The 60,948-nt window shown below is 29.0% G+C and overlaps 7 protein-coding genes across 11 annotated transcripts in view; 2 read left to right on the top strand and 5 right to left on the bottom strand.

Annotated features, from left to right (window-relative positions):
• Positions 1-9,898: 9,898 nt before the first annotated feature.
• LOC145755093 (mirror-image polydactyly gene 1 protein-like) lies at positions 9,899-14,075 on the bottom strand. Its single transcript, XM_082571295.1, has 13 exons — positions 13,891-14,075; positions 13,761-13,806; positions 13,026-13,322; positions 12,606-12,702; positions 12,340-12,462; positions 11,949-12,054; positions 11,651-11,777; positions 11,493-11,535; positions 11,169-11,342; positions 11,034-11,111; positions 10,861-10,958; positions 10,473-10,652; positions 9,899-10,388 (listed from the first exon to the last, which is right to left on the bottom strand). Exons 1-13 carry the CDS (start codon positions 14,039-14,041, stop codon positions 10,277-10,279), a joined length of 1,632 nt encoding a protein of 543 aa, XP_082427421.1. The 5' UTR covers positions 14,042-14,075; the 3' UTR covers positions 9,899-10,276.
• Positions 14,076-16,437: 2,362 nt separating this feature from the next.
• On the bottom strand, positions 16,438-19,899 carry LOC145755672 (6-hydroxyhexanoate dehydrogenase-like). The gene is made up of 8 exons (XM_082571925.1): positions 19,790-19,899; positions 18,260-18,428; positions 17,836-17,965; positions 17,484-17,650; positions 17,197-17,300; positions 16,881-17,066; positions 16,644-16,793; positions 16,438-16,560 (listed from the first exon to the last, which is right to left on the bottom strand). Exons 1-8 carry the CDS (start codon positions 19,880-19,882, stop codon positions 16,438-16,440), a joined length of 1,122 nt encoding a protein of 373 aa, XP_082428051.1. The 5' UTR covers positions 19,883-19,899.
• A 593-nt stretch (positions 19,900-20,492) lies between these two features.
• LOC145755175 (uncharacterized) lies at positions 20,493-24,083 on the bottom strand. Its single transcript, XM_082571402.1, has 6 exons — positions 23,216-24,083; positions 22,973-23,053; positions 22,413-22,448; positions 21,390-22,194; positions 21,073-21,275; positions 20,493-20,864 (listed from the first exon to the last, which is right to left on the bottom strand). The coding sequence occupies exons 1-6, from the start codon at positions 24,027-24,029 to the stop codon at positions 20,755-20,757; spliced, it is 2,049 nt and encodes a 682-aa protein (XP_082427528.1). The 5' UTR covers positions 24,030-24,083; the 3' UTR covers positions 20,493-20,754.
• Positions 24,084-33,857: 9,774 nt separating this feature from the next.
• On the top strand, positions 33,858-38,790 carry LOC145754544 (uncharacterized). Its single transcript, XM_082570616.1, has 7 exons — positions 33,858-34,058; positions 34,716-34,952; positions 35,181-35,536; positions 35,932-36,120; positions 36,382-36,605; positions 36,816-36,989; positions 37,073-38,790. Exons 1-7 carry the CDS (start codon positions 33,905-33,907, stop codon positions 37,209-37,211), a joined length of 1,473 nt encoding a protein of 490 aa, XP_082426742.1. The 5' UTR covers positions 33,858-33,904; the 3' UTR covers positions 37,212-38,790.
• LOC145754542 (alpha-actinin-2-like) lies at positions 37,632-51,339 on the bottom strand. 5 transcript variants are annotated; one of them, XM_082570612.1, is made up of 22 exons: positions 51,195-51,339; positions 49,177-49,281; positions 48,907-49,036; positions 48,545-48,631; positions 47,771-47,858; positions 47,494-47,572; positions 47,266-47,347; positions 46,136-46,221; positions 44,626-44,718; positions 44,359-44,484; positions 44,039-44,220; positions 43,525-43,654; positions 43,349-43,440; positions 43,055-43,163; positions 42,812-42,952; positions 42,166-42,324; positions 41,795-41,953; positions 41,590-41,715; positions 41,058-41,258; positions 40,573-40,656; positions 39,164-39,322; positions 37,632-39,029 (listed from the first exon to the last, which is right to left on the bottom strand). In XM_082570612.1, the coding sequence occupies exons 1-22, from the start codon at positions 51,279-51,281 to the stop codon at positions 38,871-38,873; spliced, it is 2,664 nt and encodes an 887-aa protein (XP_082426738.1). In that variant the 5' UTR covers positions 51,282-51,339; the 3' UTR covers positions 37,632-38,870. The 5 variants fall into 5 exon arrangements, with proteins under 5 accessions (XP_082426738.1, XP_082426740.1, XP_082426741.1 ...); XM_082570614.1 differs by lacking the exons at positions 40,573-40,656; positions 46,136-46,221 and adding exons at positions 40,145-40,228; positions 46,478-46,563 and having other exon boundaries at positions 37,633-39,029; positions 51,195-51,287; XM_082570615.1 differs by lacking the exons at positions 40,573-40,656; positions 46,136-46,221 and adding exons at positions 39,737-39,802; positions 46,478-46,563 and having other exon boundaries at positions 37,633-39,029; positions 51,195-51,287.
• A 3,271-nt stretch (positions 51,340-54,610) lies between these two features.
• On the bottom strand, positions 54,611-59,692 carry LOC145755671 (soluble guanylate cyclase 88E-like). The gene is made up of 17 exons (XM_082571924.1): positions 59,573-59,692; positions 59,346-59,429; positions 59,021-59,169; positions 58,723-58,914; positions 58,398-58,536; positions 58,045-58,167; positions 57,750-57,837; positions 57,402-57,528; positions 56,862-56,991; positions 56,504-56,650; positions 56,178-56,308; positions 55,840-56,012; positions 55,558-55,760; positions 55,377-55,444; positions 55,141-55,210; positions 54,962-55,037; positions 54,611-54,804 (listed from the first exon to the last, which is right to left on the bottom strand). Exons 1-17 carry the CDS (start codon positions 59,690-59,692, stop codon positions 54,611-54,613), a joined length of 2,214 nt encoding a protein of 737 aa, XP_082428050.1.
• A 521-nt stretch (positions 59,693-60,213) lies between these two features.
• Positions 60,214-60,948, top strand: part of LOC145754708 (charged multivesicular body protein 2b-like) — a 1,483-nt gene continuing 748 nt past the window's right edge. Inside the window, exons 1-2 of the mRNA XM_082570811.1 lie at positions 60,214-60,326; positions 60,491-60,948. The exon at positions 60,491-60,948 is cut by the window's right edge and continues 748 nt beyond it. Of these exons, the coding sequence (XP_082426937.1) occupies positions 60,519-60,948 (430 nt within the window). The 5' untranslated portion in view covers positions 60,214-60,326; positions 60,491-60,518. The remainder of the gene's footprint in view (positions 60,327-60,490) is intronic.

Below are 60,948 nucleotides of genomic sequence, written 5' to 3'. Positions count from 1 at the left end.
TTTAAATTTTTCAATTTTTTTGAAATTTTTATTGGCCCACTTCATATAGTACCAATTTATGGGGGGGGGGGGCAATAATTATTTGCCCTAACTTTTTTATTTTTGGATTTTTTCGCAAATTTCTTTATCTCTTATGTTAGTTAGGGCAATGCGTATCAAATAAGATGTTTAATTTCGGGATTTGAAATTTTGCGAAAATTTAGTAAATATGTCATAACTTTATTAATATTAAATATTTTTTCATAATTTTTTTGAAATAGGATATTTAGACCAGTGCGGTTCTATTGGTTTGGTTTAAATTCGATTTAATATTTTCAATTTTTTTGAAATTTTTATTGGCCCACTTTATATAATACCAATTTATGGGGGGGGGACAATAATTATTTGCCCTAACTTTTTTTTAATTTCTGGATTTGAAATTTTGCGAAAATTTAATAAATATGTCATAACTTTATTAATATTGAATAATTTTTCATAATTTTTTTGAAATAGGATATTTGGACCAGTGCGGTTCTATTGGTTTGGTTTAAATTCGATTTAAATATTTTAATTTTTTTGAAATTTTTATTGGCCCACTTTATATAGTACCAATATATGGGGGGGGGGGGGGGGGCAATAATTTTTTGCCCTAACTTTTTTATTTTTGGCTTTTTTCGTAAATTTCTTTATCTCTTATGTTAGTTTGGGCAATGCGCATCAAATAAGATGTTTAGTTTCGGGATTTGAAATTTTACGAAAATTTAGTAAATATGTCATAACTTTATTAATATTAAATATTTTTTCATAATTTTTTTGAAATAGGATATTTAGACCAGTGCGATTCTATTAGTTTCGTTTAATTTTGATTTAAAATATTTAATTTTTTTGGTAAGTTAAGTACACGTCGAAAATTTTCGGCCCAAATTTCCAAAATTTATTTACCCCAAATTGGCCCAAACTTTGGCAAAATGTGAAACAGGGTGCGCTGAATCGAATAAAAGTAGTCACACCGCTCTATCTTGTGTCGTTTTAAAGTAATTTAACAATTTGTGCAAAAAAAGCGAAAAAAGTTGCCAAATTTGCAGATTTTTAGCGATTTCTGGCCATTTTTTTAAAATTTTCATAAAAATCGCGATTTCTGAAAATCGATTTTTAAAAAAGATTTTGTTTGAATTTCTGATTTAATTTTTATAACTTTTGTATTTCTGATTTAACTGACTAACTAACTAATTTTACTTCTGCCTAGATTCGAACCTAACAACTACAAGTCTACAACTACCGCAACATAACCACTCGGCCACTAAAGAACTTGAAAAAATGTTGCGAAAACTTCAATGTAAGTGCGCAACTCGAAATACTTATAAAAAAAATTAAAATTTTTTTTTTTTTTGCAAATTTATTTATCTCTTATGTTAGTTAGGGCAATGCGCATCAAATAAGATGTTTAATTTCGGGATTTGAAATTTTGCGAAAATTTAGTAAATATGTCATAACTTTATTAATATTAAATATTTTTTCATAATTTTTTTGAAATAGGATATTTAGACCAGTGCGGTTCTATTGGTTTGGTTTAAATTCGATTTAAATTTTTTAATTTTTTTGAAATTTTTATTGGCCCACTTTATATAGTACCAATTTATGGGGGGGGGGCAATAATTTTTTGCCCTAACTTTTTTATTTTTGGATTTTTTCGCAAATTTCTTTATCTCTTATGTTAGTTAAGGCAATGCGCATCAAATAAGATGTTTAATTTCGGGATTTGAAATTTTGCAAAAATTTAGTAAATATGTCATAACTTTATTAATATTAAATATTTTTTCATAATTTTTTTAAAATAGGATATTTAGACCAGTGCGGTTCTATTGGTTTGGTTTAAATTCGATTTAAATTTTTTTGAAATTTTTATTGGCCCACTTTATATAGTACAAATTTATGGGGGGGGGGGGGGGGCAATAATTTTTTGCCCTAACTTTTTTATTTTTGGATTTTTTCGCAAATTTCTTTATCTCTTATGTTAGTTAAGGCAATGCGCATCAAATAAGAAGTTTAATTTCGGGATTTAAAATTTTGCAAAAATTTAATAAATATGTCATAACTTTATTAATATTAAATATTTTTTCATAATTTTTTTGAAATAGGATATTTAGACCAGTGCGGTTCTATTGGTTTGGTTTAAATTTTTCAATTTTTTTGAAATTTTTATTGGCCCACTTTATATAGTACCAATTTATGGGGGGGGGGCAATAATTTTTTGCCCTAACTTTTTTATTTTTGGATTTTTTCGCAAATTTATTTATCTCTTATGTTAGTTAGGGCAATGCGCATCAAATAAGATGTTTAATTTCGGGATTTGAAATTTTGCGAAAATTTAGTAAATATGTCATAACTTTATTAATATTAAATATTTTTTCATAATTTTTTTGAAATAGGATATTTAGACCAGTGCGGTTCTATTGGTTTGGTTTAAATTCGATTTAAATTTTTTAATTTTTTTGAAATTTTTATTGGCCCACTTTATATAGTACCAATTTATGGGGGGGGGCAATAATTTTTTGCCCTAATTTTTTTATTTTTGGATTTTTTCGCAAATTTCTTTATCTCTTATTTTAGTTAGGGCAATGCGCATCAAATAAGAAGTTTAATTTCGGGATTTAAAATTTTGCAAAAATTTAATAAATATGTCATAACTTTATTAATATCAAATATTTTTTCATAATTTTTTTGAAATAGGATATTTAGACCAGTGCGGTTCTATTGGTTTGGTTTAAATTCGATTTAAATTTTTCAATTTTTTTGAAATTTTTATTGGCCCACTTCATATAGTACCAATTTATGGGGGGGGGGGCAATAATTATTTGCCCTAACTTTTTTATTTTTGGATTTTTTCGCAAATTTCTTTATCTCTTATGTTAGTTAAGGCAATGCGCATCAAATAAGAAGTTTAATTTCGGGATTTAAAATTTTGCAAAAATTTAATAAATATGTCATAACTTTATTAATATTAAATATTTTTTCATAATTTTTTTGAAATAGGATATTTAGACCAGTGCGGTTCTATTGGTTTGGTTTAAATTCGATTTAAATTTTTTTGAAATTTTTATTGGCCCATTTTATATAGTACCAATTTATGGGGGGGGGGGGGGGCAATAATTTTTTGCCCTAACTTTTTTATTTTTGGATTTTTTCGCAAATTTCTTTATCTCTTATGTTAGTTAAGGCAATGCGCATCAAATAAGAAGTTTAATTTCGGGATTTAAAATTTTGCAAAAATTTAATAAATATGTCATAACTTTATTAATATTAAATATTTTTTCATAATTTTTTTGAAATAGGATATTTAGACCAGTGCGGTTCTATTGGTTTGGTTTAAAATTTTCAATTTTTTTGAAATTTTTATTGGCCCACTTTATATAGTACCAATTTATGGGGGGGGGGCAATAATTTTTTGCCCTAACTTTTTTATTTTTGGATTTTTTCGCAAATTTATTTATCTCTTATGTTAGTTAGGGCAATGCGCATCAAATAAGATGTTTAATTTCGGGATTTGAAATTTTGCGAAAATTTAGTAAATATGTCATAACTTTATTAATATAAAATATTTTTTCATAATTTTTTTGAAATAGGATATTTAGACCAGTGCGGTTTTATTGGTTTGGTTTAAATTCGATTTAAATTTTTTAATTTTTTTGAAATTTTTATTGGCCCACTTTATATAGTACCAATTTATGGGGGGGGGCAATAATTTTTTGCCCTAACTTTTTTATTTTTGGATTTTTTCGCAAATTTCTTTATCTCTTATTTTAGTTAGGGCAATGCGCATCAAATAAGAAGTTTAATTTCGGGATTTAAAATTTTGCAAAAATTTAATAAATATGTCATAACTTTATTAATATTAAATATTTTTTCATAATTTTTTTGAAATAGGATATTTAGACCAGTGCGGTTCTATTGGTTTGGTTTAAATTCGATTTAAATTTTTCAATTTTTTTGAAATTTTTATTGGCCCACTTCATATAGTACCAATTTATGGGGGGGGGGGGGCAATAATTATTTGCCCTAACTTTTTTATTTTTGGATTTTTTCGCAAATTTCTTTATCTCTTATGTTAGTTAGGGCAATGCGTATCAAATAAGATGTTTAATTTCGGGATTTGAAATTTTGCGAAAATTTAGTAAATATGTCATAACTTTATTAATATTAAATATTTTTTCATAATTTTTTTGAAATAGGATATTCAGACTTATGCGGTTCTATTGGTTTGGTTTAAATTCGATTTAAATTTTTCAATTTTTTTGAAATTTTTATTGGCCCACTTTATATAGTACCAATTTATGGGGGGAGGGGGACAATAATTATTTGCCCTAACTTTTTTATTTTTGGATTTTTTCGCAAATTTCTTTATCTCTTATGTTATTTAGGGCAATGCGCATCAAATAAGATGTTTAATTTCGGGATTTGAAATTTTGCAAAAATTTAGTAAATATGTCATAACTTTATTAATATTAAATATTTTTTCATAATTTTTTTGAAATAGGATATTTAGACTAGTGCGGTTCTATTGTTTTGGTTTAAATTCGATTTAAATTTTTCAATTTTTTTGAAATATTTATTGGCCCACTTTATATAGTACCAATTTATGGGGGGGGGGGGGACAATAATTTTTTGCCCTAACTTTTTTATTTTTGGATTTTTTCGCAAATTTCTTTATCTCTTATGTTATTTAGGGCAATGCGCATCAAATAAGATGTTTAATTTCGGGATTTGAAATTTTGCGAAAATTTAGTAAATATGTCATAACTTTATTAATATTAAATATTTTTTTATAATTTTTTTGAAATAGGATATTTAGACCAGTGCGGTTCTATTGGTATGGTTTAAATTCGATTTAAAGTTTTCAATTTTTTTGAAATTTTTATTGGCCCACTTTATTTAGTACCAATATATGTGGGGGGCAATAATTTTTTGCCCTAACTTTTTTATTTTTGGATTTTTTCGCAAATTTCTTTATATTTTATGTAAGTTAGGGCAATGCGCATCAAATAAGATGTTTAATTTCGGGATTTGAAATTTTGCGAAAATTTAGTAAATATGTCATAACTTTATTAATATTAAATATTTTTTCATATTTTTTTTGAAATAGGATATTTAGACCAGTGCAGTTCTATTGGTTTGGTTTAAATTCGATTTAATATTTTCAATTTTTTTGAAATTTTTATTGGCCCACTTTATATAACACCAATTTATGGGGGGGGACAATAATTATTTGCCCTAACTTTTTTTTAATTTCGGGATTTGAAATTTTGCGAAAATTTAGTAAATATGTCATAACTTTATTAATATTGAATAATTTTTCATAATTTTTTTGAAATAGGATATTTGGACCAGTGCGGTTCTATTGGTTTGGTTTAAATTCGATTTAAATATTTTAATTTTTTTGAAATTTTTATTGGCCCACTTTATATAGTACCAATATATGGGGGGGGGGGCAATAATTTTTTGCCCTAACTTTTTTATTTTTGGCTTTTTTCGTAAATTTCTTTATCTCTTATGTTAGTTAGGGCAATGCGCATCAAATAAGATGTTTAGTTTCGGGATTTGAAATTTTACGAAAATTTAGTAAATATGTCATAACTTTATTAATATTAAATATTTTTTCATAATTTTTTTGAAATAGGATATTTAGACCAGTGCGATTCTATTAGTTTCGTTTAAATTCGATTTAAATTTTTTTGAAATTTTTATTGGCCCACTTTATATAGTACCAATTTATGGGGGGGGGGGGGGGGCAATAATTTTTTGCCCTAACTTTTTTATTTTTGGATTTTTTCGCAAATTTCTTTATCTCTTATGTTAGTTAAGGCAATGCGCATCAAATAAGAAGTTTAATTTCGGGATTTAAAATTTTGCAAAAATTTAATAAATATGTCATAACTTTATTAATATTAAATATTTTTTCATAATTTTTTTGAAATAGGATATTTAGACCAGTGCGGTTCTATTGGTTTGGTTTAAAATTTTCAATTTTTTTGAAATTTTTATTGGCCCACTTTATATAGTACCAATTTATGGGGGGGGGGCAATAATTTTTTGCCCTAACTTTTTTATTTTTGGATTTTTTCGCAAATTTATTTATCTCTTATGTTAGTTAGGGCAATGCGCATCAAATAAGATGTTTAATTTCGGGATTTGAAATTTTGCGAAAATTTAGTAAATATGTCATAACTTTATTAATATAAAATATTTTTTCATAATTTTTTTGAAATAGGATATTTAGACCAGTGCGGTTCTATTGGTTTGGTTTAAATTCGATTTAAATTTTTTAATTTTTTTGAAATTTTTATTGGCCCACTTTATATAGTACCAATTTATGGGGGGGGGGCAATAATTTTTTGCCCTAACTTTTTTATTTTTGGATTTTTTCGCAAATTTCTTTATCTCTTATTTTAGTTAGGGCAATGCGCATCAAATAAGAAGTTTAATTTCGGGATTTAAAATTTTGCAAAAATTTAATAAATATGTCATAACTTTATTAATATTAAATATTTTTTCATAATTTTTTTGAAATAGGATATTTAGACCAGTGCGGTTCTATTGGTTTGGTTTAAATTCGATTTAAATTTTTCAATTTTTTTGAAATTTTTATTGGCCCACTTCATATAGTACCAATTTATGGGGGGGGGGGGGCAATAATTATTTGCCCTAACTTTTTTATTTTTGGATTTTTTCGCAAATTTCTTTATCTCTTATGTTAGTTAGGGCAATGCGTATCAAATAAGATGTTTAATTTCGGGATTTGAAATTTTGCGAAAATTTAGTAAATATGTCATAACTTTATTAATATTAAATATTTTTTCATAATTTTTTTGAAATAGGATATTCAGACTTATGCGGTTCTATTGGTTTGGTTTAAATTCGATTTAAATTTTTCAATTTTTTTGAAATTTTTATTGGCCCACTTTATATAGTACCAATTTATGGGGGGAGGGGGACAATAATTATTTGCCCTAACTTTTTTATTTTTGGATTTTTTCGCAAATTTCTTTATCTCTTATGTTATTTAGGGCAATGCGCATCAAATAAGATGTTTAATTTCGGGATTTGAAATTTTGCAAAAATTTAGTAAATATGTCATAACTTTATTAATATTAAATATTTTTTCATAATTTTTTTGAAATAGGATATTTAGACTAGTGCGGTTCTATTGTTTTGGTTTAAATTCGATTTAAATTTTTCAATTTTTTTGAAATATTTATTGGCCCACTTTATATAGTACCAATTTATGGGGGGGGGGGGGACAATAATTTTTTGCCCTAACTTTTTTATTTTTGGATTTTTTCGCAAATTTCTTTATCTCTTATGTTATTTAGGGCAATGCGCATCAAATAAGATGTTTAATTTCGGGATTTGAAATTTTGCGAAAATTTAGTAAATATGTCATAACTTTATTAATATTAAATATTTTTTTATAATTTTTTTGAAATAGGATATTTAGACCAGTGCGGTTCTATTGGTATGGTTTAAATTCGATTTAAAGTTTTCAATTTTTTTGAAATTTTTATTGGCCCACTTTATTTAGTACCAATATATGTGGGGGGCAATAATTTTTTGCCCTAACTTTTTTATTTTTGGATTTTTTCGCAAATTTCTTTATATTTTATGTAAGTTAGGGCAATGCGCATCAAATAAGATGTTTAATTTCGGGATTTGAAATTTTGCGAAAATTTAGTAAATATGTCATAACTTTATTAATATTAAATATTTTTTCATAATTTTTTTGAAATAGGATATTTAGACCAGTGCAGTTCTATTGGTTTGGTTTAAATTCGATTTAATATTTTCAATTTTTTTGAAATTTTTATTGGCCCACTTTATATAACACCAATTTATGGGGGGGGACAATAATTATTTGCCCTAACTTTTTTTTAATTTCGGGATTTGAAATTTTGCGAAAATTTAGTAAATATGTCATAACTTTATTAATATTGAATAATTTTTCATAATTTTTTTGAAATAGGATATTTGGACCAGTGCGGTTCTATTGGTTTGGTTTAAATTCGATTTAAATATTTTAATTTTTTTGAAATTTTTATTGGCCCACTTTATATAGTACCAATATATGGGGGGGGGGGCAATAATTTTTTGCCCTAACTTTTTTATTTTTGGCTTTTTTCGTAAATTTCTTTATCTCTTATGTTAGTTAGGGCAATGCGCATCAAATAAGATGTTTAGTTTCGGGATTTGAAATTTTACGAAAATTTAGTAAATATGTCATAACTTTATTAATATTAAATATTTTTTCATAATTTTTTTGAAATAGGATATTTAGACCAGTGCGATTCTATTAGTTTCGTTTAATTTCGATTTAAAATATTTCATTTTTTTGGTAAGTTAAGTACACGTCGAAAATTTTCGGCCCAAATTTCCAAAATTTATTTACCCCAAATTGGCCCAAACTTTGGCAAAATGTGAAACAGGGTGCGCTGAATCGAATAAAAGTAGTCACACCGCTCTATCTTGTGTCGTTTTAAAGTAATTTAACAATTTGTGCAAAAAAAGCGAAAAAAGTTGCCAAATTTGCAGATTTTTAGCGATTTCTGGCCATTTTTTCAAAATTTTCATAAAAATCGCGATTTTTGAAAATCGATTTTAAAAAAAAAAAGTTTTTTTTGTAATTCTGATTTAATTTGTTATATCTTTTGTATTTCTGATTTAACTGTCTTACTAACTAACTAATTTTTACCTAATTTTACCTAACTAACTAATTTTACCTAGAATCGAACCTGACAAATATAAGTCTCCAACTACCTCAATATAACCACTCGGCCACGAGAGAACTTGAAATTATGCTGCGAAAACTTCAATGTAAGTGCGCAACTCGAAATACTTAAAAAAAAATTTTAAATTTTAAATCGAATTTAAACCAAACCAATAGAACCGCACTGAGTATAAATATCCTATATCGAAAAAAATATTTAATATTTAATAAAGTTATGACATATTTACAAAATTTTCGCAAAATTTCAAATCCTGAAATTAAACATCTTATTTGATGCGCATTGCCCTAACTAACATAAGAGATAAAGAAATTTGCGAAAAAATCCAAAAATAAAAAAGTTAGGGCAAAAAATTATTGCCCCCCCCCCCCCATATATTGGTACTATATAAAGTGGGCCAATAAAAATTTCAAAAAAATTGAAAAATTCAAATCGAATTTAAACAAAACCAATAGAACCGCACTGGTCTAAATATCCTATTTCAAAAAAATTATGAAAAAATATTTAATATTAATAAAGTTATGACATATTTACTAAATTTTCGCAAAATTTCAAATCCCGAAATTAAACATTTTATTTGATGCGCATTGTGTCATAACTTTATCAATTACTAATATTTTTGGGTAATTTTTTTTTTGTAATTGCGTTATTTAGACCAATGCGGTCCTAATGATGTAATTAAAATTTAGTTTAAAAACTTTAACTTTTTTGGGAATTTTTTTGGCCAATATAGTATGTTGGCGATATTAGGTCAACTCGGGTCAAATCAGGCCAACGTGAAAAAGCTGTAACTTTTGTTCTACTTACAATTTCGGATATTTTCATTATTTGGTATGTTAGATAGGGGTATATGCATCTAACGAATTATTTTATTTTGGATTTGAGCGTTTAGCAAAAAATTAGTAAAAGTGTCATAACTTTATCAATTATTAATATTTTTGGGTAATTTTTTTGTAATTACGTTATTTTTTAGACCAATGCGGTTCTAAAAGAAAAATTGATTTAAAAACTTTTTTTGGATTTTTTTTGCCAATATAATGAGCTACCATTGGTCAATCAGGCCAACGAAAAATTATTCTAATTTTTGTTCTACTTACAATTTTGGATACTTTTCTTATCTGGTATGTTAGTTAAGTTAATACGCATCTAACAAAATATTTTATTTTGGGTTTAGCAAAAATTTAGTAAATGTGCAATTACTCATTATACATATTTTGCAACAGTGTAACTAAAAAGGCAAGAAAAAAAATAAAACAGTGAAATAAAATGTAATACTGAAAAATACAGCAATGCACCTTTAAAACTTGAACAAAATTATTAAATAGGTAAACATGCGTTGTGTATACACTCTGTGAAAAATATTATTACATAACAAATTAACAAAAGTTTTTTTAACTTAATGAAAATTTACAGCAAAGTAAATCATGTAAAAATAAATGGAAAAAATCAAAGTAAAATAAAACAGTGCATTGATAAAAGTATATAAAAACAGTGCAGTTTGTTATAAATGTGAACCCCCTTTTTTAGGCTTGATTTCCAGCAGTTAGGTAACCACTTGACTCTGCTACTTGCTGGGCTGACTTTTGAGCCAAAATCGAAACCTTTTTCCGTAAAACAGCAACCAGTCTTTCTAGTCTGTGAATGCAGGCATTTTATTGTTATTATTATTACTATAAAAAAGGCTACATTCATCTACTAGTTTATTTTGGTAACACTTACTTTTCGTTCCGTTCCTTTAGTCGTCGAATATTCACATCTTGCCTACGGGCATTGGTCTCTTGGATGCTGTTATGTTCTTGAGCAATTCGTAATGCATGAGCTAGTCTATCAGCATCACCTTTTTCTTGTAAATCTCTCATTGTAAGGACTTCATTTCTATCAATGTGGGATTTATGAAGGCTAAAAAGGCATATTTTTTAGTAAACAAAATTTACGGTAATATACGTTATCAAGGATCATAAATGAATTGTTTTATATTTTATGGAAAATATTAATATCTACCAAAATGGAAACAAATATTTCTTGCTTTATTTTTTTTTGACAGTATATATATTATTTAAAACAAAATTTATACTATTTTAGAAAAATAAATTATTTAATTAATTACTTGTAATAAGTTCTTAAAGTTTCCAATTCCTGCTGAGTTTTTAAAAGTTTTTCATTAATTTTGTCTTGGTGTAACTGCATTGAGTCATCAGGGTAGATCTAACAATTGATGCATGGTATTAAATATATTGAATAACTATTTAATTTTCATAACATTTTTTAAAAATTTTGTACCATTTCATTTTTGCTTTGTATATTTTCTCTTTTTGTTGCATCTTTTATTTCTTCTAACTTAATGTAGGCAGCTCGGCTCTACATCAAACAATTTAATTTAGTAAAAAAATTAGGTTTTAACTTAATAATGAAAACCTTATGTAGAGCTGCATCTCTTTCTTTAATAACTGTGCTCATTTCTTCATTTGTGATTCGGTCCTTTTCGACTTTTAACTGGGAAATGTGAGAAATAATATCCTTTCCATACTTTTCTGCTGCTCTGCCACTTTCTGCAGTACATACAGCATCCAGGAGTTCTCTTAAATTTTTCTAAGTTGTAATATTGTTATCGTTAAGGGTTATCTAGTTAATCTAAGTTAGAGTTATTATTATTTACAAAAATGCTGCAATAATGTATCACATTTAAAATTAAAATACATTATATTTTAGTTTAAAGTAAAGTTTTAAACACAAACTTACTGAATCATAGAATTCGTTGTTATTTTCTTTTGTTTGATAGTATCTAAAGTTATACACAAAAAACATAAAGTTATAAAAACCATTTTTTTTATAAATTAAGGTTTGTTTTTATTTACAGAAAATTACTTTTAACTTTATTGTTTAAATAACGTGGCTACCTTGAATCCTTTGCAAATGCTTTGGCACGAATAAGAGCTTCATCCCTCTCCTTGTTAGCAAATTTTAATCGCTCGATCATTGCGTGCTCTCTTTCTTTTTGTGCTGCATATATTTCTTCTACCAAATCTAACATAAACAATAAAAATTATAATAGGTGATTTTTTTAGGAACTGTTAGGAAACAAAAAGGGCCTAAAAAACATGGTTTTACCTTGGGCAAAACAATGGTAAATAAATCACTTTGATGATATGAATCTGTTGTAAATTTAAAAAAAAGACCAATAGTTTTTTAACTTACCTGCTAGCTTTCCGGTATTCTCTTGTTTTCTTTCGGCCTCCTCCAATTCCATTTCAATTTTAAAAGCAGCCAGTTCATTTTCAGTAAGGGTAAGTTTCTCCATAAGCTATTTTTAATATTTTTTTAAATTAAAACTAAATTTTAGCGTATATAAATTGCAACAATATAATTTATTACAGTGTTAAGCAAAAATCGTTAAGTAAGTTATGAATTGGTAGTAAGTATATAAAACACAACATAATACAAAAAAGGCAGAAGATAAGACCGTAGCCCAGACTTCTTATCAGGCAAAATCACATGTTTCCCTAAGGGGCCTCTACAAAGTTGGCATAATCAATTTAAATGTGGCAAAAGGTATTTTCTTAAAACTAAGAGTGAAAAAATACTTAACCTCATTGTTTTTCTTTTTTTCCTCATTTAAAGATGACACAAGTTTAGTGATAGTGAAAACTGTATGAGATTGTGAACCATCAGACAACTCATCATTTTCTAAGTCTTTGCACGAAATTTTTTCCTGGTAAATATTATAGCAAACATATTATTGTATTATTGTTACAGTCAAGAATTAATATCATAATAGACATTACATGACCCACAATTTTGAAGATCATGTTTATGGTGATGAGAATTTTAATATAAAAAATTAGATAAACTTACATTAACATTAAGGGTATTAATATAAGTTGGTAACACAGTTTCAACCAGATGAAAGTCCATTGTTGTGCTTGTTTTTGATGTTCCTATTGCTGTAGGCCTATATACAAATATAAATTCAATATTAAGTTTATTTATATAAATTAAGTTTATAAAAATATAATGACTATTCACGTAACCAATTTATAGAAAAACATTATTCAAAATAATATTTAAGTTTTGTATATACTGTTCATTAAAATATAAACCGTTCTTACATTATAAAATATATATATTGATATCGCAGTGGAAAAATACCTAATGATCTAAAGCCTGACCCGTTGAGGCTTAATCGTTTTTGGTCTTATTATCCCTTTAAATAAGTAAAGCTATTTGATCGGCATTTAGCATGACTAGTATAAAGTGTAAGAAAATTTAACTTACTTAGAGTCAATACTCCATAGTCCTTCAGAATCGTTACTTTTAACTGAGTCACCAGTTTGTCTGAGACGTGCTCCTTTTTCATGTTTTTTCTTTAATAAATTCGGAGTGCTACTTCTTATTTGAACTGACAAATGATCTACTCGGAATGGAGTTGGATTTAATCTACTCGGAATGGAGTTGGATTTAACCGGTGAAATTTCATCAAAGAGTTTTGTCTCATCATTGGCAAAAAAATCATTGTTTTTTGTGTGTAACTTGATTTGTTTTAAATCTGATTGGGCTTCATTTGAAATGTCCCTACAAAACAGAAAATATGTAAACACTTTCACAAAAATAAATGGTTTTAGCATTTAGATAATTAGGGGATAGAATCTTTTTAATATTATTTGAAACTAGAAAGGTCAGTTTGAGGGTGAATTAGGGTGACAAAAGTTATTTAATATTAAGTCCTTGTCGTGGAAGATATATAAGCCGACAGCATGGTGTAGTGGTAGGAACACTTGCTACAACACCATGAGGTCGTTGGTTCAATCCCCACTGCTCTCATGTTGTAGTGCCCTTGCTAAAGGAAACTTGAGACTGGGTCGGAGTAAATGTTGTTACACTATGTTCAAGTCGCACATTCGACCTTCCCACATCGAGGATAAAGATATTTATATATATATACAACAAAAATATTTAAACAACAACTTAAAAGCTGATTTGGTTAAAATTTATTAAAAAAAATTTACATACTTGTTTTCTGAAAATGCATTTTTGTCAAGACATTCAATATTTTCTTCTATAAAAATTAAAATGCACTGTTGTTACAAATTAGGTTTTGCACCAATTTATAAAATTTAAATAAAAGAATTTGTAGTATTACCTAGTGAGATTGTTTCTTCGTCACTATTAAATTCACTGTTGTTTAAGTTATTTTGAATACATAGAAGTTCTTGATTTACTTCTTTAAATGCTGATTTGACTTTTTTCAGTATAGTTTTAGATTCTTGTTCGCATTTTTCAAGATCATCCATTTAAATTTTAAAACGTTAGTTTATGCAATCCTACTAACCTATAAAGTAATATTAGTTTATACACAAACTTAACACATAACACTTCAATCTTTTCAAAGCACTTCACTTATGATTTTATAGCTTTTTTATAGTTTTATTTTGAAATAAAAACACTTATTCGCTTCTTCAAAACAATACCGTTGCAACCATTTTGGTAGACACTTTAGGTCGTAAACACATTTTTACCACGAATTTATCCTCAACAAATTATTTTTTAACTATTACACCGCCCTGTAGTAATTGTGTTTTGTGTAAATTATATTTAATGACTTAACCAAACGAATTAACAGTAAATAGAAACGAAAACAAAAAGTTATCAATTACGTGTATTCAAAAATCAAGTTGTAGTGCATTGTTAATAGTTGTAAACAACAAATTTAAAATTAACCAACAAAGCATTGGACATTGGTTAAATATATATTAAAAAAAATAATTTTGGGCATTTTGGGGCAAAAAAAAATCCTTTTAATCTAATACAAGTTAGTTTAACGTCTTTAAAATCAAGTTTTTGTCGAATTTTGATAATCAAGTTGTAGTGCATTGTTAATATTTAATTGATAGTGGTAAACTACAAATTTAAAATTAACCAACAAAGCATTTAACTATGGTTCACAATCTCATACAGTTTTCACAATCACTAAACTTATGTCATCTTTAAATAAGGAAAAAAATAATAAAATATTTTTTCACTCTTAGTTTTAAGAAAATACCTTTTGCTAGGTTTAAATTGTTTATGCCAACTTTGTAGCGGCCCCTTGACGTCACGTGATTATGCCTGATAAGAAGTCTAGGCTACAGCCTTATCTTTTGTCTTTTTTGTATTATCTTGTGTTTTATTGCTGACTACCAAATCATTACTTACTTAACTGTTTTTGCTTAACACTGTAATAAATTATATTGTTACAATTTATCTATGCTAAAATTTAGTTTTAATTTAAAAAAATATTAAACATAGCTTATGGAGAAACTTACCCTTACTGAAAATGAACTGGCTGCTTTTAAAATTGAAATGGATTTGGGGGAGGCCGAAAGAAAACAAGAGATTACTGGAAAGCTAGAAGGTAAGTTAAAAAACTATTGGTATTTTTTACTATAAAAAATTTACAACAGATTCATATCATCAAAGTGATCTATCTACCATTGTTTTGTCCAAAGTAACACCATGTGTTTTAAGACCCCTGCTGTTTCCTAACAGTTCCTAAAAAATAACCTATTATAATTTTTATTGTTCATGTTAGATTTGGTAGAAGAAATATAGGCAGCACAAAAAGAAAGAGAGCACGCAATGATCGAGCGCTTAAAACTTGCCAACAAGGAGAGGGATGAAGCTCTTATTCGTGCCAAAGCATTTGCAAAAGATTCAAGGTAAACATGTTATTTAAACAATAAAGTAAAATGTAATATTGTAACAAATAGCGTTATCACTTAGTTTGTCCTCAATTATTTGGCGCCATTTACTTTGCCTTTAAATTAATGATATGTCTGGACCCGCTAATAGGGGCTTCAATGTTTAGCGGCTTGTGATTGACTTGAGTTTTTTAGTTCTGTTTTATGTGAAGTGGCATTGTTAACAACCTTCTGAACGGTTGTGTAAAGTTATTGTGTTGTGCATTTTTGCTTGTAAAAATTATTATACCCTGAACTCTGTGCGAAGTTATAGTTACGAAAACAATATATAATTATAAAATTAAAAAAAAAAGAATTTTGGGCATTTTTGGGCAAAAGAATTTCTTTTAATCTAATATAAGTCAGATTAACGTCTTTAAAATCAAGTTTTTGTCGAATTTCGGTGACTTATTTTTTTCCTACAAAATAGCGATTTTCGGCATTTTCTACAAGGGTTATACCCTTGGTGTTTTTGCTAAATTTGGCCGAAAATAAAAAAAATATATTTTGGCATTTTCTTGCAAAAAAGGGATTTACAGTGTACTATAAGCCATCCTAACGTTTTAAAATTGCTTTTAACAATTTAAAAATCGCGTTTTTATCAAAAAATAAAATTTGAAAAAAGCGACTCTCGTGCACCATCTTGCAGTAAACGCAATGCAATAACTTTATGCAGTAAAATCAAGTTTCTAACCCATTACATTGCACTGCAGGTATTGTGCTTCGTGTGAATTATATTTAATAATTTAACCAAACAACTTAACGGTAAATAAAAACGAAGACAAAAAGTTCTCAATATATGTGTATTCAATAATCAAGTTGTAGTGCATTGTTAATATTTAATTAAAAGTGGTAAACAACAAATTTAAAATTAACCAACAAAGCATTGGACATTGTTTAAATATATCAGCTAATATCATAAAGCAATTACGCTATTTTTAGGCGTAAAAAATTTAAAAAAAAATTTATTTTCACAAACCAGAAGTTGAATCAAATCGAAATACTCCTCTGCCATTCATTTTTCCTTCTTTCAGCATAGTCATTGCCTTTGTAGCTTCTTCCAAAGCAAAATATCTTATAGGAGGTGGTTCAAGCTAAAAAATTACAATGTAATGTTGTTTTATTCGAACAAATACAAATGATATTGGGAACTGTTGAATTAAAAAAAAATTTAAACCTTTGCAGTTTCCATAAATTTAATGAGTTCCTTAAAAGATTGAAGACTGCCAACATAAACCCCTTGTATTGTTCGTGGGCCCAATGGTATGAGAGGTAATGGAAAGCTAGCTGAGCCTCCAAATAAGCCAACCATAGCTAACATTCCATTCTGTATATAAAAATATTTGCAATTTGAAAAATCTTTGCTTGGAAACTGTTAAACTAATTTTTTTTTATAAAAAGAAGTAAAATTTACGGAAAGAAGGCATCCCACTGCTCTGGTAGAAGTTACTGATGAATTAACAAAATCAATTATGGCATCAAATCCACCTCCAAATCCTTCTCCAATGGTTATCTTCATTATTTCCTGTTCATTTAAATTTCGATCCCACAACACTGTTTCATTACAGCCTTGTGATTTGGCCATCTTTAATTTGTCTTCCTGTTAAAAAGTAGGAAAAAAAATTACAACCCCTACAAAAAATACAATAATTAATTAAATTGATAAACTTTTAGAATTTATATACTCTTTTACATTGCTAGGCTTATGAACAGCACGCAAAATAAAATACCCCAATGTCAGCCACAACAATTTTGGTAGTAGAAGGTAGGATATGTTTTGCAAATTGTAAACTCCAAAGCCCCAACCCACCAGCACCAATAATCAACACAGCTGCTTTACCTACAAAAAACGTGTAAGTAAGATTTAATAATTTAAGTAAAACTAAACTTCATATAAACAAAAAAAATTATTATATTCATGCATTGGCAGAAAATACAAAAAGTTACAAAAAACGTTTACAAAAAAAATATGAAAGCATTTTGAGCCAAAAAATAAAGTCTAGTGCAATTTCTCAACACTTGCCTTTTATTTTTGTTGATTTCTCAACAACTGGAGCAATTTTTTTAACAGCATTATAAGTGGTGAGACCAGAACACGCCAACATACAAGCAATATTCATCGGCACATTATCAGGCAATTTCACGAGATATTTACAATCTCTAACAGCAATGTGCGATGCATAGCTTTAAATTAATAAGATCAGATTTTGTATTAAAATTAGAAAATCAGTCATACAATAAAATTTACAGGACATAAATGCAATTAGAACCAAACCCTGTGCCTTAAGTAGTAAAGCCAAGTGTCCAAACCACTACTGCACATGCTATTTTAACATTAAAAAATATAAGTTACAAAGCAGTTCATTTACCCTCCAGGTAGTAAGAGACCCATACAGTTAGATTGAATTAAGCAATTTGAATAATCTTCGGCATTACAGTACACACATTTTCCACAACCCATCCATGAATATACTCCCACCCTATCCCCAACTTTAACACCTAATTAACATAGGAAAACATTTAATTATGTTACTTTAACTAAAAGGATTATTTTAAGAATGTGGTTTATATTTTATTTTTTTTTGTATATCTTTATCCTCGATGTGGAAAGGTCGAATACGCGACCTGAACATAGAGTAGCAACTGTTACCCCGACCCAGTCTCAAGATGCCTGTGGCAGTTTTGGATATTATAGAGATTATAATTGCCCGATAATTATACTGCTGATTAGTGCTGGCTCAGCAAGTTAAAACATATATGCTTATACTAGTTTTTCTCATAATAAATTCCTACTTCCATCATTTTCATCTCCAAGCGAATGCACAACACCAGAAACCTCATGACCTGGTGTAGCTGGCAATTTATAACCGGGCACATCTGAGTATTTGATTTTCATGGCTCCCAAATCAAGTTCATTCTCCCACTGATGTATGTCTGAGTGACAAATGCCACTAAAAGATATCTGAAAAAAAATCAAATGGTCCATTCTCATTCACAGAGTGTAAAAGTTAAAAAAATTTAAATGTATTTGCCACTTTTTAAAAGTTTGCATTCAAAAACTGTGCATATGTTTTTACCGTCACGTACGTCACACTAAATGTACAAAAAGTTACACTTCATATTTTTTAATATAAGCTTTAGCTTGAAACGTTAAATTAAAAGCAAGTTGCTAGTAGTTTTACCATTAAAGTTTTGGGATTTTAAGTTCTTAGTTTTTAATAAATTCACCAAGAAGTATGTCACGTGACGTGCGTGACAGGAATAAAGTTTCAAGGCAATTTCTTATTTTTTCAATAATTTACTAGTTTAAAATAATAAATATTGTCTAACTACATTAAAACACGTAATTGTAACATTTTACCATTAAAAAAAGCCCTAAACAACATTTAAACCCATAAAAAAACAAAAAAACAATTTTTTTTAAATATATAGGGATTTCAAACATCCAATTTAAGGGTAAACTAAAACAATCATATTTTTTGATAGTTTTAGTATTAAAACACATATACTAACCAGTAGACCATAAAAACATAACCTATTGACAACTTTTTTATACTGAAAGATTAATTTACAAAATTACTGTAACGTACGTCACAATTTTTTGTCACGTACGTCACAGCATGGTTCTACTATCTTGCCCCAACAAATGTACTTATATTGCTGTTTGAGCTTCAAGTCTGCTGACATATGACAATTATTTACATTTATTTTTAAATTATGTATACATAAAGTATTTTACTCCAAGAAGTTCACAGAAATTTGACTACGCATTTTTAAAATATTTTTTGTGTGAACATTTTTGTCACGTACGTCACATGAGTTTGTTTGTTGAATTAAAAAAAGTTTATGTTTTTTTCCCTTACTTATATTTTGTAATGATAGCCTAAAATCTTTCGTTTATTTAAGATATAATATCTCTCAACTGATATTTTAAATATTTTTTTAAATGGTCTTGTTTGCAAAATTTTGTATAAATTATGTCACATACGTCACATGAGAATGGACCAAATGGTTAAACTTGAGAAATTTTGCTAAACTTAATTTATTTGGGACATCACTGAATTTGCAATAAACTTCCACAAACTGTCGAAGCCTTTTTTAATGATGTTAAAGTATAACATTAAGGGTAAAAAGGACAAGGAAAGAACAATTTATTAGTGAAGGTAAACATAGTAGGCTATAAGCTTTATTGTGAAGTTACCACAATACAAAAATGTCAATAAAACAGTTCCACTGTGCAAACAATAAAATACTCAAAAATATTTATTATCTGGCTACTGTCATCTAATATCATTTTAAATTTAGCCATTAAAACAGATTTACCTTAACCACAGCTCCCTTGGTTGGTGGCGTTGGTATTTCGCACTTATTTAATTTCAAAGCTTCATTGGGTTTGACAATTTGAGCTTGCAACATCTTTTTGAAATACCAGCAATTTTAAGGAAACAAATTTTTCTTAAATAACACACAATAAACAAAATTTAGAATAATATCATCACACTTAAATAATCTAATAAAAATCTGCACTTGCATTTATTAAGTCAAAAATTTAGTTATCGTAAGTGTATGCCCTTAAACAAACGCTTCTGAGTTTAAAAATTCAAAGCTAATGATATTAACAAAGCACTGCTTGACCTAGCAAATATTAAACAGTGCATTGTTATTTAGGTTACTGATTAACTTCACCTTTTTCATGGTTGAATGCAAACAAAACAGCTGCATCACTATTTCTTTATTTTATTTCCCTTGTGAAAATAGATTGCTGCAGTGCACAAGGAGTAATTTGAAATCCATATCGTTAATAACTCGCAATATTAGTGATAACATTTGATTGCAAATGTAATTAAATAAATATAAAGATAAGAAAAACCACTTTTTTGCAGAAAATTTAAGGATTAAAAAACATCTAAATTAAACAAATTTGTGGATTAAAAAATACAATAAATTTCAATTGAAGAATAAGTCAAATGATTAAAAAAGTTGATAAATGATTGTTATAAAACTCATAAATAGGCATAAACATGATTTAAAAGTAAGTATGATTTTTAAAACACAAAAAAATAACACAGAACCTTTTATAATAGCAACTACAATACTAAAAAAGATATAATATCAGCAACAAATAAGCCTATATGTTATACACAATACCACTTTTAATAATTTAAGGCATTACAAAATTATTCATTATTTATATATGATGTGCATTTAAAATTAAAGTTTTCTTAAGTACATAAAATATTTATGCAAACCTACTAGACTACAAATTAAAAAACTAAAATATAAAACTTCTAATTTGATAAACACCAACATTTATAGCACCTTCCATATAATGCTACTAAAGCAAACATACATTTGGGTTTATCTGTAAACAAATGCTTACAGTAATAATGTAAGGAACCTAGTACAAATAAAAAAAAAATTGAATAGAGTAAATATAATTTTAATATACCAAAATTTTGTAAACAGATTAAAATTTTACATAGCTTTCTTGTGTAGTAAAGCGGCCTCTCGTGAGTTTGACAATGAAGTTTTATCACTGCTTCCCACACTACTTACATCGTCATCATCTGATACATAACAACCCTTTGCAAAAGAATACGACTTACCACCTTCAAGTTGTTGCAAATCAGTTTGGTAAGGCTCAAAATCACTTGGATCAGACTCTAATATTTCTGATGTCCGACTAAAAATGGTTTCGTGAAATCGAGGTGTCGACAAAATGCTATTTTCATCGTCAGGTAAAATTCGAGGTTTGGAAGGTCGTTGGAACTTATCAAGTTCTATCTCGCTTGACAAACAAACCGGTTTTCTAAAAAATAAAATATCTTACAGTATTTTTGTAACAAAACTACCAAAAACTTTTCAGAACAAATTATTTACCAGTATTTTTCTACACTTAAAGTAAACATGCAAACAATATTACCTGCATTTTGCTAGTGTTCGGTCAACCAAATACTCTGAAGTCATTGACTTTGTCCTTATTTTGCGTCGAAGGATAACAAAAACAACAAAGATGACAAATACAACAATAACACAAACAGGAACAATTACAGCAATGTTTGCTGTAACAGGTTGATTTTTTTGAACAGGATTTGCAAGATTATTTTTTTGTTGGATTTGTAATTTTGATATTGATGAATCAATGATGACAAACTCTGGTAAAAAAGCAAAAAAGAAATCTTTGTGCAGATCTGTGTTACTTGATACAAGAAAATCCTTGTAGTAATGATTATAAAAGATATTGTATGAAAATTTTTCTATACTCCATGTCACATTAAAGAAGTTGGTATTCCTATTTTTTGAAGAAAGGATTTTTAAGATTGTAATATCAGCTGGTTCCACATGTATAAAGTACTCTGATAGTTTAATAATAAACAAGGAGGACAGAGCTTCAAAATGTGTGCCTTCTTCAACACTTGTGTTAGTATGCACAGTATAAGTATAGTTTTGACTCTTTTGTTTAACAACAATCTTGATTTCAATGAAAGTTGGAAATTTAACATCTTTAATTGTAGAATTTAACCTCAAATATGCCATGGTGCTGTTAACTGTTTCTTTTAATGGAACTCCAATCAGTTTTTGAAGTTGAGAGTCATATGCTAACCAATCTGAAGTTGTGTTAAATAACACAGTGCCATGATTTTGGTTTAAAATCATTTTCCAATGATAAGGTATATCATGTGAGAATATTTTTCCATAACTACATGACCTGGTTTCGTACTTTGTTTCTGCAAAAAAAATTTATAACAAAGATTAATTTTAAGATAACCATATTGTGAAAATATTTTTGGGAGTAAATTATGCTTTAAATGGAAAGCAAATACCTTAAACGATAACATAATAAAAAGTTTTGGTAAATTTCTGAAAGATATATAACATAATATAACATATATAACATAAAAAATTAAATTTTTGATTTGTTTTTTTGTTTAAAGAAATATCATACCTGAAATAGGTGCAGGTGCAGTTGTAGGGGCAAATTCTGTAAAAATAACAAGTTGTAAAAAGATTAGTAAAAGCTCCTACAAAACAACTTTGATAATATACAATATACCATGGCCAAACTATTTTAATTACCATAAAAACTAACATGCAACATGGTTACAACATTGAACACCACACTATGCTTACTGGTGGTTTGATCTGAATTTTGAGTGTTAAAAAATTTAGATAATTTGTTGGTTGGCTTTTGTTTTAAACTGTTAGTTGTGCCATGAAAAATGGTAGAATATGACTTAGAACCAATCAGGCCATCTTTAGCAGTTGCATTGTGAGGTAAAGTACTTGCAATCAAGATTTCAGTAGAAACTTCATCTCTTTTTAGTTTCAAAATATTTTGATCAGAGAAAATATCATTTTTGTCTGGTGACACAGTCGCAAATAAAATTGCTATTGAGCTTGGTAACAAAGGTTGTGATGTATTTAAAAGTGCAATAGAGCTATTTTTAATAGTCACTATATGCCCACTTCCACTACTAGCACTACCACTACTTTCCATACCACTACCTGATTGTTCTAACATGATTGGTGTCAGACTTGGTTCTAAAGAGTATTCATTGGGCAGTGGGTTGACAGTAGAAAATTGTCCTTTTTTAAATAAAAAAATAAAATAGTCATTCAGAATCAATAACATGTTTAAATTTAAGGGTGATAATATCTTTTTGTAGTACATTAAAAGGTCAATGTATATCATTTTTATCTTATTTATAAAACATAAAACTGACATTTAAAAATACAAAAAACACGAACCAGGGTCCGGTAAATCTTCTTGGTTTAAAACATTGAATAAAGGAGTTGAAGTGGAACGACTTTTTGTAACAGTACTCTGCACAGGTATCGATCTCGGCATAACTTCCATTACTTTTGTTGCTTGGGGCGAATCCTGAGTAACTGATTTCAAAATTTGTCTTCGTATTCTATGTCGCAAAATTGGCTGTACTATTAACTGATCTTTAAATATGTCTGTAAATTTGTCTTGATCTCCTGTTGTTGTTACAGATATAAGATCCCACTTCATTAAATCAGTGTTAAAATTTTTCTTTATGGTATCTTGGTTGAGAATTAGATTTTCGTATGTTGATATTAAATGCATTAAGCGATTGTACTTTAAATATGAACATGGTTGCTCTGAGTCTTGAATGATTCTCCAGGTTGCAGTAAAAATGCTCTTATCACAGTTTCTGGAACCATTGTTAAGGTTGAGGTTGTTAGAGTCCACAGTGTACAGTATGTTAAAATGATTAGGTAAGTTTTTATGATGAATATTGCACACATTTAAAAACATAGTTTTTGAAACAGTTTGGTTTAAAAATTGATTAAAATATAAAGGTAGACCGCACGGTAAAACAGTGGTGTCAATAAAAATATGATTAACAGGTATATTAAAAACATTAGAAATACTAGTTTTAAAATTTTCAAGGGCTGTTATGTTGGATGATTGAAAATATATAACACTGTGCAAACTAGGGCAAGAATTTTGATTATTATTTAAATCTGTAACATGACTAGATGTTAATTTATATTTGTTTAATGAGAATTCAACTTTTTCTGTTGAGTTTAACATGAAAATCAAATAATAACTGTGCAATGAAAAAAGCAATAACAGTAATAAAATAGTGGAAAAAATCTTATTGTAACAAGGCATTATTAAAGTAAATTTTATTATTAGAATTACCAAAAATATAATAAATTTCAATTTTTAACAAATAATGATGTAAAATTCAAGAAAAAATATAAGAATAATAATTACAAAAGTTATTTTCATATATGCTGAACTACATTTTTAATACCAACAATATAAATTTCTTACTTAGTAATAAAAGACATGCAGCTTATATATTATTAGTAAATAACGCCAAGTTTAATTAAAATATGAAACAATTTTGTAACAAAATAAATTGTTATGCTTCGAATGTAGCCTTAGTAACTTTAAACGGACATTTGTAAAACGCGGAGCGCTCCGCGGATTTATTTTATTTTTAATAATTTTCATAAAAATAATATTGGGTTTTTACATTTTGACGAACTTCATGTGGTAATACCAACAAAAGTGGGCACCACGCCGTTGTTAACTGTTAATCATAGTTAAATTGTGCTTCTGTTAATATAAGTTCGATAATTTAGTTTTATTGCAAGTAAACCATTGCTAAGATAGCGATATTTATTTATGTTAAATATTGCCGTCAATTGTGTTTAAACGTTTATGATAACCCCGTGACATTTTGTTTAATTGATGTAATCAGCGTTAATGAAGTTAATGCAATGTACGGGTAGCGTGTTGTGGCGATAAGAACACTTGCTACACTTCATATAAGGTCGTGGGTTCAATCCCCACTGCTCTCATGCTATAGCGCCCTTGAGTAAGGCGCTATAAACGGTATAAACTCCCGGTAATTGTTCTGCTGATTATATAGGTTATAATTGCAACTTCACATAACTGGCTTTTATGTAAAGAAACAGCTTTAAATTTAAACAATTTATTAACCCCCATAAACATTTATTAAAAAAATTTGTGATTCATCAAAACTTGATGCCTCTTTGTCCTATAAACCAAACAGAAAACAATATTCAATAATTTATAATATAGTTGTTAAATGCGTTTTTGTTAGATATTCATTATAAGACCAATTATTTTTTTATCTATTATGAGGCCGATTTTAAAATTACTATTTTGTTAAAATCAAAACTAGGACACTCTGGTTTGTTGGTTATAAGCCATTGCACCACGACAAGGTCAACCAGAAAGCAATGGGTTAGTTGTAGGCCAACACCGGAATTTTATGGGAGTCGTCAGGAGAAGATTAAGGTCAGAAACCCATAAAACCCGGCAAAAACCTTTGGATGTATACGGCGGACTAAAACTAACTCTCGATGGTTGTACCTATTAGCAGAATATCGGTTTGGCCGCGATTGGTTCTGAACCACTAAAAACGGATAACCTAAAGTAACATGAACTGAACTGTAATACTGTAAAACTGTGATGATGTGAATAATATTTTGATTTCCCCAATTTAGATTGTTGACCTGAAACCTAAAACCTTTAAAAAAAACAAGTTAAGATTAGTCTTAGTTTAGTATTAGTTAACCTGTAGAGGTAAAAAAATAAATGGTTAGGGGTTAATATTAGTTAGCCTGTGGAGCTAAAAAAATAAATGGTTAGGGGTTAATATTAGTTAGCCTGTGGAGCTAAAAAAATAAATGGTTAAGGGTTAATATTAGTTAGCCTGTGGAGCTAAAAAAATAAATGGTTAGGGGTTAATATTAGTTAGCCTGTGGAGCTAAAAAAATAAATGGTTAGGGGTTAATATTAGTTAGCCTGTGGAGCTAAAAAAATAAATGGTTAGGGGTTAATATTAGTTAGAGGTTGGTTGGGTAAAATTGAAGTTGTAAGATTTGAAAATTGAAGTTGTAAGATCACTTGAAAACTTGAATCTTGAAGTTCTTGAAAATTCCAAGTCTAAAACTAAATAAATTACCTAAACCACCGAGCTAAAATTAAAATGTTTCTAACTTGGAAATATTTAAGTCTATAAATTTTCTATCTGTAATATTAAAGTAACTAAATGCTTTTTAAGTTTTTTTCTAACTCTGCCTTGCTTTTTAATTTCTAAAACTGCTTAATTTTATCTAATTAACTTTCCACCACTACTTCGCACGATGGAATCGCTAAATAATTAAGTCTACAAATTTTCTATCTGTAATAATTAAAGTAACTAAATGCTTTTTAAGTTTTTTTCTAACTTTGCTTTGTTTTAATTTCTAAAACTGCTTAATTTTATCTGATTAACTTTCCACCACTACTTCGCACGACGGAATCGCAAGCGAGTTTAAAGCGTCGGAATCGGAGCAAGCCGAATTTCAAATTCTTATACGGAAGAATTGAACAAAGAATGAACGATTCATTCTAGCAAGTGTCGCAACACAAAATATCACACAAGTGATATTATAACACAATTAAGTGTCAAAATTCTTTTTTAAAAGAATTTTTTTCAAGTTAAAATTCTTTTCTGAAAGAATTTAACTTAAACTATGTTACCACATTAGCGGTTATCATAGCAACCAACCTTTATTTGTTTCCATCTTCAGTCCGGAGTTTCTTCAGTCCCGAGTTTGTTATTTTCGATCTTTGGTCCGGAGTTTGGAGGTCAGAGCTCGATAAAAGTTTGAAGTGAAAATCCATCAGCAGCAAAATTGATGGTTTATGTACCATCAATTTTTCAATAACTTTTAAATACCATTTTCTTTTATAAAATCTTTAAATACCATTTTACAAACTTTAAAAATAAATTAAAATTTTACAATAAATTGAAGACTTCATCCAAAATCTTTTTCCTCCTATTTTGCTCTGCGAAGACTTCGACTTATGTTACAATATTTACATTATATAGAAAAAGTTTAACCCAAGCATGGAAAATACTTGACCAAACTTTTAATTAGAAAGGTAGTGAAAAGATCATACCAGTTAGAAAACTGATATGATGGAGGGCGGCGGAAATTGCGCTCGGTTATCCGAATCGCGCGTTTACCGATATCCGTATACATCCAGATTTGCTGTGAAATTACAAAAACCGAGTGAGGCTGTCCTCTCCACAGATATTTAAAAAAAAGCTATTAAAGTTATTTAAGTTAAGTTACTTAACCTTACAGTTTAAGGACCCCCCATTATCTTAACCTAACCTAACATGACCCCACCATTAACCCTATTTGTTGAGTGCTTTAGTTGCAACAATGTTGCAGTTAGTTGAAATTGGAAAGTGCCAGGAGGCGAAGCATTACACACATTAGAGCTATCTTAGCCTAGTGAAAATTATCAAGAAGAGTTCAAAGAGAAAAGGGATAGAGTTAATTAACTTAATTATTGAGGTGTTAGACTACCGAGGTTCGATTGTGTAGTTTGTAGCAATTGTGTGGTGTTACACCACTGATGTTTGATTGTGTAGTCTCAAGTAAAATCAACATTAAGGAAGGGTGGAATGATCTCTAAAACAAAATAAAACTGTTGTAAAATAAAGAATATTTATGTAAAATTTTCTATCAAATTGGTCATTCTTTTTAATAAATTTTTGTCATATGCACACTTGCATTTCTTTTGTCCAGATATATATATATATTTATACTGTTCACAAGTTCCATTATATATAAATATTCTTCTATGTTTAAAGAGTATATAAAACATGTATGTCATATAGCATAAGAGTTTTATATTTTTTATCATACCAATCTATTTATTAAACACTAGTTAAAATTACCCTTATATCATGATTGCTGTAGCTTTATTAAAAGAATGATTAAGTCCGCGTCTTTAAATCCCTCCTAAAAAATATAAAATATTTTTAACCATCTTGATTGTTGTTTAAATATTAACTAAAATTTTAGTACCAAAAACTAATAAATGCAAAACCATAAAAGTAACAAATGAATTTTAATAATATTTTGATTATAAAATAATATGAACTAATGATTAGGTTATAGTATAAAAATTACCCAGTATCTAAATTTTATTTTTGAATTTTTAATCAAAAAAATTAAATCTTTACCTGGAGCAAAGTAGATCCCAATTGTTGAATTGGTTGCCTTATTTGCATACAGAAAAATCATTTGAAGCCCTCTAAAATAAAAGCAAAATTTATTACTAATCTAAATAAAGTAGTGCTTAGAACAATCGGATTTACTTTGTGAGGTCCTGGGTTTGATCCTCAATGCACTTGACCTCCTATTAAACTAAAACAAGTATTATTTTTTGACAGAAAATACATTAAAAAGTACAAAAATAAAGTTACTTGTAATTACCTTTAGTGTGAATGGCTTTAAACTTCATTGCTTTTAAGTTAAAAGCCTTCATCCAAATGAGGCAGTATAACTTTGCCTGTAAAAATAAAACCAAAGTTTATTATACAATGAATATACATTAAATCTGTTTAATACTGCTTTCAAATTTAATTTTTGTTTCACATTACCTGTTAAAATTGGATTGTTTAGCTGGTTATTTTGTTTCTTGTATAGCATGAAACAGTTGTACAAAGTTATCTAAATTAATAAAAAATATTGTTAATAAATTTAAAAAATATTCTATTGCCTTCCCAAATTAATTGTCATACTATGGTTGCAACTTTCAACTAATATATGCTTGTAATAGTTTAGCCATTCACCGCAAAATGTTTTATATTGCTTAAAGTTTAGTGTATGATAAATATATATATATATACTAAGATTTATTATATATATATATTAACATGTAGAACCTATACCTTATAATGTGATAACTTTGTCTTTTAAGAATGATTTTTGTCTGCGTCTTTGTGTCTTTCCAGTTAGTTGATCAGGATTGGAGCATGGTTAACATGGAAGAGTGCAGTTGTCATGTTTGTAGACCATGTTTGCATATAACAAAAAAGTTTTTTCATTTTTCTCATCATACCATTATATATAAATACTATTTATTAAATTCTTTTTTTATTAATTGTCATAATATAGTTGCAACCCTCAACTAATATTTGCTAGAGATAATTTACCCAATTACCATCAAAGTCAATTTAAGAAAACAATGTAAGTTTTACATACCTTATAACATAATAACTTCTTCCTTTAGGAATAATTTTAAAGTGTTGTTGTCCATATAATAACAGATTCTTACAAGACCATGATTCCATTCTTTTAATTACAGAATTCCAGTTTCTTCCAATAGCAAAAATTCAACTTTTTTTCAATTCCAGGATTCCGGTTGTTTCCGTTTTCAAAATTTCAATCTCTTTCGATTCCTGAATTCCAATTTTTCCAATATCTTGATTCTGGTTTTCCTTTTCTTTATTTTATTGGCAATAAATGCATAACAGTCACTGCTTTGTCATAATTGTTATACTTTGTCATAATTGTTTTTATGAATTGTCTTTAATGTCTATGGTCATTGTCTTTATTGTAATTGCCAACATTAATTTTTGGTGATTGTTAAGTCACTATTAGTTTGTACTGTCTTTTCATATTGTTTTTAAATGACCAATATTTTTAGTATTTCATTAAAGCAAATGACAATAAATAAAAATAAAATAAATAAAATGATATTTTTAACCCACTTTTTGTGTATTATATAGAAACTAACTCCGTTCAACTCAACTTTAATGTCTAGTAATACCTAACAATAAGATGCCAATTTAAAATAATTGTCAACTTTACTAATGGTGCAAAGTAGTGGCGAATAGACTCTCACAACTTTAAAAACTGAACAATATTCATTCTGTAACTTTTAGAGGTCCAAGTTATAAATATTGGGGATATGCCAATTTCGCAAAAGCTCGCTTGAGCGCTGATAATTATGATCGCAAATAGCATATGCAGCAGCAGTTAGTATCACCATGCAACAAATAAAAATCATACAGTTCATGCAGCATACATGCAATTTAGGGAAGAAAAGAAGGGGGAATTAATAAATATTCATAAACTCGATTCTAAATTTTTACAATGAAATATTGTTCAGATTTCTAAAGTTACTCTGAATATATTCGCAAGTGCTCAACACTATTAGTTTAGTTGACAAAATATTTTAAATCTTTATACTATTGCTAGGCAAACCTTTTATTAAAATAAAGTTAACCAGGTAAAAATTTGTTATTAACTTTAATATATATATATATAACAATTACTGCGTATGTTTGTAATTAAAACAAATAAAATACTTGTTACAGCAAAGTGCTTTGCACTAAAATGTCATTATTGTCTTTTTTTAATATATAGTCATTGTTTGTAATTGTCTGTAGCTAGTCATATTTTTGTTGCAATAAATATTGTAACTCAAATCCACAAACAGTTGAAACTTACTCAAATCTAATTGAAGTTTCAAAAAAAAAGTCTCAAATCCACATTCAGTTTAAGATTTTCAATAAAAGTTAAAGTAACCAAGTAACCTATCAAAAAACCTGTATAAAAAAAATAAATAAAGTTTAAATTTTTCGTATTTTTTTGTTATAGTCGTCAACAATTGTTTTAAATCACTTCAATTTTTTTGTTTTTGTTTTAAATCACAGATTCTATTTGTAAAAATTTAATTTTAAAAAAGGTTGGCAACTAAATATGCCAAATCATTTTAAAGGATTGTAGTAGCGTCACGCAGTGCCTGTGTTTTCAAACTAGGCAACGATCACAATTTTGCCAACTTCCGTAAGTAGTAACAATTATTACCGAAAATTTGTAATACTATTACTTAAACGATAAATTATAACAACACAAAATCCACCATAATTAATTTATTTATTTGGTAAACTAACGACTTTAGATTTACCCATAAGCTAAAACTTCGCGCGGTTTTACTGCTGAAACTTCGCGCGCTTTTTAACGATTGGAAAACCAGCAAAAAACCCGCCTTTTAAATTATTTTTATAGAAATCAGATTAATTTAGCAAACTTTTATATTTTTAGAAAAAAACTTTTATATTAGACAGTATATTTATCTATCTCTGTACAGCATTATTTTAAATCTCATTTAAAACTTAACATGGTAGTACAAAAATAAACGATTAAAAACGTAATCTGTAGCATACTATTCTTGTAAGTTACTAATAATTGTATATTAACAAAAATAATAAGTTCCATATGTGCGCAGTAATGAGTTTATATCATTTTTTCTCTAAAATATATTAATTTCAACTACTCATTATCATATATAAAAATGTTTTTGTAAACAATATTAACGGTCTTTAATAAAGAAAAAATGTAGACTAAAACTATCTTACTAGTTAAGAGACATCTAAGAACGGAGCTCAAAAACACGCGCACACAGCTGGAGTGCAAAAGCAAAAAAAACTTCGAAGGACGAATCTGTGACGTCACTCAGCCACGTTTCCAGGTTTTGGGCTAGATTTGCTTGTGTCGAAATTCCAACGCTAATTGTTTTTTTTTTATTAAATAATATTTATCCCCATTTTTAAGATTGAGTATACTTAATATTCATGTGTAACTATATATTTCCGCAGAATATTTAAAATATAGATTTACTTATTGACTTTTTTGCATTGTAAGCTGTACTAACAATAACCAATTATATAATATATAAAGCTGTAATAACATTTATATAATATATAAATTAACAATTATATAATATTATATAGATTATTGTGCCGATTGTGAAAAATTCACGAACAAACGTTTACTGACTTGCATTAAGAATACTAACATACAATTCAACAGTTAAATCATCAAGTCACGTGTTTGCGCCTCCAGATAAGGACTTAGACGTCTACAACAATCCCAAGATAACGTATTAACATAAACAATAAATTGGCTTATTTGTTACAGTATTAATTGCTTATAGTCTTAAATTTGTATACTCTTATTACGAATTTGTTTGTTAGCAAAAAATTAGTAAGAGTCGTAGCCTAATGGTAATAAGGTTCAATTTTCGATTATTGCTAACTTATAACATAAAATGATATATTTTATCAGAATAGGGTGTGTTAATGTAAACGAATATTGTGGCGTTGATACGATTCGAACTTAAAACTGATGGAAAACCAAAGTTTTTGAAATCAAATTTTCCCCTAAACAAGTATTACAACATTTTTATTTTAGGTAACACTAATATCCTAAAAAAACGTATAGATTTGACAAGTTAAAATTTTATTTATTTTTTTTAATTTTTTTTTTCATATCACATTAAGTTGATATGTTTTATATTTTTTTATTGGGTAGGAGTGTGCTATTGTGACGTGTTTAAGCTATCCGTAAACGCCGGGCTCAAGGGCGAATAGTGCGGCTCGAACTAGATTACTTTCGGCTCGTAGTCCGCTGCCATAGCTGCTTAACCACACTACCGGATATATTAAAATTTTTTGCAATCTTTTAAAGAAATTAATCGTTAAGCGCCCCCAGACAGCACGGGTATTTTGACAGGTGCTTATTGTGTTGCGTGGGTGATCCGGTTTTGCCCTTGGTCTATTGTAAACTATTTATAAACTATTGTAAAGTTAACCTGGTAAGAATTTAAAAAAAAATAATAAATTATTTTAAGGACTTATGGTCGTTTATCTTTTGACAAGTGCGTTTCTTCAATATAAAATTTCAAACAAAGAAAACATACAGTCCAATTTACGCTCGAATAAACAATATAGCAGACGGAAAAATTTATAAAAAACATTTTCGGTAACCCCGCAAAGTATTTCGTCACCCGCTGTCAGTAAAAAATTTATTTTCTCCTTACATTTACAAATATTTAACTGAAGTGCTTACAAAACTTTGAAAAAAATTCCAACTTTTTTTAAAGAAAAACGCTTATAAATGTTATAAGTATAAGAAGGCATGCCAAACAATAAAACATGTATTTAAAATACGGACAACTGGAAAAAATACATCATTGTATAATACGCTAAAGTTACGAATTTGTCGGTGATTCACTCTATAAAATATAGCTCTAGTTTTCTAATTTAATTTTCGTGATTATATACCCAGACAGATATAGTTGATGATGTATAATTAATTACAAGATTCGTAAGCCAAGGATCTAAATAAAAAGAAATTAAAAGTGTAAACTTGACCATTTAAAGACACGTAAATTGTGATTCACGTGACCCAAATATATAACAATTTAAAATAACTTGTAATATATATTCGCGCGATATATAACATTACGCTACCATAAAATAAAGCACACATATACCGAAAGCGTAAGGACAAAGAAGGGTATAGGTCTATCGGTAACCAGAAATACAGCAACCAGTAATACAGCATGTTTAATCAGTGAAGTTATTACGAATTAAGCACAAAAATCATTTTAATGAATAATTTTTTTCCATAAACAGTCGCTTGAACACTCAAGTAATGACGTCAATAGAAGTTTTTGTTGTGACAATTAGAATTATAAAATCGATTGTTAATGCAATTACCCGTCAGATGTTTAATATTGCTTCGGGCAATCACTGGCCATTGAAAATTATCAGGAATTTAATAAACTATTTGGTAGTTAGCAGACGGTAACGAAAATTAAGAAGGTTTCGCGGGTACTGAAAAACAAATGAGAGAAAATTTAGATAGAAAGTACGTAGTTTAGTTTTATATCTTATATCTTGGCCAAAGACTAAAACGCAATATTTGCAAACATTTATGTTAAAAGACTTATCGAAATACTGTTTTTTTTGTTGAGGTAGTAAGCTTGTAATTTAAAACCCTATGTTCAAAAGCCGTGAAAATTATGTGGTTTACAATTGGCACATGGTTTTTCCAAAGTATAAAATTAGTAAAATTTTACATTTCGCTGGACAAGTAGCGAGCGAAATACAAAATCAGCTAGAAAATAAGAAAAAGTTGCAATTTAAACCAAGATTATTATTTAGTAAAAAAAAAATAAACAATTTATATACTAAATATGTCTTATTTAATCATTTGCTAATTTTTATTTAAATGTAGATTTAAATATATTAATTTATTTTTTAATTTACAAAAACTTAAAAAAGAAACATGCAAGAAGATTTATTTGACCTTCTGTATACTCGATTTATCCAATACTTAGTTATTGTATTGGTTAGTATACCAGTTACTATTGGTTACATCTGTGGTCGAATACTGATATGGATTAACATTCTTAAACTACAATTAGGCCCGAGAAAAGAAGGTAAGAATTACAATTTTATGATTGTAATTAAGAATGAAATTTTTTGACAAATTCTTCCTCAAAGGCTTATAAAGAAGTTAATAAACACCGTTGTATAATGGCGTTAGAAACTTTATTGTTACTGAACGAAATGTAATTATATGTTTGTAGATAATCTTAAAAAATAAATAAAAACAAACAAACAAAAAAAAAAGGTGCGAACTGTTTAATTAATTTAAAGATTTGAAATTAGAGCAATTTAAAAACCATTATAACTTAGGGTCAATTTTATTGGCGATCTGTCCTTTAAGTCCATTAAAAACATATTATTTCATTAGTCATAAACTAAACTGGAATTAAAGTTAATATTGTTTGAATCATAGCTTTTTTATGACTATTGTTACGTCATTTATAATAAAGCCAGGTGAAATCATACATTAGGGTTATTACCCGATCATTTTTGATGCTTTAAAAATAAATCTATAAATCATAACAGATTTGTCACATAAAAATATAACACAACGTGTGGAGAATTCGTGTTTAATTACCTCAGAAAAACGTCAGTTCCTTATATTTTAAAAACTTACAAATTACATAGTTCTTCGAAACTTGCAATACCGCACTTTACCTAATACAATAAAGCATTACCTAAGGGATTTAACAACCTACTTTTCATAGGTGTTTTGGGCCACTTTAAAGATGGTCGAATGGTCGAAATTAAGAGTTTATGTACGGACGAACAGATCGACTTTAAACGAAACAGATCGCCCACTTACATCACACAAATGATGTACGGAAGCATGTGGGAGCTGTCCAAGCTAGCGTCCAATCAACAGCGAGTACCTCTTATGGAAAACCACGTGCTTCGTCACGTGTTGCTAAACAGCGTGTTCTGTCATGCGTTGATCAAAGGGGGTAAGTTGAATACCAAAGATTTTGGTATATTTGTAATGGTAATTCGATGACATACGTTCCATCGCCCTTGAAAAGGAAAATAATATACTTGCAATGAGCCAAATCAATCAATTTTATTTCGCAATAATTATGAAATTTTTTTACATTTTTGTTTATGCTGTGACCTTTACAATCAAAAAATATTATTTTAAAATCATCAATCTAACATAACTTTTGTTTAATTTTTAGAACCGGAAAGTGATGTAGAATGGTATTTACCTATTACTCCAACAACTGTGTTTAAAGGTTGTTTCTGGGACATTCGGGAAATTCGTTTACATAAAAATCTTCACGAAATTTCGATCATAGACCGACTTGGGGGCGTCCACACCCCCAAATCGCCAACCTGGGACCTTGCCAAAGCGCATGCGCAAGCCCAGATGACATTTTATGCTCCAGGACTTGCCCACAATCACGTGCATTTTGTATTTCCTACACTGATGGCTACGCAAGTTCGAAAAGTGTTGCCAGAAAAGTCGATTTTAAGGCAAATGCTGATGCCGCATACTCGTTTTACTCAATACATCAATTTCCAAGCTTTAAGCGTAAGTACTAAATTTGTTTTTGTATATAAATTTATTCATGATGTGGGAAGGTTGAATGCGCGACTTAAACATAGAGTAACATCAGTTACTCCGACCCAGTCTCAAGTTGCCTATAGCAGTTTTGGGATATTATATAGATAAATGCTAGCTTAGCAGGAGTTCATACCGTTTATAGCACCTTAGTCAATGGCGCTACAAAATGAGAGCAGTGGGGATTGAACCCACGACCTCATGTGGTGTAGTAAGGTCTTCTACCACTACACCACGCTGCCAATCTAAAACAAACGTAACGTATATTCGACTAGTTTCACAAATTTACAAATTGTTTCAACACGTTGCACAAAAAAGTATAAAAAAGTGATTAAAAACACGATTTTCACTGAACGTTTTTGCAGGTTTGTGAGTCATCTACACACACCGGTAGTCTGGGCGAACGTTTGTTTAAACCCTGGCGTTCAATGCCAGTAAACAATGAAGTATTTATAGATGGCATTCAACGACGCCTGGAAGAATATTATTACGTGAAAGATCACTTGGTACCTAAATTACACAAGGACTTGCCATACCATTACTTTTTACAGGCAGTACGTGAGCCCACAAGTTGTTTATAGATTTGTTAAATTAGCATAAAGCAACAACTTGGTAATTTCTAAAATATAATAATCTAAATATTTAAATAAGATGTGTGGTTTAGACAACTGCTAATTCCAATAATCTTTACATAAAACAGCTGCTTTTTGCTATAACACTACACGATACAATAATGTTTTAAATTTGCATATTATGACTGTATTTTTTTCATTACAGAAAAATTTATTTTTAACTATATGTAATTCAATATTTAGTACTACGATGTCACTCGAAAATTCGTCGAAAAACTAGAGACAGAAATTCGAGAAGATTATGAGATTTTAATCGCTTCGATGTCACAATATCTTCCAAGTTTATCGAAATATAGTATGCTTGATGTGGTGGCAACACTTATATGGAATTGTGGCGTGCAACATTATGCGGATCATGCTTCTTATTTAGAACAGTTTGCTGTCAAGTACGGCTGTATGAAAATGAGGTTAGTTCAGTTAAGACAATTAGATTTTAGTTACCTCAATGTAACAAAAATGTTGAAAACTATTAAATTTTACGATAACTTTGTGTTTACATACAATATATTTTAATAATATAAACACAATTTTATGCAAAATATCAAAGTGTTGATATACTTTTCCACGTAAAATACATTGGTATTTGTAGATAAAAATAACAATTTTTTTTAACGCAGAATCCCGTTGATAAGCGAGAAAAATAACAACAGACAAGTGCAGCCAATCGAAGAGCACGAGCCGGGTCACGTGTTTTTTTCAGCGGAAGACATTTATCGAACCCGTTGTTTCCTGCGAACGTTTGTTCGCTATAACGAAAACTCAAACTTGGATATGAGTTTACCAAACACAGAGTTAGTTAAAAAACCTAAATTTGTTTGAAATAGAGTCTTCAACTTAGTGTACAGGTTTTAATGTTTTTGTATTCATTGTTTAGATATGGTTTTACTGATGAAGCTGCTCTAAACGCTAGCAAAGAATTCTTCATCGACCTGACCGACATTGACTCAAGAATGCGACAAAGGGGTGAAGCTATTTTACCCCTTTCCAGTCTTGTAAGAACCGTTTGTTTTTGATCATGTTGTCCAAAGATTCAATTGCATTGACGTGAATAACGGTTTAGCCGAATAATAGTAATGGTATAGCCACAGCAAAAAAGCGAGCTTATGCAATAAAATTTACTGCTTTTGCTCGAGTTGCCTTTTTAAACAACGTCGATGGTCAGATCGCAAAACATGATATTTATTTATTTGTGCCAATAAACTTCTATAATAAATTAGATTCTAAGTTTTTGCCAAAAAATAAACCAGAACATACAAAAAACAACAACCGTATATCAGACATGATATTTAAACCATACAAGTGCCAAAAAATAAATTGAAGATATTTTAAATAAATTTTTTAAAGCTCAAAAAAAGGATAATCTAATATTGCCAGAATTTTAACTAAAGAAGGTATTTTACCAATTTCGTATTTTACCAATAGATAGCCTACATATTAAACAAACAAACAAAAAAAATTTTTGATATATTGACCTGTTTATTAATTAAAACATGTTGCAGGCACATAATTAAACTTCGACCAAAAACTGTGGTCAAAAATATACACAACTAAAATAATTTACAAATTTCATATTCTCTCAAAAAAAGAGTGACGTTAACAATTGATGAGCAATCTATAGGTGAAAAATGGTTCAATTAAAAACTGTGTGGTTGATTATTAAGAAAGCAAATAGCATAGTATGGTTAAGAAAATTGGCGATTTTCAAAAAAGATTAAGTTTAATTTGAAAGAAACGCTGCACCAGCGACATGTTTTATTAGAAGTTTATATAAAGTTGATCAAACAAATTTTGAATTTGGCAAAATTTTGTGTGATATGTTTTAGAAAAAAGTGGAAAAGCAATACAATTTTTAGTGCTAGTGTTAGCGAACAAAAGGCGACCAATTTATTCTAGTTCAGCTTATAAATATTTAATTTAATTTTTCTTTTTATACATCAGTATTAAACTAGGCCAGTGACTCAGCTTAGAATTTTAGGATCTCAAATTTTTCTTATGATAAATGAACACACAATATAACAATCCGGTATTTAAATGGGGTCATTTGTACAACACAAGCAAAATAAGGGCCACATACTATTAATATTAAAATACAGCTACAAATGTCTACAATTTCAAAATGATGGACTTGGTTAATGACAAGAATAATAAAAATTTAAAAAGCTACAGCGGCCATTTTTTTTATATAATACAAATATGTTCAGGCGCAATTTACATTAAATTTTTCTTTTGCACAGCAGTGATTCCAAATATATTTACAATTCTTAAATTAAAGGGTAACCGGATGTGAATTTTCGTACTCGTTGGAAGCACATTTGTTGCGATTGGCATTAAGACGAATTGGGAAGAAGTTTCGACAGTTTTTTTGATGGTCAAAAATGATGTTTACCAAAAATATTTCCAAATTTTTGCGAAATGATGTTATGTTGATGGTTATAGTCGAAGCATGAAGCAATGTAAATAATATGAGCGTTATGATAATTGTTGAGTTGAATTATGCAAGTTAAAAATACAAAAAAATATCAAGAGTGCTGCTTTAAATGCCCTCAGTTAATAATATTCATTCTTATTTTAAGAGCGTATAGATAGATTTACTTAGCGTCTCAAAAAAGTTTTTTTTTAATTTTTTTGATAGAGAATACAAAGCACCCTTGCCCCACCACGTGGCGAGTACTCTACAGGTCGGACTCGCCATAGAGGGCAGTAGAGAAGCTACGGTAGTCGAGAGCATTTGGTTCGGCATCTGGGCCATTATATTTCGCCATCCTTGAGATACAGTATTCTGCCTGGTCAGGTGGCAACTCACGACGGAGTTCGTCGGCCGTGATGTAAGGCTAAAACGAATCAATAAAGTTGATTAAGTGTGTCCTATAAGTAAAGCAGTTTTGGGCATCTGAGATATAACTTAAAAATTCACTCAAAATTTGAGCAAAAAAATCCAAATGGTTTTTTAAAATTTTAAACTTACCTTATCACCGGCCAAGATCTTGAATGACTCGACAACTTGCTCAGCTGTGTCTGAGTCGGTACTCTCGTGAGTCATAAACTCAATAAAACTCTGGAAAGTGACCTGTCCTGAGCCAGTTGGGTCAACAATTGCCATAATGCGTTGAAACTCAGCCTCACCCTAAGTTTAAGTGAAAAATTTTAGTTTGAGTTTTTAGAAATTTTTTTAATTTTTGTGCAAAATTTTTATTTCAAAAATAGCTTTAAAATTTTTATTTTTTAATTTCTAACTTTTAGAATAAAATATATGACAAAAATTAAACTATCTGTTTTAAAAATGGTGCACAAGAATTAGGCTTTTATACAAATTTAAATACTTTAAGTAAAATTTAAACTACTATCAACATTTTAAATAAAGTTAATTCACCAAAAATCTACTAACATTAATATTAAAACTACTAAAACAAAACAGTAGAAAAAATTAGTAAAGTTAAAAATTTCATGTGAAATTTTTAGAAAAATTTGCAAAATAAAGTTATAAGTCAGAATTTACAAGTTGAAGTTAAGGAAATAATAAAAAATAGGAATTTTTTACCAAGCGATAACCCATAGAAATAAGAACTGCAGCAAAGTCATCAGGTTCCAGAAAACCTTTTCGTTTCTACATCATAAAAAAGAGAAGGAGAGAAGAAAAAGGCAGCAGAGGAAAAGAGAATGCAAAAAAAGAAAAAATGCAATGTTAAAGGAAAGAAAAATCAAAGTTTTACCATGATGTGCACATGGTCATGCGAAATAGCAATCCATAAATTTTTTTGTGCAGTTTAAATTTTTTTGATCCAATTTTTCCAAAATAATTATAAATTTGTGTTAAAATTAATCGTTAATATTTCTCTTTACTCTATTTTTGACATTTTGAGATTTGTTTATGAACTGCACAAAAGTGGTGTAAATTGATATTTCCTAATTAAGTGCGAGTGCCCACAGTCACATGACTGTCTTATACCTTTTCTTTTGACCTATCACATTCATAACTGAGGGAGAGAAGGCACCCGTTAAATTCGTCGTGGTTAAGTTGTCCTGAGTTGTCCTAGCGATCAAACCATGCAGAGAAAAAACATGCATGTTAAAATAATACTACTACTTGTGGTGAGCAACCAGAATTTAGGTAGAAGACAAGGAAACTGCAAATGGTTTTTTCCCACCATGCATACAGACCAAAGAGTGTGAAAAACATAAACAACAACGTACTATAAGTGGCAAAAAAATCAAACTTTTTATTAGAAGTAGTCCAAAAACTTCTGATTTAAATTAAAACTGCCTCCAAAAACCTTGTTGCTTATGTTTTTTAAGTGAGTTTTGAAGTTAGTGCCATTTTAAGACCATGCCACAGTGCCACGCCCAAAAAAGGGGGTCAGGGAATTTTTTTTCTACCTGTTTAGTGTCAGGGGTTACATCTGAACCCTGCATAATTAAGACACCCCGGAAATTTTCTGCTGAAAGTGAATCATTTTGGTCCTGTGGAGTCAATCGGGTTAAAACAAAACGCAAAAAACAAGCGTGCAATGGTGTATCTCACACAGTAATTTTATATATGTTTTAAAAGCATACACTAGGATTCAAAACTTGTTTAAAAATGGTCTTTTGTGAAAACAAACAAATTCAAAACTCTGGCAAATCCATTCGGACAAATATCAATTGTGGATAAATTGTGGTTATATTATAAATTGTGGAGAAAAAAAGCAATAATATAGGATTTACAATAATATACAATTTTTTAATTTAAAATTTATGTAACTAAGTTTTTAGATAAACTTAAAAGTTTGCCATAGTTCTATAGATAAATTTATACTCAATATTGAATGTAAAAAACTTATAAAAAATCCTAAAACTTGAGAAAAACTCAAGTCAAAACTCACCCTGTCAAAATGATTGAAAGAAGCTCGGAATTCGTTCATTTGCTCCTGGGTAAGTCCCTTTGCATCCCTCATTAGGATTTGATTTTCCACCTCATTGATGGTGAGGGATACGGTGGTTTTAAGATGTTCCCATCCCACCCTGATATGTTCCATGGTGAATGGAGTGTGGATGTTGTCGAACACTCGAGCTTCATGGATTTGCTGTAAGTTAAAATTTAAGTTAAATTTGAGTTTAGTTTAGAAAGAAAACTTAAGTACAGTTAAAGAACTAAGTTAGGTTTCAAAACAAAACTTAAGTATGAGTAAAAAATTAAAGTTAATTTCAGAACTTAAGTAAAAACTTAAGTACAGTTAGTAACTTAAGTACAGTTAAAGAACTAAGTTAGGTTTCAAAACAAAACTCAAGTTTAAGTGAAAAATTAAAGTTAAGTTCAGAAAAAAAGTTAAAGTTAAAATTAAAGTGAAAAACTTAATCTAAATTTAAGACAAAAACTTAAGTTAATTTTGAGTCAAAAATTTCACATTAACTTACATGATTAAGTGCCTCCAACTCGTCCATCTGAGGTCCATAGTTTGTGATCTTAGTCTCATATTCCTTTAACTGAGTCACAACATGCTCAAGAGTGCCACGCATCTCCATTGCAATTTTAGTAATTTCCTAAATATATTTATTTTTGAGTAAAAATTTTGAGTAATTTCATTAGAATCCTTCTTTGTAAAAAACAATTTTTTTATACCTCCGTTTGTTCTCGAATCCAAGGTCCCACTTGGTTGGCAATGGTAGCAAATTGAGTTCGAAATCTCTCGTGAGTTTGTTGTTTGGCGAGTTCCTTTTGAAGCGACTGATCACGCTCTGGGACCATCTCACCGATTCTCTTCCATTTTGCTTCCACTTCCTGCAGAAATAATTGCATTAAAAAATTAAAAATTAAGAAAAAAGTAAAAATGAATATCAAGTTGCATAAATGCTGGAATGAAATAAACAGTAAGAATGTATAATTTAATAAATTGTTATTAAAAAAAGTTCAGAACAATATATAACTTTTGGCAAAATAATACAAGTTTAAAGAGGGATACTTAAGTTGTTACAAAAACAAGAAATATCTACCTCTGGTGTAATATGAGTGTAAGGATTTTCATCTTCGTCTGGAAGGTTATATTGTCTCTGAATCTTTTTGATATTGCTAACGAGTGCAATGATGTTGTCTTTTTCTTTTCTGGCTTCGCCGAATGTCTCTTTGAATGTCTCGTTGGCCATAATAAGACTCTAAAAATGTGAATTGTAATTTAACGATTATTTTTGAAAAAATTTTAGAAAAAAAATTGTAAAAACTTTAAAAAATGGGGAAAAAGTTGCCAATAAATTCTGTAAATACTTTAAAACTTGCACATTGTAAATGATTAACTTAACTACAAACACTTAATGTTATAGGTATTTTATTTGACCATAAATTTTCATTATAACGACATCACAGAATGTTAAACTATAAGATCAAAGCAATGTAGACTAAGTAGTGTTATAAATTACATTATGGGTAACTACATCTGTTAAAATTGGCACTAAAAACGTTATTTTAATAACACTCTCTCATAAAACATAAAATTTTTACAAAAACATTACAAAAAAATAAAAAATAATATTTTAACAATATTTTTAACATATTAAGTTTTATTCTACAACAATGACTTTTATTCTACAACAATGACTTTTATTCTACAACAATGACTTTTATTCTACAACAATGACTTTTTACCTTGATTTCCGAAATGGAGTGAACGATAAACATATCTACAAGGTCCTCCATAGCTGTGTCCATCCAGTTGTTAAAGGGAGCTGCTCTCTTTGCAAACTCCAATCTCTGCTGCTCGATTGATTCAAGAATTTGTTCCATGTTCTAAAAAAATTAATAAAATACTTAAAAATTCTACACAAAATTTTTTTTGATAACATTTGCGATTTTGATATGCTTTAAAGATTTTTTTAAAGTTATATTTACCTCAAGAGCAGCCCTTCGTTTCTGGGTAGCATCACCTAAATCATCCCAATTGTTACAAATAGCTAGACATTTCTCATTAACTAGCTGGGAATCATGATATTCCAAATCACTACAAAATAAAAATAATAAATATATCATCTAAATATTTAAACAACATAAACATCTATTAAATTTACAAAGAAAAGCATCAGTTGTGCTTATACCAACACTTGTTGTTTACATTTTTATACTAAAACTTGAGCTTTATAGAACAACCGATGTCGTTTAGACAACAAAAAATTAATTTTAACTTACTTGAGTTCCTGGGCAATGACTGCAATTTGTTCAACTCGATCTTGATGAGCAGCCAGATCACTTTCAAAAGCTTCGTGTTTTTTGATCAAACCCTAAAAAATTTTACGAATATTAATAACCAGTATCCAACTAGATATCATTTTCAACTTTTAGTTTCTTATCCCAAAAATTTTTACCTTGACTTCCTGGATATTGCTGCTCTTATAATCATCACTTTGAAGTTTTTCAAGTTGCCCCCCGGACCAATCTTCGTGGATACCAGCCTTGTGGTAAAACTTCTTCGCAAGATGGTCGAGTCTCTCAAGTCTACAAAACAATTCAAGATTAAAAAAATTAATAATAAATATTTTAACATTTTTCATTCATTCTATATAGATACATACAACACAACAATTTAATATGTTTGCATAAACTTCATAAATTTTAAATTTAAACTACAACAAATATAAAAAAGATAATAAAAAATGCAAATAAAGGTTTTTCTTTATTATACAGTCTGCTGTAGTAAAAAAGGCATTTTTTAAGTAAATCAACTTTTATTACCAATAAATTTGTACCAAATTCTATTAGAAATCCTAATAAAATTTTCAACCAAACACACCAATTACTCTTTTTCCCCTATTATTAAAATGGAATTTTTATTGCAAATATATTTAAATTTCTATAAAATATTATTAAGAGGTGACTGACCTTCGCATTTCAGACACAAGCCATTCTTCATAACCTTTCTCAGCACCTTCCAATCCCTTCCATGCATTAGCAATATCTTGAACAAGTTTTCCTTCCGATGGCATAAAGGCTGGCCGATTGCTTAACCTCAACTTAGTTTGTAAAGTGTTGTAGGCAGCTTCCAAGTGACCCTTGTCTTCAGTCTTTAAAAAAATGAAGTTTAGATATATGCCCATTTGTAAAAATTACATGAAGATATTTACATGAGAAAAATAATATTTATAATAATTATTTCTTAGGAAAAATTTTTTTGAATAAACAAAATTTGTAATTTTTTTAACCTTTGGTGGTTTTTGATTTCTTCTATAATCACTAAAGTCATCCAACTTCTTTTGGACTCCCTCCATCGTGTTATCAGTTTGTCGATCTTCCAACCATGGCTTCATCCTTGCAATCCATTCAAGTAACTAAAAACATAAATCAAATAAAAACTTGAAAAAATATCAATAAAAACATGCCTTATGTTTAAACAATAGTAAAATTACCACATTTCTAATGCTAGGCTATTAAAAATAATTTAATAAACATTTAAAATTCAATATACTCACATCGGAAGCAAGTCTTTCATATTCATCCATAAGTCTTTCATTTTCCTGGTTCACTCCAAGTACTTTCAATATACGATTTGCAGCGGTTTCAGCCTAATATTTAATCATGAATTGTTAAATATTTTTACAGACTTTAAAAAAGCTGTTTGCAATAAACGTTAATTTTAAACCTTTAAAAACAAGTTTACAAAATTGTTTAGCATGCTTTAAAATTTTATAAAATATTGCCGAAATTTCCCAGAAAAATAGAAGTTTGAATTGGAAATTTAAGAAAAATGAAAAAAACATAAACAGAAATGGTGAAAAAACATAAATATTTTAGGAGAACAAGTATTGAACAAGTATAATACCTTAACATTGCCAGAAAAAGCATGATAAAAAGCAGCAACATAAGTCATTATTGAGCGTTCATCAGGTTTTGCCATATCACAAATATCTGTTGCAAGACCAGGCATGAATGAGAGAAGTGAACAAATAAAGTAATGATGTCATGAATGGTGATGTCATAGTTGAAAAGGAATGCAGAAATGAAAAAAAAGAAGAGATTAAGAAAAAGAAAAAAATATCAGTTGTAAGCCTCCAGGAATTAGAAATTAAAATAGATCAAAAATGAAGTGATAAAAAATGATTTTTGAAAAGTAATAAACAGAAAAGTTAATAATTAACAGAAAGGCACGCCGGTTTAACTTAGTACATGTGTTTGACTTTGAAATAATTTAACGCGAGATTTATTTATAGAGAAAACAAAACTAACTTCCAAATAAAAATTTGGTAACAATTTTGTAAAGATTTTTAAGAGAGTATTATCGTCAAGTATGTGCTCTACAGACTCTGACAACAAATAAATAAAACACAAGTGGCTAAACCAAACACACATCAAGTACACAGAGAATAAAGAAAACTATTTGTTCCCTAAATACCATGACAAAAATACCTTAAAAATAGAATTAAAATGACAATAAACGATTCAGCTAATAGTAACAAACTCTTGTGCCCTTATAAGGTTATGATTATAATTGCATGTAATTAGTATATCACAATTCGAAATTTTGCATCCGTTATATATACACATATATAGCCTGCCAATAGTAAAATAAAAATGATTAATGACAGAATGTGCTATGAGAAATTGTCTTTAGTAAAATCACGAGTGGTTAAGTTATTGAGAAAAATTGTAATCGAATCCGAAAGCAAATAGCGAATTGCTTTTTAAAAGCATTAAAAATTATAAAATTGTTTTGAAAATGCAAATTCCAAATGAAATACTCCTATTTATAAAAGTAATATAACATGAAATTGAAAGTAATTTTTTTTGGAAACTACCTAAAACGTGATAAAAAAATTTCATGGAGGTAAAAAAACAGAGATTAAGTGATAAAATTTGAACTTAGCTTTTAAACCCATACTCAGACAAATGACTTAAAATTCAAAATTTAAACTCATACTAAAACCTATACAACTAGCACAATCAAATGATTAAAAAATAAAGCGTTTTAAACTAATTAGGCACCGGTTTTTGGTCAGCAAAGGCATGATAGAAACATGAAACATAAGTCATCACTGATCTTTCATCAGGATAAGGGATCTCAGCCATTTCTAAAACCCAATTATATCACAAACATAACAAAAACTCATTTTAAAAACTAAAAGTTTTAGGACAACAAGGTTAAAAAAAGTTTTTAAAAAAAACAACCGCAACATCAAAAATTATTATTTATAGAAAATAAACTTGGAATAAAAAAAGATTTCGATTGTTTTCGAAAAAAATAAGGAAAGAGGAATAAACCAGAAAGAGAGAAATAGGTAGAATGGCAATTAGACCCAAAAATTTACCCCTAACACCCCCCAATACCTTTTGTGCCCCCGAAAATGCATGATAGTAGCACGACACATAAGTCATGATAGCTCTCTCATCTGGTTTTGCCATATCAACAAGTTCTGTTGCCATAATTTAAGTAAAAAAATGTTTAAAATATAAAGTATTAGGTACCTTTTTAAATAGCAAGTTCAAAAAATATTCTAACAAGGTTTTAAATACAAATTTAAACAAAATATGTTAATAAGTTAGTATTTCAAGTGTCTTTAGAATTAAAATGATACCAGTGGTTAATTTTAAAATCGATTAAAATTTATATTTATTGTTAAAAGTAACAAAAACCCCCTTGTTTCAACCCTTTAAAGATTAAAACCAGACATTCAAGTATGTGTTCGAGATTTTCAAGTTCCTCTTACAAAAGTTTTAATGTTTACCATTTAAGTTTGTGTATCGATTTTAACTTTAAATTAAACCTTATAAAACGTTTTATTTCTTAGTTGAAAAAACATTTAAAATTACGTACCAAAACAAAATTCTTAATTTATTTCGTTTTAAAATAGTTTAAACTAATTTAAAGTTTTAATTAGTGGGATTATTTAAGTAAAAACTAAAATAATAAATTTTTTGTAATTATTTTACTAAATTAAGCTTCTTTGCATTAAATCCTAAGTTGCTTAAACTTTAGGTTTATTTTTAATTAAAAAAATAAACCAGTTTTAAAAATGTGTTAGCCTAAGTAGTTGAACAAATTAAATTGGGCCTAAATTTATTTGGGACATATGAAAAATTATCCTAATTATTAATAAGATAATAAAATAAGTTACCTTGAGCGTCTAACATTTGTGGAATGTCCAAATGCTTGTCAGCAATTTCAAAGGCAGTTTGTAGGTTATGTAATGGATCATCCTACAAAACAAAAATCGTAAAAATCCCCATAAATGTATTAAGTCAAATTCAAAAATTAGTTGAACAATAATATACACAAATGTGTCAAAAAACGTTGAAACTATACAGGAACTAGCTCGGGGAATTTTTATTATTTTTTAACCAACCTTTCTAAGACTGTTGTAGTCAATAAGGTCAGGTCTATGCCTGTGAATAAGGGCACAGAAAGCAAGACCATCTTTCCAACTAAACAAAAAAAATTAAAATGTTAACAACTCATTTTTAAATACAATTTATAATTAACCTTTTAATTAAAGGAATAAAAATTAATTCTAAAGAGCTTGATTTTGGTAATTTTTAGGGTCACAAGAAATTTTTTAAATTCGTGTTGTATCATAAAGTGTTTATATGTGTTTATATCTAATAAACAGTAGCTGGTCATACCTCATATGGAAATTTGAAACATTGACGTTCTTGTATGGCGCTGTTTTTCGCTGACACCACAACAATAAACCTTCCTTAGCAGAAGATTCTAGAAAAAATAATAAAAGTAAGCAAATTTATTTCAAAGTATATTAAGCCATATGGTATATGGCCCTGCTTATCCTACACCAAAAATTTAATTAAACAGGTAGTCTTTGATTTTTTAAATTCCAAATCATTTATTATTTATACAATCCCAGGTATTTTTGGCCATTTAAGAAGGTTTACGACATGTATAATTTTATATGTCTTATGTAAATGGGTTACATATGCATATAAGAGAATAATATTATCTTTAAACAAATGGAACTTCCTTGAGTAATACAAAAAGGCGAACACAGTTGAGCTAAAGGAAGTAACTTTAAAACTAGGCCAAAACTTTACATTGTCGGTTTATAAGACTAACATTTAATTTTTACAAAAAAGTATATGAAAAAAAAACTTTTTACATTCAAAATTAACTTAAAAAACTATTTAAAAAAAATGTTAATAAAAATAGTTCAATGCCCTTTAATTAGACACCATTCTAATTAGGAAAAGATATATTATAATGCGATTTTATTATTACTCAAAGAAATACTATAATACCAAAAATCATTGGAAATTTTATTGTTTGTACAAAAACATTATACTATAGGAAGATTCTTATATCAGTTCCTAACCGGTAATGACTAAACCCACACAGTAGACATGGGTGTGTGGTTTGGGTGGGCTAATGTTTTTTTAAAGAATTACCTTCGACGGAAATATCTTGGATGGCGAATCGAAGAATAATCGTCCAGATCATACCGAGAGTCATCTTAACATTACCGTCAACAATTTCTAAACAAAAATAAATTATATTTACTCAAATTTTTTAAAGAGATTTAAATATTTTAAAAATTAATTTAAAAATATGCAGTTCTATTTTTATTAACAAATGATAACTATTTTTTATAAATTTATTTTAATAAAAATCGTTGTTTTTTAAACCTATAACAGCCACAAAGATGAACAGTAACGTAAATATTTAAAAAAATATATAAAAACACTTGTTTTTGGGATATGGCTTACAAAATAAATTGTTGAAAAAAAAATTCAATTTTAAAATTGTATACCTTCAGCACCAATTGAAACCAACTTGACTCCCTTTGCTTCAATAAAAGCAAGAGCTTTGTTAACGTTTGCAATTTTGTGGAATCTCATTTTTCCTCGGTCTGGTCTGGGTAAATGTTCACCAGAAATCACCTAGAGAGAAAAAACAGATTTGCATAAAAGAATGTTTTTGTATTTTCAAAAATGAGTTTAATTAATTTAATATTAAAGTAGGAATTATACTTCACTCAATTAAAGTAGGAATTTTACTTCACTTAATAACTTTGACTCACCTCAAGTAGTAACATGAGTTTGAGTCCATTCCTAAAATCATCCTCGATCGACTCAATTTGAGTTCCAGCTTTCCTCAAGTGAGAATTACACCAAGCAGTAAAAGTCTAAAAAAATAAAAAATTATATGTAAATTATTTTTAAATAAGAAATAATAAAAATTGATTTTAGGGCGTTTTATTAAAAAACAAACAAGCTTCCATGATGAGTGATTATTATAATACGGTTATGGCTTCTCGTAAACTATATACATCATATCCGAATTAGTAGCGCCCTGCAGGCAATACATAACCGAGTTAAACAGTTAAGCGTTCATATTATAAGAGCCAATTACTGCGTGTAATAAATAATACGGGCGCTGGTTTAAGACCTTGTGAATCAACGTGGCAATAAAATAACACAGTGTGGGATTGTTTTTAAGTGCGTTGGCCACTACGCTATGTGTTATTGATAAATTTTAACTCGTTTGAACCGTAGAAAATGCAGCCATGCTTTAGGGGCACTGTCATTAATAATTGACATAACAAAATAACGAACAAAATTCCAATTGCATAATTCTACCCTTAATAATATTTGAACTACGGATGAACAAAGTGTATTTTGACTAATTAGTTACGCAATGATGTAATAAGAAAGGCTTAAGCACTTGAGAAACGACATACCTATTATTCACTCGCCACAAAAGTACACAAAATGTCCTCGGTGCCGAAATACCGCTATCGTGGTCACGCGGACATTTTTATATTGATTTAGATCGTGTATTTCGACCACAAGTACTCACACAAAGTCCAATGTTTACAAGTTATTCATAATTTAATCTCTGCTTAGAGAAACAAGGAAGAGAATCGTTAGGAGAAACCCTTTTATGGACAAAACCGGTAAAGAAATTCGCGCCAATAACGAGTAGCGTAGGGTTAAAAATAAGCAACGAAGTTAACGTAATTTAAACGCGCATAATTAAAAAAAATTAATTGTAAATAAATAAGTACTACAAAAATTTGATGTTTTTTTTTAATTTGTATTCCTAATGGTTTTACATGTATTAAATGATCAGTACCAAAAGTCTCGTATTTCTAACCCGGCAGTTCTATACACAAAATAAACGAAACGCGGCGTAAAGAAATAACCTACTAAACCAAATCTCGTTGAAAATCCACAAACCGCAACCGAATAGAAAGCAAACCAAGAAATCAGGGGTATTCGACATAAAAGGGAATATCAACGGGCTTACTTTACTCTGATTGCCGGTTTGTGGTATAGGCATAGGTATACATATTGCCATAGGCCTTTTATACATCCGTATCGGAATGTTGTTATGAATTTGAATAGGCTAAGGATAAAGGTATTGTCTATTTCGTGAATCTCTTCATATGGGCCTCGCCTTTCAGCGCAAAGCAGTCGCGCGTAAAAGTTGCATGGTTGTGCTGTGACGTCACAAATACACGTCGAAAGACGATTTTAATGAACGTTTTAACCACAAAAAAAAACGAGAAACGAAAATGGTCTTTTCAGATGAATTCGGGCAGAAACACAAAGATTGAAATTGCGAACATTTTTACAAATGTTATACTGTTTTTTAAATACAAAAATTAACTACAAATTTTAACACATCTTTTATAAATTAGAACGTACCTCTCATATGTAAACGCTGCGCATTTAAAAAATAATTACAGAATTTTTTGAAGGTCAAATTTCAAAGTCAACTCTATTTTTATTGTCACGTGAATAATTAGATGACGTCATCACAATAAAGTGACGTAATTCGAAGAAATCTAATCGCCCAGAGACCAACGCGCGTATAAAGTATCAAAGTTATTTTGTTACGTGCCGAGTTACAAATGTAAAATTGAAATGACGTAAACAAATAAATATTTGAAATGTTGCGAATATTTGTTAAGACGCAATTTAAAGTTAAACATGTGTTCCAATTTAAAATATAGATTTCTTCGAAATATGTTTAATAACCCCAACTTTAACACGATAAAAAAATAAAATTTTTGGCGGAATTCAAACCCGTTACCTTTCGTTGTTGTCGTTCCCATGCCGGGTCCAGAAGTCCCTCTCGATCCCAACCTTCTTCCTGCTCCATATAAGCTTCTTGTGACATGTTGTTATTTATCCAACACAATTTAAACGAGTATTACAAGTCTACACACTATCTCAAACACCTTGAGTAAGAAAATATATTATAAGATTAATATAGGGTTTAGGTTATGAGTCTTGCGTACATAATAAATGATCGGTACTATAGCGATTAAATAATTCATATAATAAGATGGTATTACTGCATTTGTTTATATATAATTTAATAGCCGCCTGTATTAGCTATCAACCGTATGCTAATTTTCCTTTAGTCTTTATTAAACTGCGCCTTGATAAAATATGTGCAAGAGCAATGTAATAAAACCACTAAAACGCGACTGTAAGAAACTACCCTGATGTATAGAAAATGAAACTGATAATGAATCTTCTAAACCAATGACTAGCTCTCTAACCGGGCTTTTAATTAATATAACAGACCCTCTTGTGCCAAGCTCTAATCTATATCCGAGCATAAGAGAAAGTTGATAACGTAGAAAGACAGCTGACTGACGACTACGTCACAGTTTTGTGCGGTGTTAATTACCGCAACAGAAGCATATGCATTCGAGTTATAATATAGCGCCTGGGCCTTTTCCTGGTAATCATACAGACGCACGTAAAATGCGATCGTTAAAACAAATGATTAGCAACTACGTTTTACTCTTGTTCTAGGTCGACTTAACTAATTAACCAACAGGCAGAGACTGCTGTTAATTTGCAACAGATTGACGGGCCACATTTCGAGAAAATGTCACACTTTTTTTTGTACTTTGTTCTGGTGCGAAAACGTAACGACAAATTGCGATGACCCAGTTGACAGTGGACCGTTAAAGTTGGTTTACTTTTGAAGAAGCCTGAACAAATAAAACCGTTTTTCTACTACGTTCTATTTCCTTCTGGTGATTTGTTCAATTATATTGTAAATAAGCATTTCTTGGGCATTTTAATTTTTAACTTTATTAAAATCACAGAAATTTACCCATATGTACACTACTATCTTTTTTAATTTAACTTATTGGGTTCCTTTAGTTATTAGATCATAATCTATACATAGCTCACTTACATAAGTATGTCCAATATTAAGTAAATATATAGACCATAAATGTATATGAATTAAAACATATACAAACATGTGCTTAATTGGTTCTGTAGGTGATGTAGCAAACCTTATTCTATGACGTAATGCAAATACAAATGTTTGCCGATTACTTCTGTGAAACTGGCACCTGTAATTAATCAAAGCCTTATTGAATATTATTGTTTCCTAAGCCTACTGTGTAATGCAGTGAAAGCAAAAAGTTGAAAGGAAAATTGTCTGCTTGCATAAATGCAAAATATTAAACTGAAATCTTCACTAAATATAAATTTGTAACCTATTACATTAACAAGTATAAAAACACTATAACTGTAATAATATATTTCAAATTCCTTTAATTTTTTATCAATATCAAATATATTACAAGCAAATAAGAGTACTACTAACTAACTACATGTTTAAAAATATCTAAGAAAACAAGTAAACTATTTACTTAAACTTTTCGGTTTTAATTAAAAAAAAAAAATTTCTGCGATGGTATAAATTGATTTTTAATATTTTGTGCAAGCAACTTTTATTAAAAGTTTGGTATTCAACAAACAAAGTAGATAACGGATACAATGTGGTTAATATTTAACAACAAGTTTGCCTAACCTGCTTTAATGTTGTTTAAGCTAGATGAAAGATTACTACTCTGCAATCTAGCTAAACAATTAATGTTTTAAAAATTTTAAATTTGTATGGGGCCAAATTTTCTTAATTTTAAGTTAACTTTAGTATCACAGTTGCATAAAACTATAAAAATCATATTAACAAATGTAACCCAATCTTCATTTAATACAAATCCATTTTTTATAAATTGTATAAGCTATATATTTATTTATATAATATGTATAATAAATAATTATATTAGACTAACACAATTAACCCCAACTTTAGATCTACATTTATTTTGTTTTTACAACATTAAATCAGTTATATTATTATTTTAAATCAAAAAGCAACATTAAAAATAAAATTGAAACAATGTGATACATTTGTCCCTATAGACTTCTGCCCCTTAATCTAATTTAGGTTTTATAGAAACAAGAGAAATTTGATACAGGTATAAACATACCAATTGTTTCATTTTTAACCCATTTAAAAAACGACAATTTAATATTTATTAGCACCGGTATATCAAATAAACACCATTATGTATCACACCTTAAAAGAGTTATTGAATTAAAATTCTACAGCAGGTATACCATACTTAAACTTAACTATTCAAAATCCAAAGCCACATTGCTTAAAAGTTTATTAATATTAGTTGAATAAAATCATTTTACTAAAACTAGCTTCCTATTTTATTGAAATATTAACAAACTGACAAATTTATTTATTATATACTATAAAGATTAGGAAATAATTTACCAAATTACAATAATAAAATCCAAATTTAATTGTTCAACAATCACTTTCCTTTCTCATTTACTTGTTTATTTTTTAGTCATTAACTGTTATCTATAACAATAAAACAATCAAACAATATTTTTTTCAATCCATTGTCTTATCATCAGATCATTAAAGTAATTGTTGTTTACATAACGTAATAAACCGACAGACAAGCAAACAACCATTAAACCTTGAATTTTAACCTGCCAAAAGAAGTCTGCGCGTTGTCTTATATGTCAGATAGTCTGTGATATTTTCATTTTTTTGAAACCAAAAGTTGACAGATTGACAGGTAGGCTGACAGAAAAAAATGAGTTTCTTTTTCAAATTTAAGTACTAATATTTGAACTCCTAATCTTAGAAATTTAGTATATATATTATTACTTTTGACCTAAATTGACGTCACATAGTTTAATAATTAACTACATAACAATATATTTTCTTAAAATATAACATTAATTTATACTAATACGTATTATTTAACATTGCACGGAAAATGATTCAAAATCTTCTAGCTAAAATTTTACCACGCCGCGCCCTGGCAATAGACGCATCCTTATTTGTTTTCTGCATGAATTGTTTTTTATATGATCTCTATGCCCGCAACTCGAATAACCCACGGTTTATTGAAAGCATGCATTTAAATTATATTGTGTAAATAAGCGTAAAAAATCAATATCCTGTGTAACTAAGTGTGAAGGAACAACAGTAAAAATCACATATCGCCTTAACAAGTATTATACAATATCAAACGCGTGACTAAATTGTAAATAACTTTCAAATCTTCAGTCCTTGGTAAATACGGTTATCTAAAAACTATATAAACACGACACTAAACTATTTTACAGATGACAAAGTAATAAAAATTAAATCACAAGGTAATGTTAGCGGCGATATCCGTCAAAAGACTGGACGCTGGATCCGGCTCCACCACGAACTCGAGGTACTTTATCCCATTCCGGCTCCTCCAAACTTCGGTTACCATCCTTCGGAGTTTGAATCATCCTAGAATCTAATGGATTGATCTTAGGATCTGGGGTATAGGGGACGGTGAGCAATGAACTGGGCCCGACTTGTCCTTATAAAAAGTGGAAAAAAGAATAATGGTAAATATTAAAGAAATCATTTAAGTTTTCATATATTGGCTCGTTTGCTTTAAAATAATATTTAGTTTAAATTCTTAAGCTATTTACAGAGCCTACTGGGTTGATAAAAATATAAAATTGACAGCTTACCATTTATATCCTGTTGAAAGTCGTACAAAGTATTATTGTGAACCTTGACAATCTTCTCCACTGCTTGGGTGAATGTCTGCAAAGAGAATAAACTAATATTTACATTAAAAAAATAAAATTAAGCAATTATGCATTTTGATAAAAGTAACTTTACTAAAAGTATCAAATGAAATATTTACCATAGAAGACTCGTCATCAACATTTTCTACTTCTTCTTCTTTAGCCTCCTCAACGACAGGCGCATCAGCGCTAAATTCAAATAAAACTTTAATATACAATAGAAACATAAAAATATCATTCGCCACTTGAAATATTGAAAAACGCACCTTGAAATCAATTGATATGTATAACGATGTTTTAGCATTCGTTTTTCGGTAGTATGATATAATTGAAACTACAATAAAGCACAACTTACCCTTCTTGAATGGAAACATAATTTCCCTTCTTTGATTTCAACCAATAAGTTCTCATTTGTCCTTTACCCTAACAAAATTAACAGCAAAACTTTTATTTAAAAGACTACACGTTTACAGAAATATAAAACTTTCTAATGGTGTAAGTCGATTATGCGAAATATATAATTTTAGATTTTTTACCTTGATATACACAACGCCCCTGCTTTCAAAAACGTAACCATCACATGGGGCAAGAAGATCATGTACTGTGTTACTTATATGGATCTCTCCACCTCTCCCTGTACTTTCCATTCTCGAAGCTGTGTTAACAGTGTCACCAAACAAGCAATATCGAATCATTTTAAGGCCTACAACACCGGCAACTACTCCACCAGAATGAATACCTAAAAAACACAGTTTATTTTATTAATTTTTATGTGATATAAAAATACTTTTCAATATCAGTTTCTATAAAATTTTTACCGATTCGAATACGGATGTAGCCACCTCCAACTGGATTTTTAACATGACTGATACCGTCTTGCATCTCCAAAGCCATGTCACAAATACGCTGAGCATGTAAAAGTGTTCGTACAGGGGCACCAGAGACTGCCATGTAACCATCGCCTATAGTTTCCACTTTGAACACTGCGTATCTAAGTTCATAAAACAATAAGCCTTAATGACCTTTGTTAATTCTATAAAAATTAGCACCGTACAGTTGAACAAAGCATATACAATTTAAGTCTACAGATACGCCTTATATGCAAAAAGAAAAGATCTGGGCGTATGTGACTAAATAGAACAACACGATAACTTACTTCTCGCTTAAGGTATCAAACACTGTGTAAATTGTGTTCAAGATGGACACGACCATCATTGGGTTAATACGTGTACATATCGTCGTGAAGCCTACTACGTCACTAAACAACACAGTCACGTGAGAGAACATCTGCAACAAAAAAGTCAGGAGAATTAAAAAAAAAATCAAATACACTTTTGAAAAAATTCATAACACATTAAATGAAACAAAGCCAAGTGTATGGTATGGAGGCCATATATCGTAGACTAGTAAGCAACTACTTTTACAGTTGATTTATAGACAGACATACGCTGTATTAATAAACTTTAATTTTATTGTAATTACCTCTGCAATATTTACGGCAGATTCTCCTCTTTTCAACCGCACGGCAATTTCTTTTGGAATCATAGAAAAAAGAAGAAGATCAGCTTTGTTGTTCTCTCTTTCCAGTTCAGCCAAAGTCTCTCCTAGTTTGGTAGTCTTTGCTTGTTCCTGCAAGTATACAAATTAAAATCAATAAATAAAAAATACTTTATTAACTTGGATTATTAAATTTTGTATCATGTAATATATTATTTACGATACATACCTAGTTAGTTTATTACTACATTAACTTATAAAACATTCTTGTAAAAATATTTTTTTTATTTTATTTTCTAGATATATAATTTTGAATCCTAGACTTTGCAAAAGCCAAACTTACCATATCAAGCGCGATTTTAAGCTCAGCAGATTGTTGTGGACCTGCCATCAACAACATCTGGAGAGAATCTTGAAAACTTAAATCACTGATGTACAAACCGACATCCTTCATAATCTCCATATTGTCAAATCTAACAAATATTTTTATTAGTAAAGTTGTACAGTATTTAAACAAAGCGTGCTTGAATCAGCATTTTGTCCAAGTCATGATTTTGGAAAATGTAATTTAAGTCAGTTTTAACGTAGGCTCTTGTTTGTGCACATATAGTAGTTCCAAAACTTAACGGAAAAGTACACTTTATAATGTAACGAATCCGCCATTTTCTTGTTTACGCTAAGTGTTATCTGTTCCAAGTCACGTGTTTACACCTCAAGTCACGTGTTTACACCGTTACCGTTATCGCTATCAAGTGCTGTATCACGTGACTTGTTGCTTTAACTGTTTAATTGTATAGTTTTATTTGTAGTATTCGTGATGCAAACTATAGTGGACGGTTCAGGTAAATTTATTTTACAATACTTATAAAATTAAAAAACTTACATTGGTGTGCACATGTATATCACAGCATTCCAACTCTCTAAGAATGTCGTGGTACCACGAAGTTTAAGTGAAACAGAATCATCTCTTTGTTTGGGTGGTAAAGGTGGTAACTCAGGATCAACGATTTCTATAAATTTTAGGTAAGTATTTTAAACAAAAAATAAAACGGTGGACAAAATATTACTTGGGCCTACTATACATGTGTCATAGATATTGGGTTTACAGATCTACATGGATTGTTAGAAATAGTTAGGTGAAAATACTATCTAAAAGTAAATTTAAATCTGTGTGTGACATTTTATTGTATAGAACATGACAGCATATTAAAACAGAATTATTTCAACTGACCTGTCGAACGAAGATACTCTTCATATTCCACCCACAAAGCAACTGTTGATGTCATTTCAACCAGTACATTGACGGGTCTGTTTTTCATCTAAAAATTAATCAATAAAAATTTAATTAGCTTCTATATTAATCTTAACTTGTCAATGTCAGAATATCTTGTTTAAAACAAACAATACAAAAAATTAAAAGCCATTTTATTAATTATACAATAGGCCTAATTTATAAATCACTATCTTATTTTAAAAACTTAACTTATGGGAAAAATTTTTAGGTAACAACGATTTCAAGCACTTACAAAATTCCAGCACAAATCCATTCCAATGGGTTTAGTGAGCACAAAAAAGTCGGAGATTTTTTTCCCGATCAAAGTTGGAAATGTCTTGACAACGCCGGCTCCACAAGTTAGTACTTGCATGCTCTGAAATAAATTAAATTACTTTTTTACATTGTTAATGTTAACAAAAAATTAAAAATGTTATTTTAAATTAATTTTTTTAAATAAACGGTTTATATACAATTGTTCACTTTAACAAAAAATAAAATGTTTAGAATATAAGAAGCAATATATTTTTTTATTAACCCAAATATATGATGCACAATTATGTATAACTATTTATATATTTTTGGTGCTTTGACAAGACCAGTTACCTCGTTGAAAATGATGGAGAATGGAAAAGAGTTAAACACAATGTCGCTGTTCACACTAACAGGAGTGTTTGACCGAAGTTTAAGTAACTCAGGAACCCAAGCATCTTCCTTACCCACCGAGCAATTCTTGTACGTTATCCTAAAGAAAATATAAAATAAAAGGGTAAATATGCAAAGTGTTCTAATATAAGTAAAACAAGAAAAAATTACTTACTGTATCTCTATAAAAAAGACTTATTTTCATGTTACGATATGTCACATAGTGCATCATCGAAATCAATTTTTCGACAAACGCAATTTTAAGCCGTGTAAACTAATTTTTAACCTTAAAACACCATGCATAACTTCTCCAAGATCCTCCTGGATAAGAACCTCGGCAGTTGCATCTTTTAAGTCGTAGTACAAAACAGCTGCTGTGACAACTAGACCTCTAACATAATGAACGTAGCCTGGATACTTTCGTGAAGTGTTGTAGTGAAAAGTTAGACCCTCAGAATCTTCTTGTTCAACGTAAAAACTAAAATATTAAAATTTTATTGCAAGCACAATAACTTATTTAGCAACACATAAGTTTATTTCTGGACTTACTCCTTAATTAATTAACATGTAAATTTGTGTCTTACCTTGGTGGTTTGATGTCCTTGTACAAATTACTGATGTAATCATGTAAGTTGTCCAACGCATTAATGAAGTCGCATAGCTTTCGACCAAGTACTTTGGTGATTTGATCGTAACCATAACTTGTTACAAACGTCATGAAATGTGCTCCAAACTAAGAAGCAAAATTTTTTGCCTTGTAAATTTTTTGTTTGCCTTAATAGTTTTAAATTAGTATAAAAATAAAGCGTTAAATTTAAGAATAATGCTTATAATAGTGGTCTTAAAATGTTAACACATCTGTCACAGCAAAGACTGGGCAATAAAATTTTAAAAGCTTTCTTAAAATACCTTGTACATAATCTCAGTTTCTGGAACATCAACCATATTGGAAATAGTTTGAGCAATAATCGGCATCATTTTTTCATCGTATATCTACGAAAAATATATAGACTAAATTTTTCGTACTAAACAACTTTTGTAAAATTAAAATCCTACACTAGCTTTATGACAAAAAATATTTGCCGATTTTGATTAACAACTTGTTTATTATAATTTTAAATTATTTTATCACGCACCTTATGAATAGAGAATCCGACTCCGTCAACCCCAATCTTTTTCGCAAGATGCTCCCATACTTTACCGCCCCATTCGTCCTGCACACAATGAACAATGCTCTCAAGTAGAAGTCCATACATATTTAATAAGACTGTAATATATATGAGTTACTGTTATAGTCCAAGTATTTTATGTTGCTAATAGTTATACACTATTACTCAACAGCCGACAATTAACCGAAAGCGTGGTATGTATTTAGACTTTATAGGGTTTTAATTTACCACACATATGTATTTGGCATATTTTTTGTTATATAACAGTTTCCCAAGTGTTACGGACATTTGTTAGTATTAGTATTTGATTTTTAAAGAGATTATGTAGTGGATTACGATCTAAATGTCGAAATCAGCTTTAAACTGTTACCCCATATTATAACGACAAATTAACTACATGTTAATGTTTATTTATAATAGCTAATATTTTGTGACAATTGCAGTTGGCAAGGATTTAGATTAAAATAAATAAAGAAATGTGGCAATGGCAGTTTTAGGAGCAGGGTTAAAAAGGTGGCAGAAATTGTTGGCACCCGAAGCAAGTTTATTTGACAGGTGACATTTTTCCGTGGCATCTGCGCAATATTGTCACAGCCATTGTTGTCATAGTCGTCTTGTGATTATGAATAAAAAGTTATGATAATATTCTTAACGTAAATTAAATGTTTAGAAATGATCATATGACTGTAACAAAGCAGATGTATAAATAAAAAGTTGACAGGTACGGTATAAACCTAAAACATTGGTAAAAACTGGCATTTTTATGAAGTAATGGTTTGATTTAAACGACTTTTTTGTCAAATTAGTAAAGTTTGGAAAAACTCTGTCTGTCTGTTAAGGAAGTGTATATTTTTGTTGTTATTAATGCATTCTTTTTCCTTATAGTTTAATAGGACACTAGAAAAAATTAATTATGTTTGGAAAGAAGAAAACTGTTGAGCAGCAAATGCGAGATCAAGATCGCCAACTTAGAAAAGCAAATCGGGAAATGTCACGAGACCGTACGAAAATCGAACAAGAAGAGAAGAAAATACAAATGGAAATCAAAAAAGCTGCAAAGCAAGGCAACAAACAGGCATGTGCTATACTTGCAAAACAGTTGGTTCAACTTCGAAAACAAAAAACAAGATCTTATGCAGCTAGCTCGACAATTACTTCAGTAGGAGTCCAAACGAAGGCAATGCATTCAAATATGAAAATGGCTAATGCCATGGGTGCTACGGCAAAGACAATGGGTCAGGTTAATAAACAAATGAACCCTCAAAAGGTAGCTAAAACTATGCAAGAGTTTGAGAGAGAAAATGCAAAGATGGAGATGAGCGAAGAAGTGATCAACGACACCA

Source organism: Corella eumyota, chromosome 6 (assembly GCF_963082875.1).
Source record: "Corella eumyota chromosome 6, kaCorEumy4.1, whole genome shotgun sequence".
Classification (NCBI taxonomy): domain Eukaryota; kingdom Metazoa; phylum Chordata; class Ascidiacea; order Phlebobranchia; family Corellidae; genus Corella; species Corella eumyota.
Note: the sequence above shows the minus strand (reverse complement) of the source record. Positions and strands in the feature narration are given on the sequence as shown.

Excerpts from the sequence above, each read along its gene's own strand:
- LOC145755093 (XM_082571295.1), bottom strand. The coding sequence starts at position 14,041 with ATGGATGATCTTGAAAAATGCGAACAAGAATCTAAAACTATACTGAAA. Across the intron at positions 11,536-11,650 it reads GCATTTGCAAAGGATTCAAG|ATACTATCAAACAAAAGAAA; the intron begins GTAGCCACGTTA and ends GTATAACTTTAG. Across the intron at positions 10,389-10,472 it reads CTAAAGGAACGGAACGAAAA|ACTAGAAAGACTGGTTGCTG; the intron begins GTAAGTGTTACC and ends CTGCATTCACAG.
- LOC145755672 (XM_082571925.1), bottom strand. The coding sequence starts at position 19,882 with ATGTTGCAAGCTCAAATTGTCAAACCCAATGAAGCTTTGAAATTAAAT. Across the intron at positions 17,651-17,835 it reads GGTCTCTTACTACCTGGAGG|CTATGCATCGCACATTGCTG; the intron begins GTAAATGAACTG and ends ATTAATTTAAAG. Across the intron at positions 17,301-17,483 it reads AACAAAAATAAAAGGCAAGT|CAGCTGTGTTGATTATTGGT; the intron begins GTTGAGAAATTG and ends TTGTAGGTAAAG.
- LOC145755175 (XM_082571402.1), bottom strand. The coding sequence starts at position 24,029 with ATGTTAAACTCAACAGAAAAAGTTGAATTCTCATTAAACAAATATAAA. Across the intron at positions 23,054-23,215 it reads AGAAGATTTACCGGACCCTG|GACAATTTTCTACTGTCAAC; the intron begins GTTCGTGTTTTT and ends TATTTAAAAAAG. Across the intron at positions 22,449-22,972 it reads AATCATGTTAGAACAATCAG|AATTTGCCCCTACAACTGCA; the intron begins GTAGTGGTATGG and ends TTATTTTTACAG.
- LOC145754544 (XM_082570616.1), top strand. The coding sequence starts at position 33,905 with ATGCAAGAAGATTTATTTGACCTTCTGTATACTCGATTTATCCAATAC. Across the intron at positions 36,121-36,381 it reads ACCATTACTTTTTACAGGCA|TACTACGATGTCACTCGAAA; the intron begins GTACGTGAGCCC and ends TTCAATATTTAG. Across the intron at positions 36,606-36,815 it reads TACGGCTGTATGAAAATGAG|AATCCCGTTGATAAGCGAGA; the intron begins GTTAGTTCAGTT and ends TTTTTAACGCAG.
- LOC145754542 (XM_082570612.1), bottom strand. The coding sequence starts at position 51,281 with ATGTCACAAGAAGCTTATATGGAGCAGGAAGAAGGTTGGGATCGAGAG. Across the intron at positions 47,859-48,544 it reads CCAAGATATTTCCGTCGAAG|AATCTTCTGCTAAGGAAGGT; the intron begins GTAATTCTTTAA and ends TATTTTTTCTAG. Across the intron at positions 43,441-43,524 it reads GCAATATCCAGGAAGTCAAG|GGTTTGATCAAAAAACACGA; the intron begins GTAAAAATTTTT and ends AAAATTTTTTAG.
- LOC145755671 (XM_082571924.1), bottom strand. The coding sequence starts at position 59,692 with ATGTATGGACTTCTACTTGAGAGCATTGTTCATTGTGTGCAGGACGAA. Across the intron at positions 59,170-59,345 it reads AAACTGAGATTATGTACAAG|TTTGGAGCACATTTCATGAC; the intron begins GTATTTTAAGAA and ends TTTGCTTCTTAG. Across the intron at positions 57,838-58,044 it reads TGGATTTGTGCTGGAATTTT|ATGAAAAACAGACCCGTCAA; the intron begins GTAAGTGCTTGA and ends ATTAATTTTTAG.